The sequence below is a fragment of the Numida meleagris genome, chromosome 2 (assembly GCF_002078875.1).
Source record: "Numida meleagris isolate 19003 breed g44 Domestic line chromosome 2, NumMel1.0, whole genome shotgun sequence".
Taxonomy (NCBI): Eukaryota; Metazoa; Chordata; class Aves; order Galliformes; family Numididae; genus Numida; species Numida meleagris.
Genome location: NC_034410.1, coordinates 121,474,309 through 121,546,397, shown reverse-complemented (window position 1 = coordinate 121,546,397; position 72,089 = coordinate 121,474,309).

Sequence of the window (72,089 nt, the reverse complement as noted above, 5' to 3'; positions counted from 1 at the left end):
GATCTCTGTTATTTCTGGAAAATGTAATTGATGACATGGAAATTTTAGATTACTAGCTGCCTCTAAAGTTATCTCCCTTTTCCCCCAGTCTGCCTCTTCCCCTTCCCCCCCTCCCCCCCCAAAAAAGAAGGAAAAATAATGTAAACCACAGCAAAAAATCAAGCTTTGTCAACTCAAATTGCAATATGTGATGTAGCACATCCAACATTTTTTGCTTCTTTTGGAAAGAAATGAATCTATGCAGAACCACTGCACTGCAGTTATCTGTCTTTAGAAGTAAGTAGTAGATAGCAAGTTTTATTTTAGGCAAATACAGAAAAATGAAGGAGAAGCCTCATGACTTTAAGACTATAAATTAGGGCTTGACAGTGCTCACAGGAGAAATAGCTGTTCTAAAACCCTTTGCCCCTATATGCCTTATGAATGACTGTATTCCTACAGATTGATCAGTGATGTCTCACATTTTGATAGATGATCAATAAAAGATTGACTTTTCCTGTGTAATCTGAGATGCCTTAGAGCATTTGAAATGTCAGTGTGGGTTTGATAAGTCTGTCACACAGTCTTCGGAAGACACATGCCCTTCTGGAATAGCAGCTGGAGAGCAGGTGAGAAACCCTAGCGATCCTTGTGGTAAAGAACTATCTTCAGGCAACAGAACTGTGACCCATGGTATCTTTATTGACAGTGTTGTGTGTTTTAACATGCAGGTACTTCTGAACAGAGGTTGAAATCTAAAGATGACAACTGTTGTCTCTGCTAGTTTTTCACTTTGGATACAGTAAAGCCCAATGTCCCTGGGATCAGCTTTTTAATGTCATCACACTGAATTCAAGCAGACTGGAGTGAACAGCTCTGCAGGCCTGTGAGTGCTGCTCCCTCTGGGCTGACATTTACAAGTGTGACAGGGCTCCAGGGCTACTTCCGGGCAGAACAGGTGCTGTGCTATCTTAGTTGGTTTAACTGCTATAAAAGCATTCATATGAAAGTGAAAACACAATGAAAATCCATATTCTAGTTTACCTACTGGTTAACTTGTTCACAGGCTATGTTAGGGAGCACTTTCCTACTGTCTGACAATCTCCTAGACATAAAACTTTCTCTTTACTCTGAGAGTGTAACGTTATCTATAGTCAGTGCAAAATGGGAAAAGACCTTCTGAATAATTTGCATTATGGCTCTAGCGAGTCTGTGGATGATCCTTGTGTCACCTCTCTAATCCCATATACAAAATGAAGACAAAAAGAAATATCCTTTGAGATCTATTAGTGCATCAGAACTAGGCATTACAGCTGCTATATAATTCACTAAACTCTTATTTTATTTCCAAACATGCTTAAGGGATATGCTATGATCTATCTTGAGGTCTTAAGTGCTCTTTGGCCATTGTTTGTCTGGATGCCAGCCCAGTTCAACAGGAATTGTATTTGAGCCTAAAGGTGTATTTGATAACTGGAGTAATTCAGAAGGAAGCCCAGATGGCCAAATGCTGCCCATATTTATCATATTTATTTCTGAAGAAGTATGTGGACTGAGGATAGATTAGAAACAGTGACAGATGCATAAGTAAGTCATTCTTTGGCATAAACTTACCCTAACCACAATTTATTTCCCAGTGTTTTTTTCTTGTTCTTGGTTCCTTGTCTGAATTTCTGTGGAACTGAAATTTAAGGTGTGGTGAGATTATCTATGGTTATGATATTCCAGGACCAATCAGACACAAAAAATGATCAGAAATATCTTGGACTGCCTTAAGGCTACAAGTGTCACCAGCTTAAAGGATGCAAACTGTTGTTTTAATACTTTGGATGTTTATTCAAACCAAACATACCGATAGTGCTTACTATTGTTTGTTATTGAGGAATGATATCATGTTAACTCTAGTTGTCTATAATATTTATATCACATGGTACCTTTTGGCTCAATACTTTCTATGTAATTATCTTCATAGTACTCCCATGAGTAGGGAAGGAGTAGGGAAGGGCTACTGTCAGACAGTAATATCCAAGTTTATGAGAATAGAATTGGTAGAAATCAAGATATTGAAAACATAATTCATTGCACTAACGCTGACATTCTCGCTATGGAAGGCTTCCTTCTTTTTTGCTTTTTTTTTAAATCTTGTTCATCAAATGAAATATAATAATAGAGATCAGTTCTAGACTGTGGGAAACTCTTAATTTTTTTTCCCTAATATTCAGCTTTGAGTGTTTTTTCAGAATGAAGCCAACTGTTTAAAAACATATTTCAAGCAATCTCTGTTCCGTTCCGAGAAAGGAGAAAATAAACTTTTTTTGTGTCATTATGGAATAAATAAAAATAAAATAAAATAACAAATAAAATAAAATAATTAAAAAAATAAATAAGCTGCTAGAATTAAAGGCAGTGTTCAAGCATAAAGAGATTGTGTCAGAATTGGTAGTCATAATGTTGGTCTCTGTTGTTAAGGGAAAACTAATATTTTAGTCAGTGGGACAAATGATTTTTTTTGCCTTTGTGGGGTATAAGTTCGTAGAAGTTACAGTGCTTTCTGTAGAGGAAAAATGGCAGAACAATTTGGGGCAATCTGTTATTAGGATTTGGAACTGCCAGTTTGACAGTAATACATAAGAATAAGATTTTACTATAAGATTAGTTCTGCTGAGCCCACTTAATATGATGGTTCCTTAAATTAAATGCCAGGAAATCTGTTCTAGAAAAATTACTGTATTGCAACCAAGCCCTATTGTTATCATTTCTATTAATTACAGAGCGTCTTAGATTTTAATAGCTGTTAATAAAAATAACTTTTAATAAAAATCCATATAAATTGTAAAGGAGATGCTAGTTCTGCCATTACATTTACTGAAACTATTTTGACAGAATAACACAACAGTAACCCAATGGTTTATGTATTACTATAGCCTACTAAGTCATTCTTCTCTTTTCAGAAGAAAAGATTCATAGGTGAAGGAGAGTTAATTTTACAGACTTTAAAATTATGTGGGTTTTTGATGTGTTTTTTTTTTAAGGTTTCCTACTTCTGATTTTGCCAGTCTGTGATTTTCCCATTTCAGGACATTTTATCTGAGTTCAGAAACTTTTCCCTTACTGACAGGACAATGATCATGGATTGTATTATCTACAATTTTCCTTTCTAAGTGGCAGCCTCTGATATCTTATACATTCTGAGGTAAGTATTTTTATTGGTTTTATTCCTAGAATGTAGAGATTACAAAAGCAAACAACCAGTTTCCATTGCATTCTCTCAATGCAATTTAACTATAAGATTTCCCTGTAGTCGTGTTGATTTTGATTGTGATAGAGGAGACTGGTCATGAGAGCCTTATGAAATATCAGCTATTATCCTTTAGAAGACTTCAGATACTCTGAAATATGTTATGATAAATGTCATTTTGGTGTTTTTGATGAGAAATCACCCAGACTTTACTTTCTCTTGTGCTTTAGAATGAAGAGGAATTATAGATACTCTCCAATAACTATAGAAGTATGATGCCTACAGGCATCCCAAAAAAGTCTTTGTCTGTAAAATCTGAAAACAGTCAGTTCTTTCAGTACTGTCCTATATCAAAGCTTACATTTGATCAATAGTCTTTGTAGACAGAAAGAAGAAATAGGGAATTGTTCACACAGGCCCACGACTTAGACAACCTACTTTGTAAAATCAATGCATGTTTTTGTTTGACTCAGACTCTTTTCTGATTCACTAATGTACTGTAAATTTTGCTTGGATTTCAGAGACAAATGTAAACTATACCATTGATCCTATAATCAGATTAGTAAGGCCTGACTCTTACACAAATGTAGAGTCCCATATACTTTAATTAAATTCTGAATGTATTCTATTTTCAAATAAAGTAGAATAAACGCCAGGCTGACCATAATTTGAAACGCGAATAACAGATAACCAATCTAGAGCTGGAATTGCTTCTCTCACTAGAAATGCTATCCTTCCATTCAAAGAGCCTAACTATGCTTTTAGCTACTGTTTTCCTCTAATTGTTTGCGATCAAGTGTTGAAGGCCTCCCTACTGTCTCCGTGAGCAGCCAGTCCCTTTTGTGTATGTCGGGTGTCTGTCTGCCTGACTGCTAGCCAGGAAGTTGATGTCTACTGCTCTTGAAGTGAAAATTCACAGTGCACAGAGCTCATAGGACACCAGTGACACTTCAAAATGCCTCCTATATTTATATTGCTTCAGATGATGGCAAACTGGGGAAGGATAAAATACACCAAAGAAATAACATTTGAACAGTAATTATCCTTTAATTGTACTGAGAAAAAAATGTAGGTGTTTTTGTTTGTTTTGTTGTTGCTCTTTTTTAATAGAATCAAGGTACTTGCAGACTGTACTTTGGCTGTCACTGCAGACAGTCAAAGCTCCCATGCTTTGAAACTGTGTGTAGTCACACAGAAATATAAGAAAAAAACATTGGAATATATCTGGTAGGTTTTTGACTGTGGAACTTTTCTTTTGCAAGTTTTGCAGGGATGTTCTGACACAAAATGTGTTTCAAATGTTGCCATCTCAGAGTTTTGGTACTTCACCTTGCAGTTTTTAATAAAACCAGATATAACTTGGTTACCTGAAAAAGAAAGCTAAGAGAATGTGAAACCTGAAAAATGTATATTTGGAATACCATTTACAAACTCCATGTGAGTTTGCTTAGAATATGGCTACTACATCAAAGAGATATTTTTTTTTTTCAAATGAGAGATTGGTCAGTTTCTGAATCAAAAAGCTTTTCCTAAGCTACACAAAAAGTATCAGAGTGGAACATAGGTTCTTTGTCCCAGTGCCTATGGAGGGAGACAGACTAAACTGCCATTTAAGGATGCCTGTTTCTATCTGGAGATTACAGAGAGATTCCTGATGACCAGTTAAGACTAGATATTTATTTTCTACATGGTTAAGTTGATCAAGTTGAATTTAAAAATGCTACTTTATGGAGGAATGTAGATGAAGGTACTGTAAGGACTGAAAATACTTTTGTCACCATCCATGTCTGATCCCGTAAGAACAGGAATTCCTTGAATTATGCCCTATCTGAGCTACAGCATATCTTTCAAAGTCTATTACATTATGTTTTAAAATAGCATGGAGATGCTATCACATTCTTTCTTTGTGTTTAGTTGTTTCACTGTTTGATTTCCTTTGTGATTTGAGTCTCCTGTTAGGTTCACAACCTAGCACCAGCTTTCAGTATTGTGAGCTTGCATTCAACTTTAAATTGAAGACCTCGTGATTATCAGATATACCCCCCTATGGAAATAGTCACAGATTCATCACTACATTTTCTCTTTATCCCCAGTCCTTCATGGTTTGTAGCGGGAGCCTGAGGCTTCCTAGATGCATTCAAAGTTTGACTGATGAAGCTCTGAAATGGTTGGCATTTTACTACTTCAGAAGTCTTCCTTCTCTTCATTTCATGCATATGCAAATATGTTGGCCAAGATCCCCTTTTAGAAAAGGGACCTCGACACAGAGGTCAATGTACAAGGGTTTTATTACTCCACATTCATACTCCAGCTTCATCTCTAGTCCAGCACAGCTCAGGTGCATTTGCCTTTAAGAGTGATCTGCTGGAGTCTTCTATTTACATGGCAACATGCAGAGAAGACTCTGTGAGAGGTCTTTGTATGTAAGAAAAGTGGCATTTGATGTGCTGCAGTATATTTAAGCATATTTCAAACATTTATTGTAGAGATCCTAGAGACTTAGTGAATTTCTTTTGTCAAGGTAAAGAATCCATCTTCAGATACTAAGTACATGATTTACAAATCTTTTTGTATTTCTAGTTATTTTAGAACAGAGCTTGATCATGACATCATTTTTGCTTGCATTTTCCCTCAAGATTTGTTAGGGGTTTTTTTTGTTAAAAAATATAAACACACACACACACACAAAACCTCTCAAATTTACTTGAAGTTTTAGGGTCCCTGTTCTCTCCTATTGTTATCAAAATCATGAAGGATATTCTCTGTTTTTATATTGATCCAGGTGCCATGGAAGTTTCATTATGCTTTCTTTCCCAAACAAGTTTAAAGGAATTTTGTTAAACAAGAATTGTCCTTAGTGAAAAAGATTACCAGACACACATAGCAAGCGCTCAAAAAAACCACACCTTGAATGTTTTTCCTTAAACAAGTTTTATTTATACTTTCAATATGTATATGTGTGTCCATGGTTGTATTTGCACTTTCTATATGTACACAGTCTTTGGAAGACCACCAGTACTTTGATGTGGGTTTAACTAACTGATTGAACAGAGTGTCCTCAGCAAAATTAATAGATAAAAATGCAGCAAAACTCCCCACATCTAAGTAGAAGTCTGGAGATATTTAAAACCAGGTCTTGATTTCTTGGTATAACACAGGTACATCTATCGGGATAAATTAAGTATGAATTTGATTGCTCTTTAGTACTGGTATGGAATAGATGCAGCCACATTCATAGACAACATCTTGCCAACCAAGAATTATTTTGGCTTATGCACATGAACCATGGCCAGAATTACTCTTGGAGAGTACAAACTGGCCTAGGTGAAACATGCCAAGATCATGGGATCATGAAATCATGGAATCATAGAATCATAAAATGGTTTGAGTTGGAAGGGACCACAAAGATCATCTAGTTCCAACACCCTGCCATGGGCAGAGCTGCCACCCACTGGATTAGGCTGCCCAGGGCCCCATCTAACCTTACCTTGAATGCCTCCAGGGATAAGGCATCCATAGTTTCTCTGGGCAACCTGTTCCTGTGTCTCATCACCCCCTGAGTAAAGAATTTCCTAGTATCTACCTTCCTAATCTAAATCTACCCTCTTTCAGTTTAAAACTGTTGTTCCATGTCCTATCACTAAACTCTTTGATGAAGAGTCCTTCTGCAGCCTTCTTGTAGAATTCCTTTAATATTGGAAGGTTGCTTTAAGTTCTTCCCAGTGTCTTCTCTTCTCTAGACTAAACAGTGCCAACTCTTTCAGCCTTCCCTCATAGAAAAGGTGCTCCAGCCCTATTATCAGATGCAGTATACAAAACCAAGTGCCCAGAATCGTTCTTCCCCAATGCTTAACCTTCTAAGACATAGCTAAAGATTATTAAAAATTTGTTTTACATACTGATTTGAATATCCTAACTGTGCTTATTTGAACAGTGTTTTCTCTCTCTTTCTTTCTACATGGTATTTACACTCCCTGTGATGAACTTGGTCTGACTGCTGCACAGTAAGCCCCAAATTTAGGAGAAACTTTTGAAAATGCTGAAGATATTATCCAATATTGTACATAAAATGGCCAAAACTGTTTCTATCACTTTGGAGTCAGAACAAGTTTCAAATAATAGGTATCACAAGTTTCTTTGTTTTCATCGCCAGCTGATTTACTAAAAATCATTCCTGTCATAGCAAGATAAACACAAATAAGTAATAACAAATGAACTTTTTGATGAATTACTTCAGGAACTAGTCACCACAGTATCTGTATCACCAACAATGAAGTGTAACTTAACAGAAAGTGAAGGACAAATACACAGCCTATTTTTTTTTTTGAAGAAAAAAAGTGCTCCAGGATGAATATAAAATGAATTACTAAGTGATAAACTTGCAAGATCTTGGGGGACAAATAATGCTAAGCAGCAAGTGGTATGGATGTTAAGAACAAAACGTATCAGACTGTTCCTCAAATTGAAATTGAGCCAACCATATTATGGTTTTTTTCAAGGCAAACCAACAACAAAGGTTAATTTTAGCTCATAGTTAATTAATAAGTGTTGTGTGTTATATCTAGGGAAAAAATGAACTCTGTTTGACATTGGTGAGGCCTAGTTTCTCACTTCAAAATCATAAAGGCTTTTATCTACTGCACTATGAAAGTGTGCGAGGGGAATAAATTGGAAAGAAAGTTACAAATGTATAAAATGTGAAGAAAATTGGAAATTGTGCTTGCTTAGCTTAGGAAATAGAAAGTATTGAGTGGGAAGGTTCTTTCATATGTGTAAAGAGCTGTTTATAGAATGGATGGGATCAGTGGTTCCAGAGGTTAACTGTGGAATAATTGAATAAAATAATTTCATATTTTGTATGTTTTAAAATAATAAGATTTTTAAACACAAGAATTTCGAAGTGCTGGAACTGGAATCTTAAAAAAGCTTTAAAGAACAGTTAAGATAAACATCTGTCTGGGATAGTTTAAGCATATTTGATTTAGCATCTGAGGAGTGGCACCATCTTAATGAGCTCTCAGGCTGCATCTGCATTGCTGTACTAAATAAGAGGCCAATACCTGATGCCAAGGCAAATTAGCACCAAGCGATGATGTTTGTTTTCTCCTGGACTAGCCTCTTCTCTAAACTGTCTTGGAGAGAGCTAGTTGATACACTGCAAAGAGAACCTGGGGGTGACAAATAATAGAAGGAAATCAACTTTTTGATGCTCAGCTCTCCCCCTAGCAAGACAAATAGAGTCTTCGAAACCTGCACGTAGCCCAAAATATCTATGCGTGATTTTTTCTTAGTCAGTGGACTATACTGTGTGCTCAGGAAAGGGATTAATTATTCAACTAATAAATATATGTAAAGATAGAACATATTTTCTGTTTGATTGATTTTCTGAAGACTAGAAATTTGTTGTATTCTTTAATTACTACACTATTAATAAGATATTATGGTATGTCATAACCACCTCCAGGATTTATCTTAATGAATAGACTTGGTGAAAAACTACATGGAAAATTACTTTCCTCATCTGCAGTTCTCTATCTCCCTGTCACTATACTTCAGTTCCAATGTGTTTCCACTTCAGTGTATTTTGCTTCTCCTGGACAGTCACTGAGTGGCAGGAACATCTCATCAGGAAGCAAACCAGTGCAAACTGGTTTGTGCTGTCAGAACTGAGATACAATTGGAACAACAGCTAATTCAAAGAACCACAGATATCTGGTAAAAATACATCAGCATATATAGACAGAGAAATCACTATACATTAGCTAAGAGCAGTCTGCCTTCTGAAAGCTGTTTGAGGGGATATTTAAACCATATATTGTACATCCATTACAGATGACTTTCTAGGGAACTGCACAAAGAAAGCAAAAATGAGGAGGCAATGTTCTTTCTAAGAACAGATTTGACTGCTAATTTGGTCTCGTAAACTTTGCTCCTACTTCCAGTTATGTAAAAAGAAAAAAAAATAGTAATGAAAATTTGCAAATATTGGATCATCCTAAACATTATTTTAAAATGTAAATATGCAACTCAAAATTTAAATGTATGTACCTTCGCAATCTGTGCAGTTACTGAATAAGAAGTACACCCTGCTTACATCTAAAACTGCTGAGTCCCCAATGAAATAAGTAATCACTTGAATGACACATGTTTGAACTGAATGAATATCTGTGTGAGAACTATTTACATGGGAGGGCAGCCAGCTTCTCCGCACAGTACTTCAGATATGCTTCCTTGACCACTGTTTCTACTTCCTTATGGTGTCCCTCTGTTGTAGTTGATGCACTTCAACTGACCATCATAGAAATGAAAACATCCCACATAGCGATCGTGCCATCAGTCAGCTAAGCTGTTACAGAGACCGCTTTGTTTCCTTGCCACCACCCACGTGTCAGAGAACTGCTCTGGTTAGGCTTGCAGGGTAGAATTCACTACACTGGTTTTGGATTTTTACTTGAATTATTTTGATGGCTCTGCTCATTTTTGTCATATGTAGAAGCATGAAATGAGTGTGGTACAAAATGTTCCTCACAATTCCTTTGCTGGTGTTTACTAACTAAGCCTAGCTAATTTAATCTTATACTGTCTGATGCAGTAGTCCCTTGGATCATCTATGGAGTGAAAAATGGCATGGGCACATGTGTAAAGAATGGAACTGGAACAAACTCATTATCCTGGTTCAAGTGTGGTTTAATAATAATAACAATTATAACAATAATAACAATGACAGCAGCAACTTAATTTTAATCTATTAGACTTTATACATGATTAGTTTTATTTATCAATTTGCAGCCAAAAAAAAGGTGACAAAACATCATGTTGTGTGCTCTGAGTAGCCTGATAGAAATGTGATTTTATGTTTATGTCTGATCTAGATTAAATCTATGCTGGCAGGTGGTCTGCTAATTCACAAATCTAATATTAATGAATTTAGAAGTAAGGTTGCAGAGTTCATGACTACCTGCCTTCTTCTTTATTGGCTATTCCCTGAAATGTAGGGGTTAGGCTGATTGGATTACCAGTTAATGTGAGCAGGTGACTTTGGAAGAATCCGTTCATTAACTGTTAAGCATGCATTCCAGTCGCATAATTAAACTGAGTATTAAGGAGAACAGCATGTGAGTTTGCTTGTTAAATAATAACTCTATTTACTCTCAAGTTTAATGCCAGTTTATTTTTTCATTGAAGTCATTAATTGGTATGCTGTGATGGTGTATTTTGTTTCATAGACAAATTGTCAACTATTAACAGCAAAGGAAAATATATTCAAGACAGCAGAATTACTGAATACAGAATTCCAATGGCTGGTAGAAGTTTGACCACATCTAGACATTGTTTTGCTTTCTTAAATTAGTTTGATTGACATTTGTTGAAATCAGCTGTGATCAAAGCAAATAAATACTCAGCCTTGGTGAGACCATATCTAGTGCACTGTGTCCAGTTCTGGGCTCCTCAGTATAAGAGGAACATGGAACTAATGGAGAAAGTCCAATGAAGGTCTACAAAGAAGATCAAGGCTTTGGATCATCTCTCTTGAGAGAAAAGACTGAGAGAGCTGAGACTTTTCAGCCTGGTGAAGAGAAGGATCAAGGGGAATTTTATCAGTGTTCCTCTGGGCTGTTTTAAGGCCAGTAACATTCAGGGTAAAAGAAGAATATCTGACAGGAATCTTGAGTTTTGAAGTAAAGTTCTTGCAGGCATGCAAGTAATGTTTCTTTTTGGACAAGGATGAGCGTTACCAACTGTGACCTAGAGAACTGTCCTCCTGCCTTTGTGCCCATTGGAGCCAGCATGGACATATCTGCCAGCTCTGAGTTCTTTCTGTCTTTTCAGTGGTCATGGATAAAATTTTTGGGGCACCAAGGAAAAACAGCAAAGAAATTACAAAAAAAGGGCAAAAGACATATGGAAAACATGAAGATGGGAACTGTACAGAAAAAAAAAAGTGTGTTGTTTATATTGCTCTTGTCATGAGAAGACTGCTCAGAATTACAAGGCTGACCTAGTTTAGGGTTTGACATTCTTGTTAAATGCTCCAGGGCAGGTACATTTTTAAAGTAAGATTCTTTTATTCTGCCAGGGTCCATCTATAACATACTGGCTGCCAGTACTAATATTTCTTTTAAAGAAGATGGATCATACGTAGCATTAGAACAGAAAATGGCAAGAAAATGTCTGTAGGGTTAAGGTACAGGAATTGCATATCCACACTACAAAAGTAGTGCGCATTCTTAATGCTGCAATATTTGAAAGCTTAGTGGTATAGCTTTTATATACCAACAGCTTTCTACTTCATTTCGAGTAATTGAAATTAGCTAAAAGGAAATTGAAGAGCTTTTTCAAATAAAAACACTGATTTCCAGCTAACTCCATTAAAACCAACATCCATAAAACCCAGTGTCTGAATTTCAACAATATTTTTTACTATTTGGGTTTAAACTTAAAATAAGAATTATTTGCAATTAAATTATTTGTGTATTATAAGTGCATTTTAAAACATAGATGCATTTCCCCTTATCTGTATTGTCTTCATTAAGAAAGGCCTAGTATTTTTAATAAACAGCTGTGGGTCTAGTGAACTTCATGTATTTATTTGTTTCATTTTGTTTCTTTGGGGGATAATAGAATACACAGGAGTAACTGTGGGGAAACATAGATTGGGTAACATTAAACCAAGCTTTATTCTGTTATTTTTTTTATTTGTTTGTGTGTATAGTTTTTGATTGAAGAGGAAGCTGAAATATCATGCTAGGCTGAATGAGATAAAGCTCAGTTTAATTTAGAAGAACTTCACATTGTGCGAAGCACTGTGAGAGCTGGATCAGATCTTCTCGGACACTTCAGTTAAATCCCGTGATCTGCTGGATTGCACTTGTCCCATGGAACTGATGATTTGAACAGCGCTAGCAGAAGGGTAAAGTTTTCCCTACGGTATTTCTTTACACAGTTTTGTTAGGGCTGTAATACTCATTGCTCTTGTGTAAAGGGAAGGAGGGAAAAGCGTATAAGGGAGAGGTTATAGTTCATTTGTATTATGAAGTAAACAAGAAAGGCATGATATTTCAGATAGAAGGCCGTGTTTTGACCTTGAGAACTTAAATACCATCATCTTACTCTGTACTTTTGAAAACAGTTTCAGCAGAGTTTCATTTGTTTTGCACTTCTGACCTTATTTTAAGTGTAAATATTTTGCTCATAATTTTGATGACAGAATTTGTAAATCTGCATCTACAATATGTTCCCAGTAGGTAATTGTTCCATGTCACACCCAGGCAGAGCTGAGATACATCCTGGTAAGCAGAGTACGCTCTGAGGAACAATGTCACACTGCCCCATATGTTTCTTCCTCCTAAGGAGGTCACGGCCTTCTATAGGAAGTTTTAAAAGCCTACCAGAAACTATATTTGAGTAGTTTTAATAAACAAATGTTGTGTTACATGAAGAAAAATGGCATTGCATAAAATGAAAAGACATAGTGCACCAGCATTTGCATGCCAGAGTATTTTCACTGTGTTCGCCATCTTTTAGCCCTTACTTTTTTCTGCAATGGTTTACAAAATCCTACTCTCTCTGCAGTCTCCCTCCAGAGCTGCTGCTTGCTGAGCAAGTTCAAATTTCCCATGTTAGCTCTTGCTGTTACCCGGAACTGGTAGAACCAATAAAAAGAGAGTAGTGAAAAGCAATTTTGAATAAGATTTGAGTTTTCATATCCAATTTTTCTACATGACCTGTGCTATCCATATAAGAAAAGACACTAACTGAAGCCAATGTAGAAAGCTGAGCTGATTAAATGATGTGATATCTGGTTCTGTCAAAGTAGATTATTTCAGATTAGAACACCAAAAAACATTTCAGAGCTCTGTAGACCTTCCCCATTATCTCTGTAATTCCCACTGCTGGTAATCAAAACTATTGTTCCATTTGCAAGGCACTTAATACCATTTTGATTACCATTCACTTTATTTACCCCTTGCCATCTGTTTAATTTTATGATTCTCTCATGGCCATTTGAGATAATGTCTCAAGTATTATTTCTACAGTTTCCATTTAGATACACAGGTGTAATCATATTTTATGTATATGTATATTTTTAATGTATAATATATTAATATGCAATTAAATTCTAAGGGGATATATTAGGGATAATAAATGTTAGGACAAGACAAAAAGGGAAATAAAAAAACAGCCAGCTTTCAGCCCTGCAGACAGTTTACAAAGTTGAACCTGTTCACCTCAAAAATTATTTCTCAGTAGAATTCAAGTGTCAGGAAAGTACTGTTTAGTTTAGCTATAAAGAAAATCATGAAGTTAAAAGTAGAAATGTGTAAGATAGAATTTTGGAAAGAAAAAGTTGTAAATAAGTTATAGTTTTAGCAGTGCTGGGATCGATGAACTGGCAAGCTGCTACATCTGGTAATGCTAGGCATCAATATTCACTCGTGCTCATTATAATACTATCACAGTCATGACTTTGAGTGGAAATCTCTACCCATCTAGTTCAGATTACTGCTGCAGAAGTTCACCCTTCTGTTACAGATTTCCAAACAGTTGGCTTAATAGAGAAATAACATAGAGGTGAAAGAAGCACACTTAAAGGAAGGATATAGAGTGGAGATGCAGAAAACATGAACGCTTGCTGTCACTGAAAATGCAAATGGAAATTTTAATTGAAGCTTTTCCGCAAAGGCCTCAGCTGTAGAAAGGAGGTAATAGAAAAATTACTGGCAATAGAAGCAATGAACTTTGAGTGCCTTATAGGTTCTACAGGAGAAGTAATGTTGATTAAAACCTTTATTGTTCAATATATTGCCTTGAAGCCAATGCTGAAATCTGCAAATAAGGTAAGCTCAAAAGCTCAGAGATGGAGTAGTTAGTTAAATCAGTATCTACAGTGGGCTTTGGGTATTTAGTCCACAAAAAAGTTCTGTTGCTTTCTAGTGAGCCTCCTCACTACCTGATGAGTATTTATGAAATACAAAATTATCTTGTTGCTTTGCTGAGCTCAGCAAAATGTTCAAAAAAAAAAGTCCAAATCACAACTTTATGAAATGCCTAGGAAAATTCTTAATGGGAAAAACTACTATTCTGAAGAGCAAATATTATAAAAATAAAACGAAACAAAAACAATATTTGCCTGACATAACATTACAGGGCGTTCATCAGAGCCAACTAAAGGCAAACAGCAAAATAATCAGTCATTCTGTGCTACAGGTTTAAATCATGAGGCATTATTGCTCTACCTCCTGTAGAAACATGCTTGGAAGAACAGTGGGGTCCATGTTGCTCTCTGTTGTTAGGTCTGGTTTTTTTTTTTTTTTTTTTTATTTTTATTTTTATTTTTATTTTATTTTGCTTTCTATTTTAGGTGCTTCCACTGGCTCTGACTCAGCCCAGGGTGGGCTCACTCCCCTCTCCCAAATACATGAGACTGAAAACTGTGATATTAGTTCTTTCCACCTGGGAAGTGTAATCATCAGAGCACAAAAAGTGGCCATTATGGGAAAATGCAAAGCTGAGAACTCTGTAGCTCACAAGAAAAATAGTTCAATTATTAAAATACCCATTGTTTGGCTCCAGTTCCAAAAGCTGATGCAATATCTAATCCTACTGAACCTATCTGATCCTAGGGGCAGAGTTCATAAGCCATGCTTCATAAAAGGTTTTGTTACCGTAAAATGAGTTCTGCCAACAAGCACATGCAGCCTCATCCTTGCAGGTACCGATCTTTGTCTTAACAAATCTCTGCACCTCCTACTTATTTCTCATAATTCCCAAACAAACTCCATAGCTGAACTAGCTTCTGCTGCCACCCAAGCCTGAACCAAATGACCTTTCCCTCCCAGTTATTCCAAGTAGTGACTTGTTGAGCTTCCTTCATTAGTGTTCTGATATTATCTGAGGAATGAGGAAAGAGGCATCATTGCCTTTGAAAGTGGCTTACCACATAATTGAAAATAAGCAAAATTTGCCAGATTTGCTAATGATGGTGATTTCAAAGCTATCTCATACTCCCTACAACACAATAGAGAGTGTCTTTGTGAAGTGCTCATGATGTGCGTGACTCTCATCCTGAGGTGCATGACTGTGGTCATTCTAAGGTGTATGTTGTTTGGACCTCAGAGAAGACTCTGGGGAGTCATTTTCCACCATGTATCACTGAAATGCATCCAGGTGTTTGGGAAGGAAGCTATTGTTCTCATTATTCTACTTCCCTAAGGGAAATTAAATTCCCTAAAAAAATTAAAGATATCAGAGTTAAGCAGCGAAAGTAGATTCTGGGATTGTGATCAGGAGGAGGATGTGCTGCTCTCAGATATAACAGAGAATATATTCCTTTCTAATGCTGAACCTTGGAAAATGAACAGCAGCAAACTGTTTGCAAATATGCTGGATATCGAATGCTGCAAAACTGATGTTAAGAGTGTCAGCTTAATGCATTGGCCACCTTCCAGTCTGGATAATTACATGCTGTGTACTCAAAAAACCCTGCAGTTTCACTTGCACATGATATTCCTCTCTTCCTATCCTGAAATGTCGTACAGAACTGCTGTGAGTTCATTAATAATAGAGCACTTCAAGAGTAGGTAATCCTCCATTCTGTCATACTGTTTGCAAATTCTTTCAGAGCAATGTAGGTGTATATAAAATGAACAGCCAGGCACAGTTAGACCCTGGCATTAATGAACTATTTCATTGGCAATGACTTTAAACAAGATTACTGTGGTTCCTTATTCTTTTCAGGAGGTCACTCATTTTACTCATGCTCTGAATTCTCATTTTAATCCTGTTTAGAGGGAATATATTAGTAATTTTTTAATGTTTGTGGGATTTTCTAATGCAACTTCAGGAGTTTTTCATTTGTTCTGTCATATATTCTGAGAATTAGAGAATTTGTTTGTTTGCTCCACATTAAAGATTAACTAAATTTGTAGGTAAAAATAAGGCTGTGGAATGCATCGAGGGCAGCACAGTCGCTTTTGGTGCTTAGCAGTTATGCCCAAAGACCTCACCAATAGAACTCAATCTGAAAGAAGTTCCAGTTTGCTCTCTATTGTTCTCCCACACTTTTCACTACTGAGCATTAGCTCAGACCTCCTGTGTATACGCAGGTTACTGCTGCACTTTTGTGTATTATATTAGAACAATCCTGTGATCTCCTCTGATTTCATCAGAGCTAACTCATCTACAAAGCAAGTCATCTATAAAGGAAGAGATGCATACAGGACTTTAGAATTAAGTGGCTGTTGACAAACCCACGTGTCTCTCCTCTGCCCATAAAGCATTCATTTAAGTTCTGCCACCACTATCAACACCTCTGCACTATTTGGTTTGATATGAATGAAGAAGAATTGAAAAATGAGAGTAGAAAAGTAGGAAGTAAATTGAAGAAAAGTAAAAAGTAGGAAGGAAATAGAGAAATGATGGTGATGACTGTTATTCTAGATATTACAAATGTAAAGTAGGAATGGGGACAGCACAGGCAGAGTATGGTAGGAAGAGGATTGTTTCATAAAAAGCAAGCCATACTGATGTAGGACATGATATAAGGAGATCATTTCTCTGCTAAAGTCATCCATACTGCATGTACCCATTATGTCAGTGAGTTTTTCAACCCCGGAGGCCAGCAAGAGCAGTGATTCTTACAGCTCCCCACTTCAGCCTCTGCCAGTGGAAATCATGGTTCTGCCTTTGTACTGTCTTGTGTTTTGGGTCGTGCAAAATCTCACTTTTTTCCTTTCACTGGTGATTTCTACAAACATGGATAACTCCCTTCGTACTGACTGAGAGGTTAGCATTGAAATCCATCACATTTCCTACATGAAAGAACTCTGGAGTAATGCTGTGCCCCTCTGTCATTAGTACCTTACTGGCTGCAGCTCTGGCCTCTCCAGAACATAACAGAAGGGCAATGAAGAAAAAGATGCACATAAATCATGGCAACTGGGAAACCTGGCCAACAATCTGAATGTGCAGTGTGCCCAAGTGGACTGTATTACAGGAAATCAGCTTCTACACTCCTTCACTGATCCAAAGCTCTCTATAACATACTCCCATCTTAAATTTCTGTGACACTTTGGATACTTTTGGCTGTACAAAATGTTCTCCAATCTCACTGCCATTTTTACAATCTGCGAAGACTACAATCTGACTGAATCTGTTAGAATAATTTTGTCTCAAGGTAAGAAAAATTATTTCCATATTTATACATTTTATGCAGGTTTTTAACATAAAATGAGGCTAGGTCTAAATAACTCTACTATATTGATATGTTTGCAATGTTCCTTTTCCATTAAAAATCAGCTGCATGAGAGATTACTCATGTGTTTATCTAAATGAAGACAAACAAGTTCCTCTCGAGAAAAGCTCAGGGTTATAGAATCAATTTATTGTACAGATTACTGTCTGCTGACTTGTTGGAGGAAAGCCTAGGATGTATGATGTTTTGTGTTCATCAGATTCTGGGCATATATAAAAGTTTGTATCAATGAAAATCAATTCAGAAGACAACACAATTTATCTGACTCAGAGACAAACTCAGAGTTCTGTTTGATTTCTTCCTAAGAGAATTGTCTACTACTGTAGGTTCCCAAGTGGAGTAATCAAAAATCGAAATTGCTAATTCAGTGTCTGGCCTCCAAGGAGAGGGCATGTGACTCCCTGGAGGATGATCGGCATCTGGTGTGATTAGAGCTTTGGTTTTTGGTTTTATCTTTTAACCTGGAAATTGTAAGTAAAGGGGGAAGGCATATGTTCAAATGCTGGATTTTCATCAGTAAAACTACATTTTTCCAAACTTCTTTTTTGCATGTCACTCTGGACTCAGATATAGTCTGAAATGAACCAGAAGAAAAGTCAACAGTTCAGATCATTTTTTATGTAGAACAAAGGCTAATCTTTAGCACAAATTCCGAGACGTTGCCTATTGTTTGTAGAGAACTGGGGCAATTGGAAGGTAAATATTTTCCTTCTGTGACCATAACCACACATGGCTGAATCAGGAGTATTACAGGCTACCGGGGTTACTGTACATCTTCTCATGAACTGTGTTAGTTTTGGGATGTTTGAAAACACAGGAATCAACCAAGACTTTCCATGGAGTAGCTTTTTGCTCCTTGTTGTTAAGATAACTATGAGTTCACCCTCTGTAGATTGCTTTTGAACTACTTTATCATTTGCTTCTGCAAATGGAAGACATAGGGATATAAAGCTATCTCTTGGCTTCTTAACACTGTTAGATCAGTACTTGTAAAAACTTACATGGCTTTCTGCAAGAATTATCATCTCTGTACCATTAGAAATAACCACTAAAAGTAATAACCACAAAAGAATCTGCTGCTTATTAATATTTCCCTGCTAATACTTCTGGCTTCAGTTCGGCAAAGCCCTTAAGAAGACTATTTTTTTTTTTAAAGTTAAATTCTGCCCTGAGACAGTTTCCACAACTGCTTGTGATTCACAGATCTTATGGGTTATCTCTGAAGGCAGAACAAGTCTAGCAGCACACATTCTGGGTACATTCACCATCTTCTTGCTCAGATTTGACTTGGGCTAAATCAGAATTTGTAAACATTCACTCCATTGCTTTAGATCTGAATAGCAATTTAACCTTCCTGATCTGAAAAACTGTGAAATCACTGTAGCAGCCACACTTCCACCACAGTCTACAGAGGAACAGACATCTCTAAATGTCAGGACCATTTCCTTCCTTGTAAGGTTACCCTATATTGGCACTGTTAGTGACCTACCATACCTCTCAGAACAAAATGTGTTTCAACTGAAAACATATCCACTTGAACCTGTAAAGGAAAATGACTGCAACTTCCTTAATGGAAATAGTGGAAGTCGTGGCCTAAGGAGTAATAGCAAGCACGAGTCTCAGCAGATTGTAATTTTAAAGGAAAAGAAAAAGAAAAAAGAAAAACAACAAACAAATACGAACTAAGGCTTTAGTTAAAAAAAAAATGACACAGCATTCAAATATTTTACAAAATTTAGAGCAAACTTCTAGTCTGCAGAGATGCCAATTAACAGTGTTTTCCAGCAGCCAAGACAATGTATATATGTGAGTTATTTTCTGTTCCTCTGAGGTGCACATTTACCAGAGAAAACTTCCTCTTTGCTTAATCATCATGATGATGGAGTTTGCATTTCTCAGGCTCAAATCTACACCCATCCAGAAGACAAATAATGACAAGTGATTATAGAAACTAGCTTGGCACCATGCTACCGTAGAACTGTGCTTGCTGGATAGATCAGAGACTGGGGACTAAGAGAAGGGAGATTTAGATTAGACATTAGGAAGCAATTTACTCATAGGTGGTGAGGCACTGGTACAGGCTGCACAGAGAGGTTGTGGATGCTCCACCCTGGAGGTGTTCTAGGCCAGGTTGGATAGGGCTCTTGGTAGTCTGATCTGTCCATGGCGGTTGGAAATAGATGATTGTTAAAGTCCTTTCCAACCAAAGCTATTCTGTGATTTTATGATTCCATGATTCTCTGATTCCATGACTCTATGACTGTTCCTGACCCCTTTCATCCATACCATCCAGATTCTTCTCCCTTTCCAGTGACATTCCTGGGATTCACCCTTTGGTGAGCTGCACAATACTGATCTTGTATTGCCTCTACATGTACAAACCTGGACTTCATTATTAAAGTGCAGGATACTGCAGATCCTCAGGGTAAATATCCATCCCAGTGTAATCTGGGCTAGCAGGGGAGAGATTTCTGGCTGCAGTGGTAATAGTGTGACCTTCCCAGTTACCTCTAGCAATTGTGTGGATCTCCAGATACCAGCACTGAATCCCAAGTTCAAATTCCATTGAAAACAATTGAAACATTTGTACCTTTTAAGGAAAGTTTGGTTCTCACACAAGTCAGGAACTCCTTGAATTCTTGGAAAAAAAAGACAGGAGAGAATTTAAATACCGTTACCATTGAAACTGCACTTCGCACTAACACTACTGTAGTGAAACAATGTGTATGTTGTGATGTTTTAAACCATCTTTGTTGTATGCTTTGAGAAATAACAATGGATTTTCATTTATTTTTAACCTCTGGTAGCATCTTGGTGAAATTCTTTTGGACCATCAAAAGAACTGTAAACATATTCCCTTCTCTTTGGCTCATGATGGGAGTGTCCTGTGGATAGATGAGAAATTACGTCTGAGCCAACAGCACAGATAAAGCACGCCATGCCCTGCCATGTGATAGCTGTTTAGCCAGATATAATTTTTCTAGCCAGAAACTGGTCTTTATTCATAAGCAGAAATAAGTATGCCAGTCCTGTAATTTTCCTAAAAAAAAAAAAAAAAGCACACACACACAAAAAAGGCTGTTGGCTGAACAAACGACAAAGGGTAGGCAAGAACTGTAAACTGTAAACTGTGTGGGACTAAAGATCCAATTATAGCAGTATAGAGACCAGAAAGAAAGATTAACCTTAATTATAGGTACTTTTTGAAAACTAGCTATTTTTCTTGGCTTTTTTTTTTTTAACTAGAATGTAGTGTATTTTAAATTCACGTTTATCACTGTCACTCACAATCAAGATTTACCACCTTAAAAGACAGTTTTGATACTTAAACCTCTCATTACTCATAAAGTTAAATAAAGCTGGAGACTAAGATGATGAAAAGAAATCTTCTATTGGACTTCCAAAAATTAAGAATTTTCATGCCATCTAGGAAAATGTTTCTCTTAGCTAAGCACCCCCAAGCATCTCTGTAGCCCCCATCAGGTCATAGGTCTTTGCCTGCTCAATACAAAATATTTTGGAGGTTTTTTTGCATATGTAGTTCATGCACCAGATTTTTATTAAAGGCCAAATTAATATTCATTCTGATGCTGCCACATTTAAATCAGCTGATGTGATTGAAAAAAGCATAGTAGAAGATATACAGTTCTAACCAGGCGAATAAAGAAACTGATCACATTTCCCTAAGAAATACAGAGAAATCAGACATATGTACTTGTTACATGCCTACCAAAATGAAAGTAGCTATCAATTTAATCTGCATGTACTGTAGTTCTTTATGGACAGAAGTTCATAGCTAACTGCATGTTAGTAGGTAGAAGTAGATCCGTGTGTTTACACACACTTGAGGCAAGTGTATGTGTATAAACATTGTACATGCTCGACTTTGAAAACTTAGTGTCAGTCATAAATACTTGTTTCCTAGAAGAAATGAGATGTGCTCAACCTCAAATTTGATATGTGTGGGAAAAAAAAAACAACACTAGAAACTACACCTATATTCAGTGTTGATTTAACCCTCCAGCCTTGATTCAGTCCCTCTAATTTTAGATGCTTTGCTAAGAGCTGAGGGCAGATTCCAGCTGGCCCAGGCTCCCTGGTCGGCACAGTCTGGACATCCTTATTCATCTGGTGTGACATGACCTCTCCAAAGCTGATGGCAAAACTCCAGTACTTCTTCTCCATATTTAAAAACAAAGTACAAGTATCCTGACTCTGTCAAAATCACTGGGAATTTTGGTGTTGACTTAGATGATGTTAGAAGATACTGCTCTCACATGTTCCCAGAGTTTTCTCTTCTCAGCCTGTCCTCATAGGGATTGTGGCCCTTCTCTGCATGTGCTCCATCACGTCTGTGTCTCTCCTGTACTGAGGACTCCACATCTGGATGCAGTGCTCCAGGTGAGGCCTTACCAGTGCAGAGTGGAGGGGCAGGATCACCTCCCTCAACCTGCTGGTCACGCTTCTTTTGATGCAGCCCAGGACACAGTTGGTTTTCCAGGTTGCAAGGGCACATTGTTGGCTCATCTCCAGCTCGCCATCCACCATTACCCCCCCCCCCCTTCCTTTTCAGCAGGGATGTGCTCTATCCTTTCATCTTCCAGGTTGTACTTGACAGTGGAGATTTCCACGACCCAGATGCAATTCCTTGCACTTGGATTTGTTGAACTTCATGAGGTTCACCTGGGATCACTGCTCAAGCCTGTCTAGGTCCCTCTGGATGGTATCCTGACCCTCCGATGTGTCAACTGCACCCCACAGCTCGGTGTCATCAGCAAACTTGCTGAGGGTGCAATCAATCTCTCTGTCAATGTCATTGATGAAGATATTAAAGAGCACTGGTCTCAGTACTGACCCAGTACTGATTAATTCACGTTCTAAATAACTTCTTGAATTTTGAATTTATCTTGTCAAAAATATTTTAAATTTCTCATAGACTCAATAGTGCGCACTTCACACACACTGTAGCATTGTATCATAACAACCTATAGCAGTATTTTTAAACAGTTAACATTTTTCTGCATTAATACTGTGAAGCCAAACAGTAGATTCTATAGAGATGCCTTGGGAGATTATCTCTATATAAATATTAAACAGTGATTTACAAATAAACTGTCTATGCTTTGAATTTTTAAGTAAAAAAACCCTGCTGTATAGGGAAATCTAAAAATTTTACACATTTGTGACCTTAAATTTGAATTTTATTTTTTCATTTCAGAGACAGCAAAAATGAAAGGTGTTATTTCACTGTATATCTAAAATAAATGAAACTAATTCTTAGAATAAATCAGAATTCCATTAATAAAATGTTGGTGGAAATGGATTTTTAAAGACTTTTCTAATGAAATAAACAGAATTGTGAACTAGCAAATCCTGTCCTATTCCAGGTCTATGAAAGCAGTTGTCTTTTTGCTTCTTCTCATTTCATTTGGGCTACTCTTCCCAAAGAGAAACTCCAGTTCACTGCTTATAGTATAAATATGTAGTGGCAAACTAGTTAAAGTTGATGAAGAAGTGTGAACATTTCATCATGGTCTGCCCACTCACATTCAACATCGCTTGAAGATTTGTAAATTCTCTTATTCTGAGAGTGCTTCTTGTCTATTCATTGCTTTGTGTTTACCCTGCAAGGCAGAGAGAATAATCTCAGGCACGGTAGATTAAAATGCAGTAGCGTTTTTTAAATTTTCGTTTCCATTTCTCGACATGACAAAGATGATATTACCAGCATAGTGTTGATCATAGAATCACAGAATTGCAGAGATTGGAAGGGACCTCAAGAGATCATCGAGTCCAACACCCTGCTAAAGCAGGTACCCTACAAGACGTCACACAGGTAGGTGTCCAGACGGGTCTTGAATATCTCCACAGAAGGAGACTCCACAACCTCTCTGGGCTCCCTGTTCCACTGCTCCATCACCCTTACTGTAAGGGTCGTCTCTTCTGCATATTAGTATGGAACTTTTATGTTCAAGTTTTAGACAATTACTCCTTGTCCTATCGCTACACACCACTGAGAAAAGCCTGGCACTCATCCTGACTTTTGACCATTACTAACCTCAGATGCAGGAAGAGCAGCACAGATGCTGAACTATGAAGCAAAAGTCCCATCTAGACAGGACTGAGTCACATCATGCTGGTGGAGATGGAAAGCTGTTTCTGTCCATCAAGTGAAAAAGTTTTCTTGGTCTCCAGATAGATGTAATCAGAATTGGACCTCAGTATTAGTTGTCTTTGTGAATTAGTGTTATGACTGGTGCAACATAAATGTATGCAAATCAACTGTGAAAGCCACAGTTTTCCCTAAAGACATCAAATAGACACCAGGTTTGAAAGGCCTCCAGAGTTGGTGGGCGCAGGACAAAAATAGGTCAGAGGTCTGGCAAGGACAGTCTTTCAGTGCCAGAAGATTAGAAATGCATGTGATTCATTCAGGTCTTATGTGCCCAAACAATTATTTTATACCACTGATTTTTTATTTGCAAGAACTACAGATTACTTATAAAATAAATCTGATTCAGCAGCCAAACGGTCTCAGTCTACGTGTTGGTAAAATTAAGTTCACAGTCTCCAGGAGAACTCCTTCTTCTTTCCATACTGCATATGGAAGCAAATATCATGTCTTAGTTTAGATTCTCCTTCCTTTTCTACTCCCATTTTTAGAAGGTTCTTAAAGCTTATTTTTGAATATAGATATCTGTAAAGGTGAGTGTGTCTCCTAATGAACAGATAGACATGAAAATTTAGTAAATGTAATAGAAGCTAGGAAAAAACATGGTGCAGAAAATAACTTTTATACCTAGCATCAGTTTTCCATGGGAAGTAGTGGAATTTACAGTCATTATTCAGACGTACGTACAAAATACAAAAGAGGAAATAGCTGATTGTACAGCAGCTTCATATTTCTCTTCGTCAAGCTCGTGATTTTCTATCTGCACATCACATGATACAAGGCTGATCTTACTGCTCTGCTAATTGAAAACTTGTTTTGAATTCCTCCATAAAAGTGAGGTCTGGAGTGAAATGTAAATTCCTCTGGTAAAAAAAAATAATTTGAATACATTACTCTAAAATCTCCAATACTCCCAACAGTACATTTTTCTGTAATGCTCAGTTTTCATCTGCATTCCTCCTGTAAATGGAGTTCAACCTTCCACATAGAGCTTTAAAACACTCCTAAAAATAGCAGTGATTCCACTTCAATTACAAGAAGTTTTCATTAACTTCAGTAATTAGTGGAGCATAATCAGAGTTGCTGCTAGTAACTGTGACATCACCTGGTAGCACAAAAATTTTTCTGATAGGACAGGTGAAATTATGCAAAAATGCAAAACTTCTAGCATTCACATACGGGGAAGCATTTAGACACTTAACAGGTACCTTTGAGTGCTGTAAGAATCTCTCCCAAATTTTGATTGCTTAAGAAAATAAAGTTCAAAGCCACAGAAAACAATATAGCTCTACTGTTAATTTTACTTCTCATTTGTCGTCCATATCAGCAGTTCTTCAGTCTGTCATCTCTGAAATATCACCTGTATTATGCTTTGCCAAAACTATGTCATAATCATGTCTTCATTTCCTCTCAGTTCTCTTGCTGTAGCCTCTTCAATTGTTAATTTAATGAATTCATTTATCTGAGTTGACAACACATATTCCAGCCTCAGCCTACTTGTGGTTTCCTCTGAATCACAAAACTGCATAAAGCATGTATGTCACTAGCTGTCCATATACCAACCAGTTCACTGACATCAGACATATTCCAAATTCAGAAGTATGCTGCTTACCTCCTCATTTCCTAAAAAGTAGTTATGTCCTCAATCAATCATTATATCCGTTCCCTTTCACCCTCTCCTAGTTTAGTTTCTCTATTAGAAGTCAAACCAGCCTGAGGAACCACTTCATACTCACTGTTTCTCAGCCAAAAGGGCATTATGCTAGCACAGCTCTTTCTATTCAGCCACGCTGCTTACAATAGCTGAGAGCCAGCATTGTCTAGTTTTTGAGCTTTACCACTGAGATCATAGGCTATCTGACAGGTCTCTATGTCTTTTTTTCTGGAGTAGCATTTGTGCTATTGAACTACAGGCCAATCAGTCTCACCTCTTGCGCAGCAAGATCATGGAGCAGATCCTCCTGAAATCTATGCTAAGTCATACGGAGACCGAACAGGTAATTGGTGATAGTCAACATGGCTTGATGAAAGGCAAATCATGCCTGACAAATTTATTAGGGTTACAGCATTGGTGGATAAGGGAAGAACAACTGATGTCATTTACCTGGACTTTTGCAAAGCATTTGATACTGTCCTCCACAAGATCCTTGTCTCTAAACTGGAGCGGTGAATTTGACAGATGCACCACTCTGTGGATAAGGAATTGGTTGGATGGTCACACTCAAAGAGCTGCAGTCAGCAGCTCAGTGCACAAGACTAGTGACTAGTGGTGTCCCTCAGGGGTCAGTATTGGGATTGCTACTGTTTAATATCTTTGTTGGTGACATGAACAGTGGGAATGAGTACACCCTCAATGAGTCTGCAGTTGACACCAAGCTGCATAGTGCTGTCAGTTATGGTAGAGGGAAGGGATATCATCCAGGGAACCTCTTCAGGCTTGAGAGAGACCCATGCAAACTTCTTGAAGTTCTACAAGGCCAAGTATGAGCTCCTGCATATGGGTCAGGAATCCAGGACAAGGGTATTGAAAGCTGCTCTGCTGAAAAGGACTTGGGCAAATTTGTGGATGAAAAACTGGATGTAAGGAGGGATATGAAGGTGATCAGAATGCTGGAGAACCTCTGCTACAGAGATGGGCTGAGATGGCTGGGGTTATTTAGCTTAGAAGATAAGGCTCTGAGTCGACATTATTGCAGCCTTCCAGTGTCTAAAGTGGGTCTATAAGAAAGATCAGGAGGGGTTCTTTAACAGAGGGGTAGTGAAAGGACTTGGGGTAACAGCTTTAAACTAAAGATCTGGACAGACTGGATCTCTGGGCTGAAGCCAATGGGATGAGGTTCAACAAGACCATGTGCCGGGTCCTGCACTTTGGCCGCAACAACCCCAGGCAATGCTACAGGCTTGGGGCAGAGTGGCTGGAAGGTTGTGTGGAGGAAACAGACCTGGGGGTATTGGTCGATGCTCAGCTGAGCATGAGCCAGCAGTGTGCCCAGGTGGCCAAGAAGGCCAATGGCATCCTGGCTTGTATCAGGAACAGTGTTGCCAGTGGGAGTAGGGAAGTCACTGTCCCTCTGTACTCAGCCCTAGTGAGGCCGCACCTCGAGTACTGTGTCCAGTTTTGGGCCCCTCACTGCAAAAAAAACATTGAGGCCCTGGACCGTGTTCAAAGGAGGGCAACAAAGCTGGTGAGGGGTCTGGAGCACAGGCCTTATGAGGAGCGGCTGAGGGAGCTGGGATTGTTCAGTCTGGAGAAGAGGAGGCTCAGGGGGGACCTTATCCTCTCTATAACTACCTGAAAGGAGGTCATAGTGAGCTGAGGGTCAGCCTCTTCTCTCTTGTAACTAGTGACAGGACGAGGGGGAATGGCCTCAAGTTGCGCCAGGGGAGATTTAGGCTGGACATTAGGAAACATTACTTTTCTGAAAGAGTGGTCAGGTGCTGGAATGGGCTGCCCAGGGAGGTGGTGGAGTCACTGTCCCTGGAGGTGTTCAAGAAACATTTAGACATAGCGTTGAGAGACATGGTTTAGTGGGGTTATATTGGTGGTAGGTGGATGGTTGGACTGGATGATCTTGTAGGTCTTTTCCAACCTAGCTAATTCTATGATTCTATGATTCTAAAGGAGAGTAGATTTAGATTCAATATAAGGAAGAAAATCCCTACTATGAGGTTGCTGAGACACTGAACCAAGCTGCCCAGAGAAGCTGTGGGTGCTCCATCCCTGGAAGTGTTCAAGATCAGGTTGGATGGGGCTTTGAGCAACAATGATCTAATGAAAGGTGTCCCTCACTATGTCAAGGGTGTTGGAGCTAGATGATCTTTAAGGCCTCTTCCAACTCAAGTCATGATTCTATTAGAGTAGATTTTTTAGCTGCACACTGTTGTTTTCATACGCCATGAACTTCACAGACATTTATTTTAGCATTTTGTTCAGACTTGACAATTTACAGAATCATAGAATTGTGGAATTGTGGAATCACGGAATCATTAAGGCTGGAAAAGACCTCTAAGAGCAAGTCCAACAATCAACCTATCACCATCATGTCCATTAACCATGTCCCTCAGTGCCTCATCTACACATTCTTTGAACACCTCCAGGGACGGTGACTCCACCAGTTCCCTGGGCAGCCTGTTCTAATGCTTGACCACACTTTCATTTTTTATTAATGTCCAACCTCTCCTGGCCCAATTTAAGGCCCACATACAGTCCTTTTTTGTATATACTAGTTGTTTTCAGATACGTAGGTTTCCAGGTCTATTTTTATCTATGATACAATGATTCATGGTCCATAGACCATGAACAACTCACCCCACAGTCAGCATTTCAGTGTTCTGTAGGAGACTGCCTATTGGGTTGCCCTGTTTTAGGTATTGTATTCTGCTTTTAATTATTCACATAAAACGATATCAAAACTGCTTGTAAAAAGTATTGTCATGTTTGTTATTTGCCTGCAATATTGAATACAGCATTTGCAATTTCAAAGTAGTCCTTCCATTTGGATGTGGTACACATTATGGAAAAGAAAAAAACCCAGGTTATGGAAAGCTGGCTTGGATGCATTATATATAGCTACCTCCAAGCGCAACTGCTTAAAGACATCATCAAACTCTGAATTCTGTGAGAAAAGATCTTACAGTTTATTTGCACATGCAGTATACCAAAACATTTCTGATTTCTTGAATATGCATAAGAGGGTCCTTATGCTGTGACAATATGAACAGATGTAAGAGCAAGGCAAGTAATTTTCCAAAAGGCAAGTAATTTTCCAAAAAGTTTTCCCAAACTGTATCACCATCCTGACAGCAATATTGATGTAGGCACAGACTGAACAGTTTTACAGAGCCTATCTGAGGACAGAGTTCCTTCTTTTGTGGCTTGTTATAAAGGAAAAACCACAGGAAACTTCTTCACTTGCAGCCTCCTACTCTCTTCCTTTGTGGGCTGGCAAATTCAGATATTCAAATTCACATCCCTCATAAATTTCAAATGAGCTTTCCAGATCTACTGCATTTCTTTTTCTGGTCTGTTTTGTTCTTCAGACAGAACACTTTCCTACTCTGCTTCTAGAATACTCAATAATAAACCTGCAGAGAAATGTAGAGGATATAAATACAGAAATAATTCACAAGGTATGTTAACAGACAGAATCTGGATAAATACAGATTGATTCTCAAATAACTTATTAACCAGTGTTTGATCTAGTTTGTGAAACATTTACTTTCTCTGCCAGGGATTTATTGATGTGGGTAGAAGTAAATCCATTTGCCCATCTACAAAAACAGGACTTGAACAGGCTTGTTCTTTATCAGATTTTTTTCTGAATACTTGCAAAACACAAGGGATTTGTAATTGATTCTCCTTATCTATTTGAGCATGCAAAATTAAAGGCATATTTTGAGAACCATGGTGTTTTACATTTCAGATCACGAATATTCCCAATGCAGACATTACAATTTCTTGCTGAGTATAGTATTAACTGTTAATACATGTACACCAGTTTGAACCTTCTGAGTGTAACTCCATTAAATTCATCTTTCATTGCTTTTTTTTCCTTAGTAGTACACAACTGTTGGAAAAACATGTAAAGCATGCAAACAGGCAACAGATGCCACCTGATAGGACACACCTTTCTCGGGGGGGGGGGAGTATTTTTGCGCAGAAGTTAGCAGAGCTTATCAACAGAGCTTTAAACTAGACTCAGAGGGGGAGAGGGACAAATCAGTCTCCAAAATGGGATGGGATGCCAAAATGGGACTGTGTGCTTGTGAGATCCTTCAGTCCACTTGACAAGGTGCTGGGTACAGCGAAGCACATTTGTAATGTTTCTTCATCACTGCACACAGCATGAGGAACAAGCAAGAACAGTTAGAAACCTTGGCTCAATCCCGGAGCTAAAGCTCATAAGAAGAGACCTGTAACTGAGTGTCACAATAGATGTTTCTGGGCGCTACAGCACAGACAGGAAGGGCAGGCAAGGTTGGGAAATGCTGTCTGTGATGGCGGGAAGCTGAACAGAAGTTTGCAGTTGGCAATGATACAGTTGAGAGCCTCTGGATAGGGATTACAGTATGAACAAAAAAAGTGGATGTCATGGTGGGAGTCAACTATAGGCCACCCAGCCAGGATGATGACAATGAATTGTTCTTTAAGCAACTAAGAGATACCTCTAGATCAGCCACCCTTGTCCTTATGGGTGGTTTCAGCTTGCAAGACACTAACTGGGAATACCACACACGTGGTACAAACAGGTCCAGAAGATTTATAAAACACCTTGATGATAACTTCTTGGTAGTTGCTAAGGTATCCGACTAGGAAAGGTGCCCTCTAGATTTGTTGCATGTAAACAATGAGGGTCTTGTGGGTGAAGTGGCAATTGGAGTCTGTCTTGATCATAGTCATATGAAGTAGTCGAGTTTAAAATCTTTGGTAATTTGAGATTAAAACTACCACAAAAATTTCAGATCTGGATATAGGGAAAGCAGACTTCAGGCTCCTCAGGAATGTAGTTGGCAAGGTACCCTGAGCAACTGCTTTTGAAGGCACTGGAGTCCATTAGTGCTGCTACCACCTCTTAAGAGCACATGAATAGAGAATTGAAAAAAAGTCAGAAGTCACACAGGTGGAATCGAAGTTTGGCTTCAATGAGCAGGAATCTTTCTAGAGTTTAATCAGAAAAAGAAAGTGTATGGCCAAAGGAAGTGAGGCTGAACAACATGGAAGGACTACAGAGATAACAATTGCCATTGTTAGGGAGAAAATTTATGAAGTCAAAGCTCAATTATAGTTGAATATGGCCAGTACTGTGGAGAACAACAAAAAGGGCTTTTTAAAATACATTAACAGCAAAAGGAGGACTAGAGATAACATCACTCCAATACTTGATGAGGATGACCAGCTCCCAAATAGGGACATAGATGAAGCAGAGATGTTTAATGCCTTCTTCAGCTCTGTCTTCAACACTGATGAGTTGGAGGATCATGACTGCGGTAGCAATAAACTCCCAACCCCAAACTTGTGTGGGATTTGCTGTTCCATATGGATGCATACGAGTTTATTGGTCCTGAATAGATTCACCCCAAGGTACTCAAAGAACTAGCTAATGTCATCAAGGGACCTCTCTCAATTATTTTTCAGTGGTCTTGGGAATCTGGAGAGGTCCCAGTCGACTGGAAACTGGCAAATGATGTCCCAGTTTTCAAGAAGAGCAAGAAAGAAGATTCCAGTAATTACAGGCCTGTAAGTCTCACTTCACTGCCTTAGCAAAAGTATGGAGATTATTCTGGGAGTTACTGAAAAACATTAGAAAGACAATGCAGTTATTGGTCACAGCCAAATCAAGTTCATGAGCAGAAATTCTTGTTTAATGAACTTAATCTCCTTTATGACAAGGTTACCTACCTAGCTGACCAAGATAATCCAGCTGCTATAATCTTTTTGGGTTTCAGCTAAGCTTTCAATATTGTTTCTCACAGTATCCTGCACAAAATGTCCAGCATATAGCTGGGCAAAAACATAATGCAATGGGCAAACAATTCACTGACATGTCAGGTTCAAAGTGTTATAGTAAATGGGGTTAAATCAGGCTGACGACCAGTTACTAGTGGGGTTCTGCAGGACTCCATTTTAGGGCCAATGTTATTTGATTTTTTTATAAATTACTGGGATTCAGAACTTGAAGGTATGCTAAGTAAGTTTGTGGATGACACTAAAATAGTTGACTCCCTCCAGGGCAGAGAGGCCTTGCAGAAAGCTTTTGACAAATTGGAGGGCCAAGCAATCACCAACTGCATGAAGTTTAGAAAGAGCAAATGCTTGTTTCCGAACCTGGGACAAGACAACAGATATAAATACAGAATTGCCAATGAGAGGCTGGAGAGCAGGTCTGTAGAAAGGAATCTGGGGATTATGGTCAATGTCAAGTTGAATCTGAGTTAACAATGTGCTTTGGTAGGCTATGAAGATGGTGAAATGTCAAGAGGCCAAGACATACAAGGACGGGCTGAAGTCCCTTGCTTTGTCCTACCCAGAGCAGAGGAGGCTGAAGAGAGGCCTTGTGGCAGCCTACAGCTCCTTACAGGGAGCAGAAGAGCAGAGGGCAGGTACTGTGTTAGAATTTCATATGATACAAACGGGCATAGTACCATTACTTACCAATACTAAAGTAATGCATATTCTTACAGATCCATGTACATACATGTATAGTCATGCATAAATAACCAACACTTTTTACAAATCAGATGTAACAAATAGAAAAGAATCATTTAATAGAACAAAGTAAAGGCAAAAATGTTTGGGGAAAAAAAACCTTTGTAAATAAATTAGAAGTATTTTGTTTTCAATCATCATACAAATGTTAGTTTTACTTCTCTTGTCAAGGTTTTGTCATTTCCATTCTTATGTCTATGTATTCTTAAATTAATGAACCCCACATGTCTCACAGCTGCTACAAACCAATGTTGCTACAATAAAAACCTAGCAAGTAACTGGGAAGAATTCCCCAGTGTTTCACTTGCCTTCACACAAACAGTACATCACCTATGAAGTGTAGCTGCTTACAGAGAAGGTACTCAGCAAATTTTAATCAACATCCAGGAATATATGAAGGTTTAAAAAGGAACATTGAAGAATGCAGAAATTCTATTGGAATTTTAATTTCCTGAGGTAAAATTTCAACTCTGCATCTGAGAAGATAATTCTTATATAAAGAGCCATGGTGTTTTTAATATCTTCAAGTTTTTGAGAGTATCAGAGATAGATCAGTAAGCAAATGCACATATTTTGGTGCTAACTTAAGCAAGGTGCCACTGTGTGATCACCCCCTCCACTTCCTACCACATCCTGAGAAGAACTCGATCTAAGTATTGCTTAGCTGGTGAGATCTGCCTTAAGGTATCAAATAAAGCTATTTTGGGGCTATATATTGAAGACCAAATACTGAATTTAGTTTCTTGTTCTGGACAGAGTATACTATCTGGAGAAAAAAAAAAAAAAGAAATCAATAGTTTTTCTTCCTAATCTCCTCTGTTTAGAGTAGAACTTCCACTCTGTTATCAGAACATTTCTTTAGGATAACATCCTGTGAATGCAGTGTTTTCAAGAGCAAAACCCCATAGTCTACAGGGATCATAGTATTAAGACAGATGTGAGAGACAGAAGTCACTGAAACTGAATTAATATGAAAAATCAATTATATGGAAGCAACTGTGGAAGGCATCTAACTGGACATCTGTCTACATCACTGTGACCTAAGAATCAGCTTTTGAGCTCTGAAAAATGTAGAACATTCCCACAAACTGACAGTCATTTTATATTTCTCAGCTGCCCATTGAAGGCACAAACATACACTTGTATTCCCTTTGCAAACCTTATTTAAAATTTCTAGATGGGGAAATCAAGCTTATATGAAAAGCTATGTGCAGGAGTGGAAGATGGAGTAATATGTGTGCACTCAGATGTGCATGTCTGTACACTTTTATTCCTAACGAAGAATGATAAACACACTGGCCAATGTCAACCAAATATGAGCAGAATAGCACTCTCTTAAAAAAAAAAACGTGGATATACCCTTAAATGTTTCAGGAAAAGCAAAGAGATTGCTAGTGGAGAACATAGCTGTCCCTATAGGAAAGAGAACAGCAGTTGACTGAGAAGTTGATTTTCATAGAGGGCACCCAGGGCAAAATATGATTCAGAGACAGCTCACAAGAATTGACTATGATTTATGAAAAAAGCACACAGTGAGAGAATAAGGAAATTAAGATAATACAGCTTTTCAATGAGAAGAATCACTGTGACCAATGACTACTGTGGTTGTTTACCTCTTGTAATTTTAGCAATCTAAAAATAGGCCTACAGTGCAAATGTCTAAATTTTCTCTGCTGTTAACAGAGTGGGAAAGAATCATGCAATGGCCTCTTTCTCCAGTTCTAGTTTATATGTCTAAGATTGAGCAAATGAACTGTGTATGTTGTTTCACACACTAGAAAAGGAACCTAGTCGAGTAATTTAAATTAGAAGTCCAACATCTAGAGATCAAAGATTGGGAAAGAATGATTGAATTCCATACTTGGTGTTTAGAGAAGGATATCTCTCATCTTTGATGACTGTTTCACCTAACATGGCAACATTCACTGGCCTCAGAAACTAAAAAATAATGCAGTGCAGTTTTTTAAGTGAACACCAGGGGAAGATTCATGAGGCTCATGGTGAGTTTGCCATTACCTAAAGAAGCCAGTGCACTTTTTCTGAAAGGTATGTTTTATTTCAGTTGGAAGCCTCAGTTCAGTTTCAAGGTATTTGACCGAGTGATGGAATTATCACGTGAAATCTATGATTACATAGTATAAGTTAGTCAATTGGACTATATGACATTTTAGGCAAATTGTTCATTATCACTGTGATTATTTCTAAAGAAATAGCAACACATAGTCTGAACCTACAAATTTTGAAAAGAATTTTCTCAGATTTATCAAATTCTCAATATGACAGAACCATAGAAAGAAGTGGTAGGTCAACATTTTTCCTTTCATGACATCAAAATTCATCTGGTTTGAAGACTGCTACTTTTTATGCAGTTTTTCCTGCTGCTCCCCTCCTGAGAAAATGAGAGGGTAAGAACTCCAAGTGCTGACAAACCACATCAAGTAGCAAAACACAAGAAATGTCCTTAAAACTGCATCCCTGGCTCATATGTGTAATGTGTCGGGGGTGTGGAAGATGTTGAACAATGACTGCAAGGTCAAATCAGAAGGGAAAAAAAGCAAAACCAACAACACTTTCTGTTTGGATTTAGATATTATCAAAATTTGTTTTGTAGACTAAGGTGGCAAAAGAAAACACGTGCTTGTGTATCCAGACAAAGCTATAGTTCATTCAGTAGCAGCTCTGTAACAGTTGTTCTATAGAAGAAATATTATATGCTTTGTTTCTACTAGTTTCTCAATGACAGTCAAGTAGAGAAATTGAGTAATAAAAAAGTATCACATCAACACATGTGCAGCCATCTCAGGATGCCCCTTTCAAGTCTATGAGCTACAATACAGATGGTTTAGACAACTGTTAGAAATTGGTAAGGAAATATGCAAAGTAATTTAAAGTACAAATATTCCTGCAAAGACAGTTAATGTTCGTATATTACATAATGGCTCACATTAGATATGATTCATGCAAACCAGGATTTATGTAGCTTCTCCAGTTAAGGTTTTTTTTACGCTTAGTGTAAAATTCTGTCTTTTGGAAGGTAGATTTTCACTTAATTATCAGATATTTTAGGCAACTATTTTTTTCTTATTGATTCTTATCCTTCATCCTCAGCAGAATTTAAAATATACTTCTTTGTTTAATTCCTACCTAATTTCTCTCTCTTAGATTTATATGCATTACTAAGGCATTGCTTGTGAATGCTGCTGGCCTTGGACAGCTTCAGTTTCATTGTAGGCTTATGAAAATCCTAAGAATATGAATGAAATTCTCTTCAGAGTTCCTTTTCTTACTCATTTCTTTATAAAATACAGCTTTTATTTAGGAAGCAGTAGTAGTCACAAAGAGCTATTTTACCTTCACATTCAAGCAGCAGAATGCTGAAAGGTGTGGAGTTGGCAAATATTGCATGAGTCACTATCACGCTCCTAAGTAACAATAGATTAACCTTAAGGAAATGACATTACAGAGAATAGTGAAAATCAAGTGGAACAATAGAAAGGAAAGAAAAGGAAGGGGGGGGAACAGAAAATCCTTAGGAACAGAGAGCACTCTCAGCCCCCCTTCCAGTTTGGTTTTATTTGTCTGGAGGACTGTGCAAGTGATGAACCTGCCCCATTAACCAAACATGAAAAATGTACAAAACCCAATTTAAGTGGATATTGAAGTACACATCTTAAAATATATCATGTCTTTGAGGGCCCAAGGACTGTGTCAATTTGGAGTAAGAATGCAGGTCTGATCAAACCTCTCTGCTATTATAACCAGCCTGAAGTTTTGACAACTTTTCACTTCTTATTTCAGAGTGGGAGGGGGGAGAGAGGGTTCTGGTTGGCTCGGAGAAACAAGGTGCTCTCTCTAAAAAATTCCCATCCACTGGAAACATCTTGTAAAAGACAGGTAGAGGTGCAGCTGTTCTTCATGCAGGATTTGCCTTCTCATTGTTTCTCCTGGATGGCCTGCAGTTCCAAAAGAGCCTGTGTGACCTGCCCAGGGAATGGAGCTCAGTCTCATGCAATTATGAGAGGCTGCAAATATTGATTTAGAGGGAGAATACATACTATGCTTTTCTCACTTAAACACTGAAAGGTGTTGCCTTTGTTCATATAGTCAAAAGATTTTTTTTGAACACTGTGTACTTTCCTTTTCTGCATCAACATCCTTGCACCACTGAAGGAGGAGGAGTAGAAAGCTACAGTGATATGATAATACCTGTTGCTTCTCTATGGGCTGAAGCATGAAGGGGACTTAGATTTTCTGTCTCCAAAGTCCCCTAGAGCAGCTTAGCTCCATTCTAGCCTGTTGAAATGGTACCAGTTACCCTGAAAAATCAGATCTGTTTATTTTCAATCTCAATAGCATTAATGCAAATGACCACAATTGTTATTTAAAATATCTAAGGAGATTATATGGCTAGTATTGATACATGATTTTTCACAAGGTTTGCAAGATCTGGGGGTCTTTGAGCATAGGATCTCACTCAGATTTTGATGAAAGTTGCATTTTCTGATCATGCAAATGACATTTAAGATTCACTCTTGCATGTGACTCGTGTAGCTTTTCAAGGCTGGATCTCATACTGGCATAATATTATTCATAGAATCATAGAATCATGGAATCATAGAACTGTAGAATCACAGAATCATAGAATGGCTTGGGTTGGAAGGGTCCTTAAAGATCATAAGGTTCCCACCTCCTTCCTTGAACAGGGTTGCCAACCACCAAATCAGGCACTAGATCAAATCACTCAGGGCTGCATCCAACCTGGCCTTGAATACCAGGTTGGATGGATTATTCACAGACTTCTTTTCCCAGCAGATACTACTCTGAACTACATTACTATTTGACTGAATCAACTACCGCCTTTCATCTTAAGTCTTAAGATCTTAAGTCTTGAGGTAGATGGTATAGTTTCTCTCGTTTTTCAGGAGGTAATACTCTTAAGTTCTGCATATTCCTTTAGTAATGGGCACACAGGGATCTTCCTAACCAAACTGTTAGTAGAAGTTTAGAGCAACAAAATGCAAAAAAGCAAATTTAATATAAATGCATAGTAAAAATAAGGCTGTATCACAACAACAATTCCAATCAGCTGTACAGGGGCAATTTCAATACATACATACATACATACATTTTTATCCTTTCATAACTTGAAGGAGATTTACCTTGCTTTTCACAATGGCTTGGCTGTTCAAATGGAAGGAGATATCAGCTCAGTTCTACAGATAGGAACTAAACTATCATGAATTTATACCTCAAAATCAGCAGTTGGACTAAAATCTGAATGAGAGTAAGATATTCTCATTTTATGTGAGACCATATATGTTAATATGATTTGCTCAACCTATTCTTTTGTGTACCTTTCTGTTTGCAGAGTGAACAATAATAATTCACTCTGCTTTCACTTTGAAATAAATGACGAGGAAAGGAGAGCATATAATTGGGAGCAGGAAAGCTGATTTGAAATCTTGTGGGGATGTGGAAAATTCCAAAAGATACTTTTACCATGTAGACTAATTGTTCTAATTAATCTTAAGTTTCCTTTGTAAAATGTAAAAAGGGGATCTATCCTTCCCTTCATAGGAAACAGCTGTTTGTTATATTAGCCCAAAGAAAAACAATTTACGTACTGTTCCAGCAATGAAATTAATTTCATTTTTTGATATCCCTACGTCTGACAGCAGGTAATTAAATGTTTTTTCCTTAAAGCTGAATGAATTAAGGTAGTTCAATATTTGTTATAAAAATATAAGGATGCACACACACATACAGAGTCTCTGCAGGTAGCTTGCAGACCACGTAGGTCTGGAAGCAACAGCTTAACCAAACGGCATTCTGGGTACCAAAATCCCATACTTACGTTGAAGAAAGTGAATCACTTTATAAAGAAGGCAAACTGTACTTAACCTCAGAGCCCTCAGTAAACTTCATTACCTTAGGCTACTGAAACAAAAGTCATTGCTATGGTAATATCTGAACTTAAGAAAGTTAGAAATCCTCACATGTTTTCATCTCCAGTGTTAATGAATAAGATCTTGGACTATGATCTGTGTTGAGTGTGTAGACAAATGCTTTCTTTAGCAAGATGTACAGTCCTGCTGGTGATAACAGTAGTTTTCATTGACCTAAGTGCTTTACTGGACTGAAGTCAAGTGTAATCACTGCTTTCCTTAATCCCCATGTGACCACTAATTGTGTCACAAGCCAGTTACTCACAGAGTCTCATTATATTTCTGTGAAAACTGGTCATAATGTGACAAATCCTGCAATGATTTTTTGTAATAAAATTACAATTAAGTGACAGCAAGCTGACAGAGGATACAACAAATTTTATGTGGAAACAAATTCTGCTACTGATTTTACAATAATGCAACTCTAAAATCAACTATTCACTTTTCACTGAGAATTATTGTAGAAGTTGAGCTGCACTGAATTCAACAGAGCCAGGTCTTAAATCTGTTTTGAAATCTTACTGTCATGAAAAAAAAAAAGGAAGACCCTTTCTCAAGGAACTTTCTCATTCTGCATAGCAGAGATTTGATAGATATAAAGAAGATAAAAGGTAAAAAAAATCCTGTCTCCATCTCAAATTTTTAGCTTTCAAATATAGAATATTTCTGCCATTCACTGACATTGACCCTCATCCACATTATGCACAGGTACAACCTATGTACAAAAGAAGCTCTGTCGAACACAGAGGAGGAACTGACATGCATGGAAGTAGTGAATTCCTATATGATTGGTACTGAAAACTTCCAAAATTTTGTAGTAACAAAATAATTACAGCATGGAAAGGCTTTCCCAAGGTACAGTTTTGTAATCCACATTCAGACCTATTATTAAACCCAGGCAAAGTGAACTTGGTAATATCTTCCCAATTTCAAATTTAAAACTAACGTGAGATGATTTTATGAACATTACAGTCTCATTTTTACAGGAAAATGGATGTTTGCATGCAAAATGCACAATACAGAAGTTTGTCCAAAACCTAAACAACACCACCTTGTGCAAAGACCTTTTGGAAGGGACCGAGAAGTGTTTGTACTATTTATGTTTTCTTTGGCGACTTCTTGACCTTAAATTATATGTCAGTGGTGAATTAGAACATTTCTAAAAGTTTTAAATCTTTCCACCTAATTGACTCTGAAATGCTCAAATAGTTTCAAAATCATCTGCAAAAGTACTTTAACAGTGGTTACACAACAATGTAGCTTCATTATGCCTCATAAAGTATTTTTCCAGACACTCATTTGGATGCAAATCCAAATTGTGGGGTCAAGTACATTGATGTGAGGTAATTGGAGTCATTATACCTATGGTTACTTATTGATCAGTGAACTCGTAAGTGATTACTACATATACCACCTGTGAGCTGTAAGTAGAACAATTAAGTTTTATGACAATAAACAACTAAAAAATAACCTGACAGAATCTGAAGAAATGAAGTAGTAAATTGTTTCTGTGGAAATGTATGTATTATATCATTCCAGAGGAAATATCACACTAGCAAGTAGAAATTCAGTTCAGTACCTCGTAAGGGTTACTTTTCCTTGTTGTCTTGGATCTTTCTTCTGACTCATAGAATCATAGAATCATAGAATCATAGAATGGCTTGGGTTGAAAAGGACCTCAAAGATCATCGAGTCTCAACCCCCCTGCTAAGTGCAGGGTCGCCAACCACTAGACCAGGCTGCCCAGAGCCACATCCAGCCTGGCCTTGAATGCCTCCAGGGATGGGGCATCCACACCTCCCTGGGCAACCTGTTCCAGTGCGTCACCACCCTCTGTGTGAAAAACTTCCTCCTAATATCTAACCTAAATCTCCCCTGTCTCAGCTTAAAACCATTCCCCCTTGTCCTATCGCTATCCACCCTCACAAACAATCAATCCCCCTCCTGTTTATACGCTCCCTTCAAGTATTGGAAGGCCACAATGAGGTCTCCCCGGAGCCTTCTCTTCTCCAAACTAAACAAGCCCAGTTCCCTCAACCTTTCCTCACAGGAGAGGTGCTCCAGCCCTCTGATCATCTTGGTCACCCTCCTCTGCACTCGTTCCAAGAGCTCCACGTCCTTCTTGTGCTGGGGGCCCCAGGCCTGGACACAGCACTCCAGATGGGGCCTCACAAGAGCCGAGTAGAGGGGGACCACCACCTCCCTCTCCCTGCTGACCACTCCTCTTTTAATGCAGCCCAGAACATAGTTGGCCCTCCGGGCTGCCAGCGCACACTGCTGGCTCATGTCCAGCTTCTCGTCCACCAGGACCCCCAAGTCCCTCTCCACAGGGCTGCTTTCAAGTATTTCTTCCCTCAGGTTGTATAAATACCTGGGATTGTCCTGGCCCAAGTGCAGTACCCTGCACTTGGCCTGTTGAACCTCATTAGGTTCTCGTGGGCCCACTTGTCCAGCCTGTCCAGGTCCCTCTGGATGGCTTCCCTTCCTTCCAATGTATCGACTGCACCGCTCAGCTTGGTGTCGTCTGCAAACTTGCTGAGGGTACATTTGATTCCATCGTCTATGTCATTGATAAAGACATTGAAGAGCACTGGTCCCAGGACTGAGCCTTGGGGGACACCACTCGAGACCAGCCTCCACCCTGACATAGAACCATTGATCACAACCTTTTGGCTGCGACCAGCCAACCAGTTCTTAACCCACCAAACAGTCCATCCTTCAAATCCATACCTCTCCAATTTAGAGAGAAGGATGTGATGAGGGACCCTGACCCTGATCCTCATAAAGGATTCGAAAACATCTCCATCAACAGCTTTACAAGGAAACACAGTGCAGTCAGCACTCTGGGGTCTTTAAAGAAATGCTGGATGATGACAAACTTGAACACTGTCATTGTCAGCTACTTTGGTATTGAATAGAGAGGAGAAAGCAGCTGAGATGAGGAGATATCCTAACACCCTCCAACTTCATCTGTGCAAACTAAGCAAATATACTCCCTAAAATCCCTGTACACCCAGTGCAGAACTAGGAGCTCTTCTAAATGGGATCTGCATCAGGAACTTAGTTTACACAGCTTGCATCACCCTCTAGGGGACTCTTCCTGCTGCTTTCAGTGCTTAAGGAGACCTACTGGTTAACTTATTTTGTTAAATTAAGTATCCTTTCCACATCAGCACCACCCTCCTGAGACAAACACTCTTGCATCTATTTTCCCTACATGGCAAATTAAGTGCAGCTTTCAAGTTGGTGTGCAGATTGCTAATATGAACTTGGGTTTAGTATGCCTTTTCCCTACAATGAGTACTGATAGCTATTTACATGATGGAAAGCACTGTTTCTAAGTAGCTAGCCTTAACTGCACTGGTTTATAAACTGACTCATTCCCTTTCCTAAGTGTCTCCCCACATTTACTGTTTACTTTTCAATTAATAAATAAATAGAAACAATATTCTGATTTGGGATCAAAAGCAACCATTCCAAGTATTGCTTCAACAAAGTGCATTGTCATGGTACTTCTGTGGTAGTACGTATGAGCATAAATAATGCACAGAATTGGGAAGAGCTGTAAGGATTGCATCAGAAAATTAGCATCACATAAAATGGGAAATAGATTCATTTAGATATCAGATGGGGTAGGATTTTGTGAAACAGTAACAGTGGTAAAAATATAGCAGACATTGACACTTGGCAATCCCTACCTAATCTTGTGATCACTCTGAGTACAGTAGAAACTCTGAGATTCCTTGAAAAGCTATGGTCGTTCATCCAAGACCTTAAAAAGATTTCTTTAGCATTAAAACAGTCCCTAGATGGCATGTAAGTAGATACAGAGGTAGTCATGGGAATGAAGAGTACTTTGCAGCCTAGGTATGAGAGAGGGAATGGGCATCAAAGCTGGATAGTTTGAAAGAGATTCAGTTATAGTAGTGACCAACAATTAGACATACAACAAATAATGTCTCAGAAAGGGAGATGTCATGGCTATATTTATAGTAAGTGCTATTGTAACAACTCAAAAACAGCTTGTTTTTGCTTTAGTTTGATTTTTTGACTGGATGTTGACATCAAAATGCAGCACTGGATAAGAATGATAGGAAGTCAGATTAGGCATTGTTAGTGCAGAGACAGTAGAGGAAATAACTTGGGACGCAGTTATATAAATGGCTCATCAGGTAGCAACTTACAAAGAAACGTGAACAAGTTTGGAGGCAAAGACAACAGGATCTTTGTCATACTCCTTGTTGAACTTGCTGAAAACAAATACTGTGTACATTAACTTCTGAGATTTAGGAAAACATCTAGGTCTTCTTGGAAACTAACGAATCCTGCAGATTTCTGTGATTTCCGCGTGGCTATTGTTAGAACTCTGTCTGATTTCAGCTTCCATTTGGGAAGTGACTCCTCTACCTAACTGATGCTATCAGCACTCAGAGGGGACTTTTACTTCCTCTCTGTGCAGAGGCCTTCATCTCTGCTTTGTTGCTGGTGCTTGCTGTCCCCAATATTTCTTTCATGACCAATGATCTGAATTAGCTGTCCCATAGCTTTGGAGACCCTAAAGACTTTTCTAAAGCTCCTAAATTAATATACAGCAAAGCTAAAATAACTTACAGGTCATTTCAGAAGTTGCTTGAATGTTTGGCCTCTGCATGGTCAGATCAGATTGTAACATCTTTCTACACTTCTTTGAAAAGACGGGCAAGATGGTAGAAGATGGTGCTTCCCTGCTGTCAATTATTCCACTTGCCACATTTACTTCTTTGTAATTTTATGAAAAGAGATCAAAACCTGTACCTTTTAAGAAACTGCAAAGGTAAACAGCAGCTGTGCCCAGACATAGGTCATTACTTAGTAATGTGCCAAAATGGATCCATGCTTGCATTTGCTTTTGCTTATTTTCATGTACTTAGTTACACATTCCAATTACCCTCAGATTCTGTATCTGCATGTTATTAAACAAGAACTGTGATGTCATTAAGTATGTTTTAAATTGCTCAGCACTAGCTCCTCTCAGACTACCAAAGACAGAAGCAATTTGTTGAGAGGAGCACAGTTTCTCATTTGCTGAGGTCTTAAAAGAAGCGCACCATGGAAACTTTTCCTTCTTTATCAAAATTCCACTTGTGAAATTGCCTTAGCAGTATGCTTCTGTTGCAAAGCTGAGCACCTTTTTTCCTACTGTCATTTTAGTTGCACCAGTAATCAGCTGCCATGACAGCAGGCAAGGAGGTAATTGTGTCTGTAAACCAAGCTGTGGCCATCCACAGTTTTCAATGGAAATAAATTTCATCTTTCCTTTTCTGGTGGGGAAGTCCAATCCAAAGGCAGTCACAAACTTTTGTGCGGAACTTTCCTTTGCCTTGGATTTTGCTTAGACAGACACCAAGCAGGGAGTATAGAGAGTGACTATAAAGAACTCCGAGTCTCATACTAACTCTCCGTTGTTAATGTCAATGTGATTACTCTGTTAATGTGAATCAGTGGCCCATGATAAGGCACAAGAAGCACATTTCCAGTTTCAAATAGAGACCTTCTGATCAAATGCAAATCTCTCCATGCTTCTTGGAAGTCTAGAATATGCGTCCAGAGCCTATTTCTTCTAATTCTTGACATAATTAGGCTAGATACATTCAAACATTTGCTATGAAACAGGTAATTCAACAGGGCTAGATTTTAATTCTGTATGCGAGAACATGTAATCTCACTTTCTGATCAATTTGGTGAGCTTTCTTGTCATTTCAATCTTTTGGCTCATCCCAGCTCTAGGTGTTTGTTTCTATTTCAGACTTGAAATAATCATACCCCACACTTGCGATGTTCATCTAATTCATTGAGTAATAACCAAAAGAATATGTTACAGAATAGTGACTTTCAGCCTACTCCCTGGAAATCCCTGAGTTCTGCGGACTGTCCCTGAGGAGGTCTTTAAAAAGCAAGAAAAACAAGTTTCCATTTCCATATGAACACTTCTGATAGTGACACTGCTGCAGGGATCCATATCTCTATCAGAAATGTGTAGGAATTCACTAATAAATAAAATGTCATGGCAGAAGCTGCTAAAATGTGGCTCCTGCTAGGATTCAGTGTGTAGGTTTTCTGCCCCAGTAAATAAACTCCAAGGGAAAAAAAAAGGGTTATTCTTAAATCATTTGTTGGATGATGTAAAACAGGTGTCTCAGAGTATGTTGGTATCATGGTCCATACATACAAAATATCACAAATCAGATACGTATGAATCATTACTACTTATGATTTCTGCCATTTTGTCATTATCTGTTATCACCATCAATGTGTTTATTCCTGCATCATTTTGGAACTGTATGATATTCACTTGCTTACTACTCACCATTCAATATTTAACATTCACCAGAAACCTTTAGCAGGTGCTTATAACAGTGACAATTTATTCAGAGTAAAGTAAGGAGCACCAAACATCATACTGCTTTGGAAAATGAGTGAGAATAGGAAAAAGAAAAACACATCTGATATTTCACTATGAAATCAGTGATATCAAAACAGGTGCCAGCTGTTCAAAGTAGAATGATTTCTCCAAGTGTCGCTGTATTTTTAAATACTTATTTTTCAATAATGTAAGCAGCAATCAAACTGAGGAGAATGTCCTCAGTTACCATATTTTTTATTCCTTTCCTCTTGAAAAACCGCTTTTAGGAATGATGTCTGGATTTAGGGGCTTGACACATACCAATCAAAAGGATTTCTTTTTAGTCTTGCTCATATCTTAACTGAAATATGCATTTCTTTCCTTGAAATTCATCAATTAAAAAAAAAAATCTGAACATATTCTGTAGAAAAGCTGTAAAAAAAATCAAGAATCCAGTAATTCAGAAAAACAAACTAACTAACTAACTAACCAACTGTAGGGAATTAAAGAAGGGTAAGAAAAGTTGTGTTCTAGTGTGAAGAGGGTCAGATGGGTCTCTGACACCAACATGAAGATGTTTTCCGTGAAGTAGAAAAGCTTAATCTATGGCTTTGCAGTAAAGGTGGCAGACCTCATTTCCATGGCTCATTAGTTCTGCAGCACAGCAGAGCTGTTAGGGCTGAGAAGAGCAAATGGACCCAGGCATGGGTCAAAGGCTTAGAGACACAAAGAACATGGGAAAGGAAGCAGGAGTCAGAGAAAAAGGAAGAGGCAGGGGGTCGTTGTTTACTCTTCTAAGAGACTGAAAACACTCAGCATAAACCACTGAGATTATTATTCTATTTTATTTAAGGGAATATTTGTTTAGGTGAAGATTAAACTAAGAAATGTCATCTATGGGAACAGAATCTTGTGCAACATTATTATGCCCTGTGGAGGACTATTTCTCTGTCGCAATACTGGAGGTCTGATAAAGTAACAGGAAGGACAGTTACATAAATATTGTATTTTTAATTCAGCTTAAAAATTCCATGTGGTCATGAGCTTCCAATCCCTCACTGAAAAAGTCTCAGTCAGGTAGCTGTGAACACTTTATTTTCTGATTTTAAGATCCCCTGCTATTTCTTCAAAGCTGAAATTGTTTAAAGAAGCATTTGTGAGCTCCACCGAGCTGCTTGGAAAAGCAGCCAGAAATGAGTGCCTCAGGCTTTATCACTGCTTTTCATGAGCAGCTTTCCCATTTACAGAAAAAAAACCTTTTTCTGCAAGTGCAGAAACCACTGATGGCATCTAATGAGGATCAAGGGAAAAATTAGTTCTTTCCCATGTATTTTCTCAATGCTGCTAGAAAAGACTGTTTCGCTTGTGGTTTTTATTAAGAACACATAAATATGTATTTTTAGAATAGCTACTTTCTGCTCTCTTCTGATCTATTCCACTGTTCAAACAAACACGTGTGCCCACTCCATCATTCTGGACAGAGCATTGGAGAAGGTCATGCATCTGTCATGTCTTAATGTGAGCACCAATTATTTCAGTCAATACATAAAGAAAGAAATGAACATCTGAAAAAAACCCACCATTTTTGTTTAATTTGTTTAATTTGTATAGCATGCTGCTAAGTGAAGGCCTGTAATTTCTTTACTACAATGTGCATTAACTGAGTGAAGCTATAGAAAGGATGCACTTTAAGATCATTTCTGATTTTTTAATGTGATCTGTGTTTTTCTTTTTTCTCTTTTAAATACTAGCAAAGAAAGGCAGGACTGAGCATGAGTCGTAAAAGGAAAAGAAAAAAGAGCAAGCCAAGTTTTCAAAAGCATTTCTTGATGATAAATGCTTGGGCTCTGATTACTGTTTACTGTCTTTCAGGACTCAAAATGAAGCATCCCTAAATCACTGTAGCTGCCGCATTTCTGGATACTGTTTCCTGCTTTAACTGTTTCACCAAGAGAAAATACACAGGACAGGACCCAGAGAGAAACCCTAACCCTCCGGCCCAGGCAGGGTGTTTCCAGGAGTCAGCAGAAAGCTCATTATTTGCCTTTGCAGCAGTGAATGAGGAGAGCTGACACTGTGAAAACTATACAGGCCAAAAGATTAATTCTGATGAATTTGGGCATGTTGAGAGTTGTACACAATCTTTCTGAATCCCATGTTATCCTATAGGCACAAAACTCTAGTTAAACACCCTTTTACAGCTCAAAGGAGGCCCTTTAAGACTCAGCAGGGCCCAGCCCCTGAGCTCAAATTCCAGTTGGATTTGATGCTTCTCAACTGGACACTGGTTGCCTGTCTTTTCCTGCACACAAGATGATGCATAATTTGGCAGAGCCCTCAAAGACTTTATTACTGGTAGCATGTTATAGGGAAAGGGGTGAGTTGTGTCCTACCTACTCTGCCTTTGAGCACATCTGTAACAAGGAGGGAGCTGGGGCTGTTACTCGAAGTATTCATACATGAAGACAAAGTCTAGCTGATTATGCCAATTAATGAGCCGTGCAATGTGTTCAGGTGTCTCACACAAAGTATTGATTATGATTTATTACGTTTTTCTAATCTTTTCTGACTTGCAATTTTCTTCTTTTCCATTGTTAAAAACAATTACAAAATGAAGTTTTGCTTCTGAACAGTGCATGCTGTTTATATTTGAAACCGTGATCCCTGGCTTTTGACTGAGGTCTGTAAATATCATAATCCTGTTTTATTAAAGCTGATCCTTGGAGTACAGACTCTTAACTCTGTTATTGCTATTGCAAAAGCCAGTTAGATTACATGAGCCTCCAACAGCAATTGCAGAACAAGCAGTAGAAGCTGCTAAACTGTTGGAAATCAAGTACTGCACCTTGTTATATGTAATTATGCTGTTGTGCTATTTTATGTTATATGTGCTACACTTCCGAATTTCTAGAACCAATGGTTTATTGTTGCACTGAACTTTGTCTTGGCATATTCAGGAAATGCAAACTGTTGAATTGCCCATACTAGACGCTAATCTCACTTTGTACAGCTTGGGATACCTCTGGCATCAGGCTTTCTGCAAGCGTATTATCACAAGTGCTCTTGTGCTCAGCTTGACTGCCTGCAAGCCCGTATTGGCTGATCTTACTTATAAGAGTCAACCTTGCTGAGCTGTATGCATCTCAAAGCAGTAATATCTGTGTTCATATTCAACTCTGTGAATTTTTGGATGGTACTCTATGATTCTCAATGCTTCTCACACAAGAAGAGTTGCTGCAGGTATTGTTGCACAGCAGAACAAACCAGTCAGGTTTGGGTCTTGTAGGAAAGTTCAGTAATACACAACCAAAGACATTCCTGACTTTGAAAGGTTTTGTCATCTCCATCTCTTCCTGCCAGAGACCAATCAGTTCATGGATCTACTGGGTACACTGCTCCAATCTGCTATCGGATGGTTTAGTGAGCTCTTGGGCTGATATTTTAATGCCTTTGATCACTTGTAGCAAGAACATCTCACTTGCTGTGCAGAACACCCTCTCTTGGCCTCTCTCATGGAGATTTATGTTTTGTTCCTTGCTTAATTCTGTAATGTAGTCTGAAAAGAAATAACTCATTTGTAGTGTTGTATAATAAGCTGTTGAAGAAGAAATAAAAGAAAAAATTGATTGCATTATTAATATAGTAAAGTCAGAAAATATGCAAATTAAAATATTGCACAATGTTACAAGAGTTCAGCAAGCTAGTTGGATCAGTATTTAAAATATGAATACAATGACATATAAATTTTTAAACTCTGAATTGGAATCTTTTATTTCTCATTTGTTTGCTTCAGCAGCAATATTACATGGTGTGGATAATCACTTCCCAGGATTTCATTCCAGAGTACTTACCACTGTTGGCAAGTGTATGGGCAGCAATTTTCCTCCTTCCTACAAGTGTTCATTTTTCTGTGAGGATGCTCTATGGGCCCTTTATCTGCTGTCACCATTTGCACATGAATTGGAGCTAATCACATACACCAGTGACTGGCATTGTTTGTTTACTAAAATACATTTTTGGCACTGTTCCACCACTGTACTTAGAAGACTTCCAGGAAGAGAATACCTTCGAGGCAATATCTCCAGTGTGGAGGTCTTCTGCTGAGGCAGGAGATTCCAAACTGCGAAGACAACGCATTAACTAGATATCTGAGAGCACTCCCCTGAGTGTGCAGCCAGCTCAGCACTCAGCCAGCAGCTGATGCTGCCAGTACACAGGGTAGCTCTGCACAACAGTGTGTGACCTGATAGCCTGGGGTGACCCTACAGTCCCAGACCTGATGAAGGAAGCAGATTCTCCAGGAATGAGATGCTACCTCAGAGCCGGAGGGCATTCACAAAGATCCCCAGTAAAATATGGGAGAGCAAAGCTGCAGCTGAACTCACAGTGATGACTTAGAAAGGATGCCTCTAGATATCCACTAAACTTGAGTGCAAAAAAACAGCTGAAAGAAATTGCTTTGTCCTTGGTAATGTCAAGTATACTTTTGATAAATTAAAAAATTCACAGCATAAAAAATTTGAGTATTCTAAAATACTAAACCTTCAAAACTTTCCTTTTATCTATCATTTCTGAAGTCCTGAGACAAGCTGTTAAAACCTTTAGAAATATTACTGCTGAATCTCTGTGAAGTGTGTATGATGGCTGCACATGGAGACAGAACATTGATTCAGGCAATATTAATACATCTTCCAAAAAACAAGGCTATAAGACTTTAAACACTGTAGAGTTGTTTTTTGTTTGCTTGTTATTTTGTTTGTTTCATATAGGCAGGCAAGGGCATGATTAAGATAACATGCTGACATGGATGCTTCATCCCAACCAAAGATTATGCTCTGTCATGTTGAAACTGGCATAAATGAATGCGCCAGTTTTTAATTACATTTTTACTTGCTCCTAGGTTTTTTATTTGATACAAGAGATCTGGCATTGTGTTTTGGTTTTTTTATTATTATTATTTCTAGGATATAATTTCATGTCAAGTAAAGTAAATTAGAGCAGAACCTGTGTGAGGTCTCTGCTACCCACTCTACACTGCACTGGTGTGGCCTCACCTCAAGAACTGTCTACAGTTTTGGGTACCACAGTGTAAGAAGGACATAAAACAATTAGAAAGTGTCCAAAGGAGGACTAAGAAGAGGTTGAAAGGTCTAGACGGCAAGACACATGAGGCCTGGGTGAAGTCCCTTAGTTTGATCAGTCCAGAGCAGAGGAGCTGAGGGGAGGCCTCATGGCGGCTGCAGCTCCTCACAGGCAGCCGAGGGGCAGCGCTGAGCTCTGCTCTCTGACAGCGACAGGGCCCGAGGGAACGGCGTGGAGCTGTGTCAGAGGAGGGGCAAGTGGGGGTTAGGGACTGGTTCTGCATCAGAGGGCAGTGGGCATGGAACAGGCTGCCCAGGGCACTGGGCATGGCCCCAAGTTAACGGAGTTCAAAGAGCATTTGGACAACGCTGTCAAACATGGGGTTTGAATTTTGTGTGGTTCTGTGAGTTGGACTCAATGACCCTTGTGGGTCCCTTCCAACTCGGGATATTCTATGATTCTCTACCCCAAAATGATGCCGATACCCGTGGGACAAGGATACAAGTTACGGAGCAGTACAGCTGAGAGGCGCAGACCAATACTTCACATGCAGGCTTCTATACAGGTGCTACACAAAGAATACCAAGGAGCAGTTCAGCTGGCAAAACAACTTAGCAGTCCTCCAGATTTTTACTATGGGCTGTCCATGGGAGGATACGAGTAAAAATCAATTCAAGTCAATCAAGCTTTGCATTTTTTTTTCAACAAGGACTAGAACAGCACTGTAATTAGGACATCATCTTGACCTCCTGTCCCTAAGAGGTGCTCCATTTGGAGGTGATACAGGGGGAGCCCCAGGCCTTCACTGCAGATAGGTATGAGGAGCACCATGGGACCATACCTCCATTGTGGCACCAGCCCTCTGCTGCTCCCAGTGCTCCAGTGTGGAAAGTGATGAAAGGGTTCAAGTGAGCGTATGCATTTTGGAACACAACCAGTAGGTTAGGAGGGTGTGGTGTAAAACTAATATGAACATCTGGCTAATTGGCTCAGCAACATTTGTTGCTTAGATGAAGTAAATAAAAGCCATGTGGAAATGGTAAGTCTGACACTTTTCCTCACAATAAGGCTACCACTGATTTTTGTAAGAATGTACAAAACCCTGCATGTTTCAGGTCATTGGTACTGCACATTCCTACATGCTGAATTAGCAGTAACCGAAGTGATAATCTACTCTGCCACAAGAAAGAGACTGCAGCTTCAGAGCTGTTAGCACAAGTTTTTCCCGCTCATAAAGAGTTGCACTGTTTATCTCTGCTGTTTTTACGTTCACGCAGTTGTACCACAGGAGCTGGAATTGACCTCATTTTGTCCACTACCTGATATCACAGTATGTGGAGTGTTATAAAAGATAACTTATGGGAAGGTTTCTGTCCTACTGGCCTATAAATAAAATGTTTGTGTGTTAGGACAGGATAATTTTTTTGCCTCAGTATGATAAAATTATATAAACTAGCCCCAGTGCACCCTGTTATCATACATGTGCAGTGACACAGAGGCAGCTTAATGCATCAGAAAGAAGAGCAATAGTCTTGCATAAAATGTGAAGTCTGTGAAATAAGATGTCAAAGACATTGTATATTTCTACAGCACACAGTAGCCACAGTTTATACACGCTCAGGTATATACATGCACACATTCCAGTCAGAGGTTCAAATCAGATAATTTCTTCTGACAGAATCATTAAATACAATATCTTAAATATCTCCATAATTTTATTTTCTCCTGGCATTTTCAAAAGCAATGCTTAATTCTGCCAATTAATTTAATTCTGGTGTAACAAGAGTTGCAAATTCAGAACACTTTTAACAGATCTTTTCCTGAGCTTGCACCCAAGATATTTTGTTATTTTGGACTGGATTCTCATATACAGCAGCATAAATGAGAAAGGACACTTCTACATTTGTACATTATACATAACATACTTTTTGTGACAATAAAATAATTCTGATCTAATCTGCTACACCAGTGTCTGCAAAGGAACATTATTTAACATATGAGCAGCAATAATAATGCAGCTAAAGAAATTTGTTTTTCAATTATACAACATTCCAGAAGTCATACCCTTGAGCCTACTGAGCAGCATGTTTGGAGTTTGTATGTAAGTAATCTCTTTAGGGCTGCCTGAAAGTTAAAGAGTGTTGGCTTTCTCCCAGCCAAGAGTCTTCTGCAAGGAATGGAAGGTTTCTGTTAATGGTAAAGGATACGAGGAAATTGGTCATTTCCTATTGAATGTTATTCAAATGCTTGCCAAGCTAACTGCACTGACCAAAAGAAGGAATAAACACATAGGAGAACACCCGCTGTTCAGAGTCATTGATCCAGCAGAGTGGATAAGATGCAGTTATCCAGTGTATCACCTCGTGCGCCTAGAGCTAAGAACTCATTCACATAAAGTAATTTATTTGGTTACAGAAAATGTTTGTAGAGCTAATAAATTATTCCCTCTTTTTTTTTTCTCCGTTTGATACTACCAGCACTGCCCTTTGTGCACAGATAAGTGCTACTTGACTTGAAAAGTAAAGAAATGCCATCTCACAGCTGCCTGCTGCCTGCACCCAGGCAATTTGCCATTAAACAAAGCATGCCAAGCAAAGGTTTCAGCAAAAGGCAGCAGTAGCATTGCAATGAGAGTGAGAAATGTGTACAAGGCCTGAAAAACATCATTATATTTGGTACTAAAATTAGTGTAAGAGTACTACCTACACATTTGCTTAAAGGTACACAAGATGTTATGCAATTTAGAGTAAAAACTTTGAGTAGTCAATTTCAGAAAATTTGTAATGAGTTAAAACTGCGTAACAATTACATAGCCACAGGCCTTGAAGGAATTTTTAGAAGGCGTATCCTCTCCTCTAGTTACCAGGATTTAATTATTAAACCCAAGTTTCATTAACATGACAATTCCAATCACTTCTACTGTGCCTCTACGTGCACTAGCAAAATTTGTTAACTACCAGAATACAAAAATCTGATACCATAAGAGCTAGCAGCACACATAACAGAATAAAACATCAATTTTTACAAGAAAAAAAAATGCAATTTTTTTAAGAGATGAGACAGCATCAGACTTACTTTACTGATGGCAGTTAGCAAAAACCACGTTGGATTTCTGCAGCTAAATCTTGCCTTTACCATAACCTGTAACCAGAAACCTGTACATGATTGCCCTTTTTACATTGAAGATCGTAATGCCAATCCTGGAATACCAAAGTTTCCCACCAAAATTATATTTTCTTTTTTTTTTTTTTAATAGATACTAAGGTATCTGGTTAAGAGGATATCCTCCTCTCAGATAATACACAGTCTCTAAGTATTTGTCTGTCTCTAAAAACCTACAGCATCAATCAGCATAAAATATTTGTTTCTGTTAGATACAGTATATTCTTTAAAAGTAACAGTAAATCCTTTCCCAAAACACTGGAGTTTTCAGTAATGTTATATACACCATCATTTTTCTCAGTATTGAAATACTGAACTTATCTCACTTGATTCTTCCAACTGTAGATTTTTTAGCATCAGGAGGCATTTTTTAATATGTGCATGAACTATACAATTATATGTACAGTATTATTTCTAATGAAAGTAATACTTTCACCTGCCAGGCTACTGGCTTTATGAAAGCCATTAAGAAGCATAAAATGTTACCTTTATTCTTTTTTCACTGATATTTCATAATATACCACACATCTAATATCTAAAGTAATTTTAAGCGGTGAAACATTCAAAAAGCTTTGGAAATTCTGTCTGTCTCACTTGAAAGCATAGTATTATGTTCTGTCATGTATTGTAATACTCTGTTGGAGTCCTTAACATAAAAATTAGACTTCAAGTTTTCCCATTAGGCTGTAAGTTTCACTGACTTCAATTTATGTATTCTGAACAACATGTTTAAATGTAAATCTAGATTCATCAACTTTTCTAATGGTTTCTAATTGTCCTGCTATTATAAGTGTGCAAAGGGTTAATGGGCATAAATACTTAATAATTAACATGAAATAAAAGTATATCCATGTAAGTATTTTTCCTGTATTCATTATCAAAATAAAATTGATTCTCCTATTAATTTTATTATTCAGCTGATAAGAAAGGTCACACACACCACGTATAAGTGAGAGAGGCATACGCAAACATGCTGGTTTCTATTTGCCCTTGCAGTTAAAGCTTAGCTCCACAAACACCCCATCAGAAACAGCCCACCAGCAGTGAATGTTGCCAGCTAACAGGCTGTCACCTGTGAGGGACAGGCCAGGGCAGCGTGACAGATTTGAGCTGTTTTTCACTGTGAGTCCCAGATGTCCTTTGGAAATGATGTCTCTCTGCATGAATTCACCATGTGGTCACAAAGTGTATGTTGAAGCAGTGGAGAGGAGATCATTCCAGAAGGATTTTGACCCTCCAAGGAGAGCCAGCTTCATCCAGTGTTTCGTACTGGTCTTGTGTTCCTCCTGAACTGTTTTTCCTTTTGCCATTTTTTTGTTTGGTTGTTTGGTTGGTTGGCATACATCTGAGTTTTCTGAGGCAGACTATTCCCTGTCTGTGTGAAGTGCCTGCCATGATATAAGCTATTCATTACTTGGGTTGCTAGACATGGCAGCAGCAATAAGAGCAGCAATTTGTTCCTGGGCACATAGCACTGACTGATGCAGAGAACACCCTGCACCATGTGTGCTGAGAAAGAAGCGGCAGCTACAGTGTATTTCTTACTGCTGAAGGAGGACTCATGCTCCCTATTGATATTCTGCTCTGATATTAGGGACTGCACTCTTTCATTACCATTCAGGTCTTATGATGTAGAGGATAGCTGAAGGAAAAGACGTGCTTCTTCTCATATTTTTTTGGCTGTTAACGTGCAGAAGTTAGGGTTTTCATTTACGTATTTTGCATGGCAGAAGAGATAAGAACAGCAGATAAAGTCCAAAGCGTCAGTGCAACGAGGTTTGACATGTCATCCATTTGAGTAAGGGACTTATCGAGAACAGGGAGGAGCAGGAGTAAAGGACACAGCTGGCTTTCCAGATAACGTTCTTAATCTTATAGAACCTATCAAAATACATAGCAAATATGCTGAGAATTATTTATTTCTCATACTTGTGTGTACCGAATTTTTTATTGGACAGGGAGGGGAAAATAACATTGGTCCAGCATCAGTGCTGTTCTTCTTAGGACAATTACAAAAATGAGGAGGTTAGAAGGGTTCAGCTGTGGCTGACCTCTGTCCATCAGGAGTTGTTCTCACTGCAGGGCAGTCATAACGGTGTCTGCCTATCTTTCTGATTGCAGAGACTACTCCATTTCCTGTGACAATAATCTTCTGGAACAGGGCATAAAAAAGACAAACCTTAAAGAGATAATGTCATCCTATCCCTTTTCTTTCTACCTTGCATTGGCCTCTTCTCTCTGGAGAACGTATAGTTCACAGCTGTGTTCCTGAGAATAGTTGTGCTAGAAAGCAGGAAGTTCCTTGCTTCCCTTAGCTTTATTGGCTATTATTCACTTGGTCTGGCCTTCAGGGTACACTACCTCACAAATACAATTTCATGAGGGAGGAATTCAGTTTTCTGTTGATGCAGGACTTCAAAATATTCCAAAGCAACACTGTAGAATATGTATGTGTTTAAATGCAAGCTTAGTGGCAACAGACTCCTACCTAATGGTCAAATCAGAATCAATAGCAGCATTGTCTTCATGAGAACAGGATTAAGAGAGGAATGCTGAATTGGTGTTAGAATAACTTTTAATTTAATAGCTGACTTGATGTTTTGGATTTCTCTTGAAATCTTCTACATGTCCCCTATGCACTTTTTGCAAATACTACAAAATAATCTAAACTTCAAAAAGTGAATCATAATTGTAAGCAAGAAAAAAATTCTGTCACAGCCTTTTCCTTTTAGTGACTTCTGGATCCTTTTTCCGGTCAAGTTGACATTTCAGTTTTAAGTAGTACTTTGTTCAAAATCACCAAGGTGTGAAATTGTTGTCTCACAAAGAACAAAAATATCTTAGTACATAGAGACAAAAAAGAAACAAGTGTTTCTGTTATAATAGTGACTTTCATATTATTTGGATGTTGATCTCTGTCGGACTTCTTTCTTGAATAGATTCTCAGAAAACTGTCATGCTGATCCACTACTGGAAACTGTTAACAGCTCTTCCACCTTCAACCCAGTTATGGATTTACATGGCAATTGTCAGTGCTATTATATCATCTGTGTGGTTAATTAAATTTTAGTTTTTCAGTGCTAGAAAGATTACATCAGGAATACTGTACAGAGTTTTGGGTTCCCCAGGACAGCAGAGATATGGACAGATTGCAAACAGTTCAACGCATATGCACTGAGGCTAGGGAACTGATGAAAATGCATATAAGAAGAAATGAAGAGACCTGAATTTGTTTATAGTGGAGAAGAGAAGGGTAAGGGGAGATCTAAATGTTATTATTAATGGAGAATTATAGAAAAGATAATCAAACTTCTCTCAGAGGTACAAAGGAAAAGAGAAGTAGGGTCCTGAGGTTTCAGCAAGAAAAATTATGATTTAATGCACAGAAAATAAATCCCTCAGGGTGTTGTGAGGCACTGAAATAGGTGGCTGTGGAACCTGCACTTTTGGAATTTTTCAAATTATAACCAGACACAACTCTAAACCACCTGATCTAACTTCAGATTTAATCCCACTTTGAGCAGGAGGTTAGCTTCAATGACTTCCAGAGGTCTCTGCCAATCTGAATAATCCTTTGATTCTAATAGCTACGTGGGTGAAACTCTCTCTACAGCTTCCTACAGACACCACAATAGACTTTCACTATCTTTTAAATTTTGTTTATAATGATGACTCTTCAAGGCCTTGTATGGAGGAGTATCCTTCTTTACCCTAGCCTAGCCCAGAAAGCATTCAAAACAGGCCCTACATCTCCACACTCTTTTCCATCAGGTTGCAACTAAATTACTCATGCCATATCTCTGTCAAACAAAGCCACTGGAGGTGTAGTGCTGTGTCAACTAGAAATCTGATCCAGACCTAGTACAAGAAAAGAATTCAAAATAGTTCTTGCTTTCCAAGTCCTAGCATGTGACTCATATAGTGAGTGCTTATGCCTTTCACTTACATAACACCATTTTTACAGCTTCTCTATGGCTTGGGAAACATCTTTCAACCTTTAAGACTACAAACTTACATATATGCATGTACACACACATATCTGAATACATATGCGTTTACATATCTATACATATGTCCGTACATGAAGCATGTACATAAAGAGCTACAGCGTGAGAATAGATTCCTGCGGTGCTAAGCTTTGAAGAATGTTTGGAAATGGCAAGCTTAATTCTGTCTTATTTTACATAAACAAAACTCCCTTTACCCAGGAAATTATGAAGAAAATTCATTGCCTTTGTGAAGGCAATTCATAGACTCATGGAAATAGAGGTTGGAAGGGGCATCTGGAGGTCACCTAGCCCAGTCACCCCTGGAAAGAAGGACTGTTGCTAGCCCTATAGTAGGTTGGCTGTGTTTTTTCCTAGCCAAGTCCTAACATCTCCAAAGAGGGCAACCACAGCCTTCATGGGCAACCTCTACCAGAACTGTACCACCTTCTCAGAAAAAAAAAAGGTTTCCTCAAATCCAGTCTCAAAATTCCCAAGACTCAACTTACAGTTGTTGTCCCTGGATATTGCTAAGAAGATACTGACTATATTGCTAAAATATTGCCTAAATTGCTTAAATATCCCATCACAGTCTTCTGGCAGTAAGAATGAACCTTATCAGTGACTACCTAATGTGTCCTCATAGCACAAGCCAAATGTGGGCACTGGTCTTGCATATCACTGTTTCTGGTAGTGTTAGAATATGCAGAACTGTAGTCTGAGTTGCATATGAAATCTGTCCTGCATGCGAACAAGCTTAGTTACATTGCTCTTCCTATGAAAGATGTTTAATTTACCCCTATAGTGAGTTTATTTTGTCTTCCCATCACTGACTATGCTTTGGGCATTTTTGCACTGTGAACAGTATGAATCCTTAGCCTCATTAGTTTCATTATCAGACCTACTGGTTTTATGCATTTAAAATCCCCAAGTGTGTGCCACATGACTGCTTTCGAGGAGTCTGTGCAGATTTCCACCATTGCAGAGCAAGAAGTCTGTCTGATCTCCCAAGGAAGCCTGATATTTTTCTTTCATTGTGGTCTGTGCGGCACAGTAGTTATTCAGCAGTAGTTATTCAAGACAATGAATATTTCAAAAATGAAAATCTGCTCTTCAGAAGTGCTTTGGCATCTTCTTAGTTGAACTGCCTACAGTTTTTGTGTGTTTCTTCTTCATGGGGGAAATACTGGTATCATCCCTGTCCTTTTTCTGGGAATGAAGCTAATGTTGGGTTTCTTACATTTTTTTCATACACACTTTTATTTTGCTTGCATTTTTTAAGTTTACTTACAGCACATAACTGCTGATTCACAATTTCTTGCCTACATTTCAGCAAAACAATCCAATTATCATTTCCTAGTTACAGCCTACATTGGAATGTAGAGTAACAGTCACAGTTACTACAGCAGTCATATCTCCAAAACTTATTTAGGTAATGTTACTTCCAAGCTAATGCTCTGAAACATACATGTGCTGTTGTGACACTAGCTCTTCTTAGAATGGCATCAGGGCCAAGGGACAAAAATGCCTCCTGTAGCTCCAGGCACACAGAAGTGCCACATGGGATGCTGAGCTGCCTCGTTACACTCTGTACAGCTGGACAGCCTGCAGCTCACTGCTGAGAAAACCTTTCTCTTTCTTCTACTACCTCTTTCCACATCAGAGAGCAGAGTCTGGATCCAGTTCAGCAGAGGAATTAGTATACACTCAGTCAACATTCAGTGGGAGGGAAAAATTATTTTACCTAATGCAAGGATGATCTAACCCTTAATGTTCTGTGTAAAACTGGCTTCTATTCTGATTTACTCATAGCTGCTGGGTTTTTTCCCTGCTTGGTAGGATATAAGTGGGAAGGACAGGAATGCTTCATTTCCTTTTTAAAAATGTGGTATCTCAGTCTGAAAGGGTAGCTGTCAGCAGCAATGCTGGCAAAATCTAACCCAGTTCCACAAAACCTACGAGTCTCCTGGGTGTCCTGCAAGAGGCTAAGCAAAGATGAAGGGGAGCAGAAAGGGGCAGGCTATCAAAGTCTCAGGAACAGTAAGTGTGATCTTGGGAAAGTTAGGCAGAAACCTCACTGAGGATTGCACAAAACTTATAGGGTTCCTGCAGCAAGAACTCCTCCATCAGGTACAGTAGATGCCTTCAACACAGGACAGCTGCAGTGGAGAAAGACTGTTTCAGTTTCCTTTCATCTGCACCCACCTGTGATTACTGTGATTACTGCCTGCCTGTGCTCTGGAAAAAAAAAATCAAGATAATCAACACTTGGATTTTAGTGAAGTTCCACTTTCTTCCAGCATCAGGAAGAAAAGGTCTTCAGCTGAAGAAACATATATCACTTTACATCACCGGTAATTAAACAGTCGGTGAATTTCCAGCCATTAAGAGTGTGACTGATTGCCTAGCACAGATAGCAGGTGCTGATTCTGTTTTTCCCTGAGCCAGAGTCTGAGATCAGAAGAAGCCCAGAAGGAGCTGCAGGCAACTAAACTTGCCCCAACATGGGATGAGGAAGGCACCTGAGATTTTGGATGAATTTCTGCCTGTAGCACTTCAGATGCAGATTGCATTTGTTCGAGCAAAGAAATATCGAAAATTACTAAAGCCTGTGGTTGCTTATGACACTGTGGTGAACTTCCAAGTCTGGTTGGTTTGCTGGCCAGTAACAAAATCTTAAAGGATGAGAAATACTCATGTACAGAATACAAGAATGGTAACTTATATCTTGTGCTATGAAGCTCTTGGAAAATAGTCCTCAGTTATGCAACTTGCCTTTAGTTTGTCAACAAAACCCAGATATGGATCTTGGCAAGAGGCTATGGTGACTGGATCCTATTTTCTGGGTTCTGCTACTGCACTCAGTACAACAAATGGTGCAGTTCATACTATTACTAGGAAAGAAAGATAAAAGGCTTTACTTTGTTGCTTACTAAATTCCAATTATGAAATTAAGTTGAAATTTGTTTCTAAGAATTCCAATTTGAGACAAATCATTACTGACTAGAATCATAGATTATTAGCTGGAATAAATAATACAGACTGAAACAACAGTCACACAAACAACTTTCCCAGGAGATATTCTCAGCTGGGGTTACACTAACGTGAGAAATGTAGTCCTACAGTGCTGACCAGCAAAGAAGGGTTTCCAGGATACTTTAATAGCAAATCTTGGTATTGCCACATTGCTAAAGATGCCTCTGAAATATTTTTTTTAGCCATGAAACTGGCTCTTGAGTTGGTGATGAAATATTTTAAACCTTAGTTTCAGCTCAATTTAAAATGTTCCTAAGGCTCTTTTGAGATCTTAGTGTTGCTTTGGTTAGGTGAACAATGCATATTAGTTACTCTAATTATAATATAGCCCAACTTATTAAAACACATTGCATTTATCCAGTTAGCAAGTTCTGACTCCTTATAGATTGAGCAAACCATATCTAGTTCGATATCGTAGTTACCTCTGCATCTGCACAGCCATGAGTGGAGCACAGAAGTCCCTTGGTCAGCACCACTAACCTGTTCCGCAGGTACCTGTATTTCTCTTCCTGTGCTGTCTCTAAATCTTACTCCTCCATAGCTAAGTCAGCAACAACACTTCAGAAATACAGATTTAACCCAAAATACCTACCAGGGCTGATGGGGATCAACTTTGATATTAGTGTATTTGGAATGGAGAATTCAGCTTGTAGGGCTGTAATGTTGTCTGCCGGTATTCTCAGCCCCGATTTCCTAAAGAGCATCCACAATAAGGACTACAGGACTGGAAAACTTATTTTGCATTAGAAATACGTAGGCTTCATGCCACTGGGATTGTTATCACTACAAAATTTTGAGGCAACTCCCAGCAGCTTTGATGAGTGATCCAACACATACCCAGAGGAAATGAAGCTTTTTTGATGGGTGGTTCTTTTACTCAGAGCCTTCATCTTAATCTTCAAAGTCTTTAATTAGCCCAATCTCAACGCCATAAAAAGCACCCCTCTCCCCTCTTCAAGAGTTTTATTTATAACAGCTCTGCTCCTTAGAAGTGCCAAACCCACTTGACCTTAAGCATATAACATGTGAAAGCAGGAAACAAAATTTTCTCAGCTACTTTCACATAGCTCAGAAAGAAACAAATGGCCACAAACATGTCCACCTGAGACCTAGATGTCAGATGCATTTTTGTAATTGGTTATATGCACAAGAACAAAAACAGTGATAAAAAACATACAGGAAATGTGTGTGGGGAGGTGGAAATAGAAAGTGTTAGTAGAGAAAGGGAGGGCTGGGGAAAGAGGGTCAGAACTGCTGTGAAAGAAATCCATCAGTCTCTTGTGTACTTCTGAGTGCTCCCATGGCCAGTAAGAAAACCCTAACAACAAGGAAGAAATTGCAGAAAGTGGAAGAAGCTTGGAGAAAAAAACACAGTATGTTAATGAGGAAAAGATCACAAATAATAGGATTGGATCTTAACCCAAAGCCTGGACCCCACAGCCTCTTAGAGTTACAATATTTATTCAAAGGTGTTTGGATACTGGGTGGTGACAGTAACATAAGAGTGCAGAACAAAAATACCTGCTTTTTTTGAGGTTGTCTGAAAAATGACTATTCAGAATGCTTCTTCTGACCAGAGGTGAAAGATCATACATTCTGTCTCTAAGCTCTTTCTAACTTTTTAAGTCATTAAAAAAAGAGCCTAATAATCCATAGCTGACATTCACAGGTGTCCAACTCAGGTGCTGCATGCAGAAACTGAGAAACCAGGTAGGTATTTGCATATGCAGTTTTCATGTTACACACTCTTGCCTGTCTCTCTGCACTCAGTGTGTTCGTGTGTTTTGCAGGCTGCCAAAATACATCAAGGGTCAGGAGCAGATTGTCAAAGGCAAGACCTTTCAATTTGTAGAACATGAAATGGAAAAAAAAGGGTTGCTAAAGTCAACATTCAGGAAACACTTGAGGAAGAGAATACAATGACAGATACTGGATACTTACAGTTCACTTGCTTTATGCATGAGTTGTTATCACAGCATCGCTGCCATAAGAGTATTACTTGTACAGCTAATACAGTAAGCCCAAATTATTTGTATAATGATTTTTTTTTTTTACAATTTTCTAGTGTTGTACACAGACTATGCTGAAAATTCTTGATTTTTTAAAATTTTCTTTCATTTTTCTGTCTTCTTTCAGCTTAAATGTCTTTCACCTGTATCAGCCTACACAGTAATCACTTTTGTCTGGCAGATGTGTAAGTACATCTCTTGTGTCACTGGATAAAATGCTAATGTCACTGCATTATCTACTTGAAATGAGAAACCAAGAGAAGACTGTAGAAGAAGATCCTAATTCTAGGAAGGAAAAAAAAACCAACATAAAAATACCCACTGTATTATCTAAAATGAAATCTAATGTAAAATTAAAAAAAAAACCTACAGACTTACACAAATAGGTTAGTATACAGCAGAGGACAGACTCATGCTTCTTTCCCACAGTGTTGCAGCTATCCCATGACAAAGCAGAATGGTAAAGACTCTTACACATGTCTCAAGACAAGGTTAACCTGCTGCCTTCTCCTCTTGAATGAAATCCTTATTCCTCTGTCACCAGCTCTTTCTGCACTCTGTAGGCTCTGCTTTAAGGTACAGAAGGAATTCAACAATCAGTTTGGGTCATCCCTTCTCTGATGGGGATGAGCTATGGAAGCAGACATGTAAGATGGACCCCTTCCTATGCTGGGCTATTGTCAGAGCGCACCATGCCGCAGGGAAGGTGCACAGGTGCAGAGTTCTTCCTTCCCTGCATGTGATGCCATTTTTGCTTTTTGAATGAGTTTTCCAAGAGGTGTTGCAGCAAAGTCCCAACATCCAGCTCCCCAGACGAGATCATTTGAATGTGGTTTGTTGTTTGTTTGTTTTTTTTCCAACCGAAGCCTGAGTGTAGACTCACTGTTTTCTGCTCTGTATTTTCATCAGTTCCTGCACAATTTTTAGCAGTGTTTCTGAAAGATGCATTTCTGAATGTTTGCTTTGCTTGCTACATGGCGTTCTAGGCCTCGTACTCTGGGTAAGTCCAGCTGATATCTTAACTTGTTTGAGTACCTGATAATGCCCAGTCAGAGAATGATCAAACCAAGAGGAAGTGACAATTTGATTTCGTTTCTAAACACCAGACAAGGTAATTTAGAGTTGTTTTTTGCTAAATTTGATTTTTTTTTTTTTTGAGAAAAAACGAACAAGTTTAAAGACTGGACTGTTGCATGGTATTCAGATTTTGACAGGTAATACAATGTCATGCTTCAGAAAGTGCTTCAGAAAATCAGTACTTATGCTTCATACTGTTCTAAATGTATCCTATTTACTTCTACAGTGGTAACATTTATTATTTGGATAATTAGCCTAATACCTCTTATTAAATTTTAATAAAATTCAGATTTTTCCCATATTTTGTTCTTTGCTGTTCAAATAGTTGAAAGACACCACACTTTATAGCTTAAAATCATTTATTCATTTTTCTCTGGCAAAGGAGAGTAAAGTATTTCATACAAGAATTAAATCTAAAAGCTTTTTAATGAGTGTATTTAGCTCAGAACAAAACAGACAGTACAAAAAAATATGTTAAGTGAAACCTTAGCCCCATCGAATTCTGCGGCAAAATCCCCACTGACTTCACAGAGCCAAGACTTCACCCAGCAGTCACAGAATGAAGACAGCTGACACTGGAATACTGTTAGAGGTGGACAAAAGATAAAAAAATCTCAATGTTCAGGAGAAGGTCAAGTTTACATAGAACAGATTCAGCTGAACTCTGAGCTGAGATCTAGCAAGTGGTTTAGTCAGCAGAGGAAAATGATAGCTGTGACAGAATTTAAGTGTGCTAGGAACAATCAAAATATAGCTTCTTTTTAAACCAAAATACCAGACTTTCCCTGTAATTTACTGCATAAAAAACACTCCATAACCTCCCCAGGCTATAAGAGTTCAAGGGTGACCTTCTAGCCTGGTCAGCTGTAAAGCAATCTTCTGAAATAGTTACCATGACATAAGGATAGCAACAATGGGAACAGGAGGGTGCTGAGGGGAAAGAATGGGACAAAGCCAGTCTGTACATCCTGGCAAAAAGCGGCAAAGGAGGGCAGAGTTCATTTTGGATGCTCCTGGTGAATCTTTATGTGTTTGCTTCCATAATGCTGCTGTAATATCCCAGACATAATAGGAAAATATCTGTCCCATGTGCCTTCTAAAATGCTATAACAGATCAAAGAAGAAATAGCAGATTCTTTTGATGAAAAGGACTCATAGTATGTAACATAAAGAATAGGGAAGGATGCAAATCCTTCCTAGCAGTAAGTATGTTTTACAATTCCAGCTAATATGAATGACAAAGGCTTATAGACTTCAGTATTGTGGCCTGAAATCTTGAATAAGTATTTCATTGTCTTCTGGAGGGAATTGGATGGCATCTGGAGCAGCAGCACTTCCCTCTCAGCTCTGTGGACTGCTGGCCTTCTACAGCCACTTGACAGTGAGGTGTACTTTTGGGACAGGATAGATAAATGTTCTGAAGAAAATAATTTTCTTAAATCAAAAGTGAGCTCCCAATAAAAATAAGTTTTGTACAAAAATGATGGTATGTTTAATGTCTTTTTTTTTCTTAATGGCCTTAATATCGTAACAAAGTTACTGGTACTCATGTATTTCAAGGGAGGATATTAAGAAATAAGATGCAAAAATGAATTGATGGGAAAATTCATTGGATTTTTATAAATATACTACAAAAAGAAGGAAAGTAGGTTTGTCTAGAGCTGTGCCGAACAGGAATAGCACTGAAGTTTCAAAAGGATTTTCAGTTACCTAGAAGTGTAACATTGCATGCCAGTGAGGGCATGCTCACTAAGGTCTGATCCTCACGAAACTTAATTATTACATCTATTAACTCTCAGCACACAGCCGATTGCACTGCAGTCACAGTTAAAATTAAACCTATGCCTTGCAGTTTGGCTGAAATAGGGCCTAAGGTGAACTAAATCTTCAGCAGGGTTTGCGGTATTCCTGGGTTCACTCTAGGAGTCAGCATGCAGCCAGGAGCCAGCGAGGGCGGTAGCTCAGGTTGCAACCTTGTCTGACATTCAGGTTTCTACAAGCACAGCAAGGTCTTTTGGGACACAGGAACAGGCAGGCTGGCTACCAGCATGAAGGAAAAGGCCAGACAGTGTCCACAGCAGTTGTTTGAGTGTTGGGAAGAGTGGGAATTGGATGGATTTGCACAGTGAGCAAGAAAGAGCACAGAGAATATTTAGAGTGCTGGAATCAGTTTGCAATTAAGGAAAGTCTGAATTCTTCAAAACTTTAATATGAGCAAGCATTAATGCCAATCTCATTTCATGCTTAATTATAGTGCTAGTACAACTTGCATGCTTCATATGTATACATCACATAACTGATATGTATATAGCATCAGTAACAAGCAGGTTTCTGTTCTCACTGCTGTCTTCTTCTTGCTTAAACTTGTACACTAGAAACTCAACAGTCAGCACTGGTCTAAGGCAAATTAAAAGCAATCTGCAGTAATTCTCTCACCAAAGCCTTTTGTCTGAAGATTTTGGAAAGATACAAAGTTCATTAGGTTTCTCAGGCCATTTGCATTTCTGAAGCTCCAAAAAATTAAACCAGAAGGGAAGAAATATTCTCCTTCCATAACACAGATCAGAGATGTTGCCTGCAGCAGCAAAATATTCAGTAGACTTCATGAATGGTCATGAAGAGGGAGGGACAAACATGCTACAATTTCCCAAGAATAACTGAATAATCCTCGAGTGAAGCAACGCCTCAGTAATCCTCAGTGTGTGAGTCAGCATTATGTGTGGGAGAACTGTTCACTTTTTATACAGCACATGATTTGAATTGGGCAATTTGCAAAAAAAAAAAAAAAAAACCAACCACAAATTTTGTTAGATTTAGAAGTGCAGACTTCTGTAGAACTTTTGTGGCCCTTTTGCAGTAAGTTGGAGACTTAAACAGATGCACGTACTGTAAACATTCTGCTGCTCAATGAGAGTGAGCAAGGGAAATATAGTTTACTAGTCTGCTCTGTACTGATGCAGCAGAAAAGTTGAGTTTTAAGGCTTTATTCCAGTCTACTTAATTTCCAGAGCTTTCCTCAAATGTATGGTATAAACACAATCCTTGAGAGCACTCCTGTGTTAAAGAGAAAAGGAGCACAGATGTGAGAGCCCCTCCAATCCCTCATCTTCTCAGGTGCTCTCAGAGAGCACAGCCATGGATTGTTGGGCCTTAGTGGCCCAACGGGGTTTTTTACCTGCAGAGAGCATGTCCTTCCTCCTAAAATTGATACCTGAACATAAAATAGGCTACTGAACATAAAACAGGTGACTGATAGATAATCTGTGGCATATTTGGATGTTAAGCACCCATCTTCTGAATCCAACAAGGATTGTTTATCAACAAGGCATTTTCATTCAGCCTGCCCTGCAGCGCATGATACTTGCTGTTTCCTGTACCACAGGAGCTACAGGAAATGTTCCAGTGATTGTGGTGAAGTACTATATTTGCTTCTTCGTATGTGCTGTGTCTGACTATTTTCATCGATGACCAGATACAATTCTGGTAATTATGTATCTCAAACACCTCATGCACAATACTGCATTACAGCATTCTATCCATCACTACATTATACACGCAGTCAGGAGCAGTTCAGGTTAACTATATGCAGGTACAGACTGAATTACAATGGGAAGCTACCTCTGCATAAATTGTAAGGGACCACTTCTTCAGTGTTACTTAAAAAGAAAGGGCTCTCAGAAGGAAGCTTTCTTGTTTGTTTGCTTGTTTTCTGGAAAATGATATGAAATTAAATCAGAATTAATCATGTCAACAATTGCAAGGAATCATCCAGCAAACTATTACCCTTTCTGTTTGCCACTTCTTGTCATCATTTACACAACACTATTATATAAAACACTTGAGGCTTACAGCGTCTTCACACTACCTTGATTAGCTTGCACTCTCTTCCCATTTCTTTTAAAATTGATTTTTATGTAATCTGTAAAACTATAAAAGACGGCTTTTGGATTCTATGAAGGAATAGCTGGCAAAACTCAAGGATCCAGTAGCACTAGTGACTAATAACATTTTTCCAAGAGTTTTTCTTTGCAGCTTCATAAAAGCTTTTTCTTCATTCCATGCTATGTTTGCATGATTTAACATGTGCCGCAGGAATCCAGCATTCACAGGCCAAGTATTGGTGTTACTGAGAATGAAAGCTTGTGAAGATACTGATTCTCATAATGCTATCTAAGTAGCATTGGATTTCCTATATGATTACTGTTCTTGGCTAATAACATTTTGGAGAATTGCACTCTGGTGAAAATGAAAAATTTCCTGCAAAATTAGTGTTCTTATCTGCAATCAAAAAATTTTTAATAGGAAATTCTGAAATGGAAGAACAGCTGCAAAGTGAGTTATTACCTTTCATTTTTAAAATGTTCCCCTACTTTTCCCCTGTGTCTATCCAGAAAGTGAAACCAAAAGGCCTTTTTTATTATTTTCATCACTGGGTATTTTATGGTACAGAGTCTCTTTTAGGGTAAAACAAGTAGAAGGCTGAAATGAACTACTTCACTTTGCTCTATAGTGGCCAACATTGCAGGCACCGTTCTTAAGCAAATGCACTGCAGGCACTGCTACCATCTTATTTTTTGTTCAATTCTTAGCAAACAAGAAATTAATTCATTTCACAGGCTTGCATCTTACTGTGATGCTCCTTTGGCTTGTACAACATGCCAGGACAGAGCATTGCAATGGAAATTGAACTGGCAGGCCTATTACCATGTATTGTGTGTTAGAAAAAAAAGTGTTGCAAAACTACGAAGAGCCAAGATGTAAGGGTTGCAACATTTATATGCAGAAGAAGGTCAGCTCAACAGATGAGCAGTGTTGTCCCAGCTGGGCTGCCCTTTTCCTATATGTCTTTTATACCTCCCAGGGCAATATCAAAGCTCTGTGACTTAAGTTTGCATAGGGATCTCCAATAAATGTATCTCTTTCACCCCCTCCCATTTACTTCTTTCTAGAATACCAGGAAGTATCAAATAGTCACACAACATTTTTTCTAAGATCTGATCGTTAGTGGAAAGCTAAGCTGTCTCTCCACTCAGACCCGGGAGAACACTGAGAAGACCAAAAACAATGATCTCTAGCCAGGCTGGATCGAGTGCTCACCTGAGGATGAACCACAGCCTACAGAGGAAGGAGTAAAGCCTTTAGAAGTAATTGAGGCGATATCTCACAGCTCCTGTGTCATTATGACAAGTTGGAATGAGAGTACTCTGCACCCAGCTTGCCACCAGGCTTTGAAGACCTTGTCTAGATGTTACCTCCCAACCCCCACTGTCTCTCAGATCAAGCTGCCACCCTAGCCAAGGCTTTGAAGACTCTCCTGGACAGACTGGAATATCTAAACTGCTGGCCACTGGGGAAGTAGGGGAAAGTGGAAGGGAAAACAAGGTGTCCACGCACCCAAACTGCCAGGTATGGACAGATGTGGTTGGTCTGGATCCAACCACTTCATTCTTTTCCACTTGCTGGTCCCCATGCTGAGCCATTTCACTGCATGGCCAGAGGCACGTGAATTTATATGATTAGTATGTTGCAGGGGATGAAGGAAGGGAGCAGAAGACCATGGCAGGTCAAGAGCAGGTGGAACTGAAATAAGCAGTAGTAACAGTGGTGCACGCTGCTCTGGGTACAGTGAACCCAGCCTCTAAGATGTTGCTTGGATTTTATATGAGAAGAATATTTGTTTTTTGAAGGATTTTGTGCAGTCGGTGATGGACAGATAGTGTTGAGACTGGACTCAGAAAGCTCACTGTCCGTTTGCTGCCCAGAGAGGGGACAAGGCCAAGTGCATACCAGCCTCTTTCCAGCCCATGTAGCTCCCCTCGTTGTGAGCACCAGAGCAGGAAAGTACCAGCCTGCTACTGGATGAGACCCAGAAAAGTCACTCCAATGTTCTCCTAGGCCAACCACTGAGTGTGGTAACAGCTGCAGAGTCTCTCTGAAGATAAGAGATTGGGGAGAGGAGGAGGAGCCCAGTTTAAGTTCATAAAGAGTTAGTGAGAAAAGGAGGAGATATGATATGCAAAGAGGCAAATTGTCACGAACAACAGCTTACATCGTTTGAAAGAAGCTTTCTTTTTATCTTTTAATTTACATCCTGTATCATGTTTAGCAGCAGCTGACTTTTCTTTAATTATTTTTAGTCTGATAACCTAAAGATGATGAGTCAGACAGTGTTCAGCTCTATGTGTTACGCAGAGCTGCGACAGAAGACAGCCCATTTTTCACACAACAGTGACAAATTTTTCTGGTCCTCCTAAGCTTTATTTTAAATTCTGTCCTTTCCTTGCTGTGAGAAGATATTACTACAGCAGTAGACTATATTGCAATGGGTAATGCAACAGGGTTAAATTAAGATGTTTTTTCAATTGTGGACATGTATACAGATTCATAAAACAAGATTACACCAAAAGATAAATCCCATTCTTAAAGTCGATTGTCTAGATGTGTAGATTGTTACTAGATGTGCAGCGCACGTGAGCTGGGGAAGACCTGTTAAACCATATTAAAGTTTCTTACAAAACTTTTGAGAGTGAGAAAATGTTTAGGGATGACTTTTAACTGAATAACAGATTTGGTTTTAAAAGATATTACATTCATTGGTTAGCTGTAGACCTCATAACCACCACAGCATGACTATTAATAATACTTGGATATACGCCTGGGTAAGCACGTAGACTAGAATTTCTGTACTAAACTTTTAACTGCCTGAGGCTCCTCCTATTTGTAGATAGATATTATTTATTGTGTCAAGAGAAAAATGGCTAAAGAGGCGTGATACACAAACATAATCAGTATGGGGCTTTTTTTTTTCAGTGTTTTTTAATTACTTTGTTCTCTTCTCTCTGCTTCTGTTTTCGCCCTGCCAGACAATGTAGTGATTCAGGCAATTTTCCAACTATACAGTCTTCATCTTTGTTTATATAGCTTATTTAAATTAACATAGAGCCATTCTTAACCTGTTATTTTGTTTTTTACAAAAAAAAACCTTGAATTTATTTAATTTTTTCTGTTTTTTTTTTTTTTAATAATGCAACTCTTCAATTGATAAAAATGGGAGAATGAAGAATACAATGATCTGTAAAATATCAAAATTACTATATTGAAACTACAGGTTCTCTACAGCTGAGTATTTGCTGAAATAGAGAAAGAAAGATGAAGAAGAATAATCTTCATGCTCTTTACTCTTGTTCATGTTACCTAAGATATAGTTCTTTATGAGAATTCCAGCACGAACATAGTTGTTTGAAGACTACTAGTTCTCATATAGTAACATGTTTTCTGCCATTGTGTTTTCTCTTCGTGGTCTTAATTCACAGCCGTTAGATATTCTTCCATACACTGAGAATATTATCGGAGTCAGAATCAGAATACTTCTTAATCTCAAAATGTAAATAGTGCAGGATTCTCAGGTATTGCTGCATTATTGTTTTAAATGCATTAAATGTTTTTAAACATATTGCTTTTACTGGTCATACTGTGTTCTCTTTGTAAATCTGAGTGTATATAGGATCATGGTGACTAATTCTAGAACCACACTTCAGCTAGTTCTGAAACTTTCCAATTAGTGAGGGCCTAAACTATTTTTCTTCTCTAACAAGCTTCCATTTCAGAAGATGATAAATGATCTAATGCAAGATTATATATCAGAACAATTTCCTTAAATTTACCCAAAGCAAGAGGGCAAAAGTTGATGTCTCTCATATCAATTAATTAATTTTTTCTTTTTAAATTTGTAAGTTCCAATATCCAAGTATTCATTCAGCTTTAATAAAGGTTTTGTGATCACACAAGTTACCCTTTGACTTTCATACCCTTTTGACTTTTATGCTGAGTAATCTCCATTGCAGTGGGGAGCTCCGCTCTTAAAAAAGAGGAACAACTCTGTTCTAGAAAGAAAGATTAAGGACGTGTATTTATTCCGCACAGTTACAGTCGTTTCTGTTTTTTCCTTAAACGACAAAGTTGAATGGTTAATGATTTCATTTACTGGATAGCTAACAAAACAATGTAACAAGAACACATAACACATTCCAGAGGAAGGTGAGATTTTTATCTTTTCCTTGAAGTATAGGACTACAAAAATAAATAAATAAATAAATAAAAATGAGATGCAGATCACTGAGTAAAAAATTTGGACATTGTAAATAAGCAGGCAAATCTTACTCTGGATTGCATCTGCAAGAGCTGAAACTGATGTAGGTGGTAATTACTCCTTCCACTTGATGTCAGTAGGACAGGAAGCACTTTTCTCCATTCTGTTATGATTTATTATTGTAAAGAAAATGATTATAAATTGCTCTTCAGGACCAATAGGGCAAGAACATGAAAAAGGTAGGTTAATTTTCACCAAGTGTGTTCTCACGGAGTGTAAGAGAAGGGTCTGTTTGATTGTTAAGATACTGAAGGTGTGAGAGCTGTGAAATGTACTGCATTAGAAATTTTAAAAATAGTGTAGAAAAATAGTCTGTGTAGACAACTGACAATCTTCAATTCAAAGAACTGGTCTAACTGGTCTTCTGAGTTCCTCTATTTGTGCTGTTCTGTATATCTAAAATATCTGATTGGATTTACCACCAGCTGGATCTATTCTTGTTACACTTCTTGTTGTATAAACTCCTTTCTCACTGTACAAACTTCATGTTTATAATACTGTGCATGTAGAGGCATTCAATGAGCTTCCCGTTGTTCAAATAATCTCGCCACTGCAGTTCTGGGGGCAAATGTTTAGTGCTTCTCTATACTTGTATATACTCAGTCAGTGGCTAAGCTGTCTGTAGACATGCAACTTACAGATTTGCCTGCAAAGCATAAAGATGGAAGGTATGACTAATGATCTTCTCACTGACCTTACCTCCTAGAAAAAAGTACCTCTTGGAAATGTTGTGGTTACAGACAGAAGACTGATGTGGAACCCAAGATCTTTCACTGTCTCAAGTCTGTGTTGCAATAAAGTCAAAGTAACCAGTAACTTCCAGCCCTGATGTCCAGTCCAAATGCTCACTCTTGCCTCTCTGCTGACTGTGCTCCTACTGCTACAACCAGCAGCTTTCTGCTGTCAGGTATCCCATCTCTTCCTTTGGCAGTAGGATCAAAGCAATGTGCTATTTTCAGAGTTTCTCCTGTAATACAATCATGACACAGAGTGCAAAACTGGTAGGTAAGCTCCTCAAGGCATTCGGGGAAAGGTTCTTGGAAGCGTCAGTGTTTCTTTAGATGTGTTACTGTGCTACAGTCTGAGTGGTGCCCACAGGCCCTCTGTGTCAGGCTGCCTCCCACTGCGTGGAAAGGGCAGCCCACACCTCTGCCCTGCCGCATAACATGTCTCACATTGGAGGTGCAGTTGATGACAGCTCGAAGTGATCTATGATAATTCTGTGGAGAAGTGGTATCTCGGATCCTCATCCTTACTGTCTGCACTCCCTGGTACACTACTGCAATGCTGAAGCAGAAGTTAAGGCCAGTAGCAATGCTCTTTCCTCTGAATAGGGATTTAAGACTCTCAATCTGGAAAGTACAGAAGAAATTAACTGAGACTCTGCTACACTAGTCATCAAAATGTAATAT